The sequence below is a fragment of the Mytilus edulis genome, chromosome 5, assembly GCF_963676685.1.
Source record: "Mytilus edulis chromosome 5, xbMytEdul2.2, whole genome shotgun sequence".
In the NCBI taxonomy this organism is placed as follows: Eukaryota; Metazoa; Mollusca; class Bivalvia; order Mytilida; family Mytilidae; genus Mytilus; species Mytilus edulis.
In genome coordinates this window covers 62,575,195-62,647,283 of record NC_092348.1, presented here as the reverse complement: position 1 = coordinate 62,647,283, position 72,089 = coordinate 62,575,195, and the positions used below count along the sequence as shown (strand labels likewise).

The following is a 72,089-nucleotide window of genomic DNA, read 5'->3' as shown; positions in this document are numbered from 1 at the left end:
GTTTAACGGATAAAACGGATGTTGAACGGATGAGAAACGGACTCCTACCGGACGTATAACGGATAAAACGGATGATGAACGGATATAAAACGGATAAATACCAATTGAAAATTTCGCGTGAGAAATTCCAATTATTGGTATGTCAGATTTCTTAAGGTTCATAAATTCATAATCGATCTTAGAGTATAGGCACGACTTAACAATCAAGCAGCTCTTATTCAGGCCAGACACTGCCCTTTGGCGGAATTTTGTAGAACAAACTAAAACCAGTTACACAGAAAATTTTGAATATTTATGCGATTTACATGTATTATTATTGTCGCCGATGATTTTTCCGTAAATCTTGTTCATCCGTTTTATCCGGTACGCTTCCGTTAGGTGTCCGTTTTATGCAGTCTCGTCTGTTGGATGTACGTTCGACATCCGTTCTGTCCGGTACGTTTCCGTTTCTCGTACATTGCATATCCGGTGTGTGTCCGTTATGCATCCGTTACACGTCCGTTTTATTCGTTCAGTACATCAACGGACTCCCAACGGATAACAATTTTGTCAACGAACAACTTTTATTTTCATCCGTTAGGCGTCCGTTCGTGCTATCCGGTAAGGTGTGACCGAGGCTTTACATATTATCGTTTTATTTTGAAAGTAAATGGATACAGTTGAATCATAGTTGTCGACTGTTTCAGTAAATTGTACAAAAAGTTAACAACAATGCATGTTTCGAAACCTGGTGTGCCGTAATTGTTTGCGAAGTCCTACCATGAAAACTATGATTTAAAACTATGTACTTAGAAGATTCATTTTAAAAGAGAATATAAAATGTATCAAATGCAGATACACTAAATGGTTATCTACAAAGATGGTTCGTCAGCTAGAGATATTTTATTGATCCGTTGTTTTGCACTTTAAAACATATTTGGTGGAAAGTATTATGACTTCATCTCTATCGAAATAAGTGATAAGTCATAAATAAACAAAAAATTGAACTCCGAGTGAAATTCAAATGGCAAAATCAAAATCAAATGGTAAACCGCATCAAACAACTGTCATATTCCTGACTTGGTACAAGCATTTTGAAATGTAGAAAACAGTGGATTGAACCTGGTTTTATAGCGAACTTTTTGTGTTAATTATACTTTAATAATGCTTACATTATTCATAACATGACACCAAAGCTGTTTCGTCTTATTTTAATGCAAATATAAAATTACCTTGACAAACGGCTATGTGGAAAGTCACCAGTAAAGCGATTATTCGTAAGGGAAAACGTATATCCATGTCTGTTTTATCTAGTATATGAAAAAAAAACATGATATAAAATAATTATTTTATTATTCTGCTGATTTGTACTTACGATTTTAATAATCATGATTTTCAAAAATATTTCGAATAATAAAAAATGATAACACTCGTAGTTAGTATCCTTGTACTATACAAAATATCTAAAAACTTCTTTGTATTTATGAACATGCATGTTACATCTAAACCACATTCCGAAAGTATGAGTGTCATGACCAATTACAAATAAATCAAACTGAATATAAAGAAATAAAACCCTATCTTACAAATGTCAATATTTTAAGTCAACAAAATATCAGTCAAGGGTAGTAGTAAATCGATATATTTTAAAATCCATCCGAAATCTATGTCCATAATCGTGATAATGGCGTAAAAGACATCTTACGGGTTAATGTTTTGTTGTAGACTATGTTCTTGGCTAGCTACTATGGATTCCTATTTCTTTATATTTATGATGTTTATACAAATGTAAGAGATCACTCGAAAGATAGTGTTTTCAACTATTTAAAAACACAAAATGATACAAGCTCATTATACATTTTGAAACGATACATCTAGTGGTAAAGCTCACAAAAAACAATTTTCGTTCGAACTTTTTTGAGAGTAAAAAATACACCAGAGATTACCAAAATATTGGACAGTTCACCCAAACCTCATCAATAGATAACACCCCACTACTTCGCGGTAAAACAAAACAATGGGTTATCCATTTTACATACAAGCAACATACTGCACAGCTGCAACAAACAGGATGCTCGCTTGCTACAAATAGTTATCAAAGGTACCAGGATTATAATTTAGTACGCCAGACGCGCGTTTCGTCTACATAAGACTCATCAGTGACGCTCATATCAAAATATTTATAAAGCCAAACAAGTACAAAGTTGAAGAGCATTGAGGATCCAAAATTACAAAAATGAATTAAAATACCACATATGGTTTTGAAAACAGGATACCAATGTGAACACTACCACAAGAAATTTATAACAGTTTTGAGAGCTATTTTTTAAATCCCTCTGCTAAAAAATCCCAGAACATTCAGAAGTTGTATGAATTTTATCATAACTTTTATTGAAATAAATTAATGGTTTTTTTATTAGGTCCTTTTTTGTTAAAAGGTCTACAACGTTTTCGGTCTATATATGTCATTTACTTTAAGATATTCAGATGTAAGCGTTCCTCAAAAAGGAAGTGAAAATTAATCTAGAAAAGCGTTTCGGACACATGGCATTTATTACGTGTTGTTATTATCAATTTTATTTTTTCTGTCTCTAAATATATTCGCATCACACGATGACCAATATGCATTTCTGTCAGAGAACATGATATTTTTGATAAAGATTCCAATTTTGAGAATATTTAATAGAGTAGCATTTTGTTTTCTTTTTATTTGAATTTGAACAACAACGTTTTCTTCATTAAATCATGTCTTATTTGTTATAGTCTGTATTACTTTAAGAGAACGAGTTAACACTATCCATATGAACATAAATGCACCACTTATACAAATGGTTATATATTTGGTAGAAAACAGACGTATTATATCCGAGAGTATTGGGTTAGAACAAATATAATTTTCCTACTTGTATTTGTATTTTGAATCCCAATTGTATAGATAACAACTGACTTTAATTAAGAACACTCCTTCCAACTAATAAGATGTTAACATGTAACTCAGCCTTAAGTTTTCTGTATTGTTTTTTGTGAACTGATGTTTGTTTTTTGTTTGTCCTGTCTTCTTTAGCCATACAATTGTCAGTTTACTCTTGACTCATGAGTTAAACTGCAACATTTCTATTTTTCGCCTCTTTTTTACAGGATAACGTTTTAGCGTTTTAGATATCAGCCTTAGTGTGAATCGCTAGTTCATGCCATAGTAATGATTCATGATGACTATACACAGCTAATTAATGAAAATGAAATCCGCGTTTGTTTTGGTTTTAACCTTATTATTAAAACTCACATTTTAATGATCTTATTCTGCTCTTTATACTACTGTCGCCTTCCCGAGTTAGGCATGGATTACAGGTAATGATTGCGAACAGGAAGAAGTAAGTACACGTAGATAACATAAATTGAATAGAAAATGTATGACTTTTATTTATTGTATTTACCTGTACATGTTTTATTGGATAAACTGATATTTGTTTTGGATAAAACATGAAATGTGAGGAAAATAAAAAAACTTGTTCGAGACCATTGAATGACACTTGGTGCAATCGAAAAGAGTTGGATCAAACAAAATAATTAGAATTCTTTTAATCCACCCATCTTAAATAATTATATATAGATTTAAGTAGACTATATATCTATCTGCCTCATATTTTGCATTCTTCCATTTATATTGAAAAAGTAAAATGAAAATTTATGAAAAAAAGAATATATAAAATGGGTTTCATTCATTAAATGTGTTTTATGAATGAAATTAAAACCGTAATAGAAACCGTAATAGAAAATGACAAATTAAGAAAAATGTTGTATAAAATTTAAGTTAACTTATGTGTTCAAATATGTTAAAACTGTCTTCAATTTATTGAACAATCCAAAAGCTTTCTTTGGTTATTGTGACTTTCGAATAACTTGATTATTTTTCTCTCGCTTTCATTGATAAATATCATCAAAGATACATGTATACTGAAACTAGAAAACCAAAGCTTTCTATGAATAAATGTTTAGAAAATCCCCCCAAAAATTAACTACACCATACCGCATTCAATGTAATTACTACAAATATTCTAATTAATCTGACATTAGCCAAAACAATTAGATCCACTAATGTAGACAAAACAACACAACGCAAGATAACGAAATTTGTTAGATATGAAACATCTCGCAAACAGTTCTCATCGGTTATGTTCGATCTAAACTATTTCAAAATCCGAACAGATGAGACCTTGGAGAGAATATAACACTAAAAAAGAGGCAAAACCAAGAATGGCGTGTATGTATATTGTGAGCTAAGTATCACATTGTATGATCATTTTTATAAATTTCCTGTTTACAATACTTTGAATATTTTCTTATCCCAAGCAAAGGTTACCTTAGACGTATTTTCACAACGTTTTGGAATTTAATATCCTCAATGGTCTCCAACTTTGTACTTGTTTGGCTTAATAACTATTTTGATCTGAACGTCACTAAAGAGTCTTATGTAGACGACACGCGCGTCTGATGTATCAAATTTCAATCCTGGTACCTTTGAAACTATTGAAATGAATAATGAAGCATGTGGTGTCAGGTTCTCTCTGTTGTTACATACGGGTATCTGGATCACAAAAGAGCCAAACGTGAAAAGTAGCGAGGACTAGTTAATTTAAAAAAAAATTATAAATGTATAAGTAAAACAGTTGTTTGTTTATTATTATGAGGTTAGCAATATCCTTTAACTCTGCTTTCCGCTATATAGACGACTTTCTTTCACTAAATAATTAAAAATTTGATGACTATGTTGAATGGATCTTTCCAATCAAACTAGAGATAAAGGATACAACGTTAAGTCGGCCTCATATCTTGACATACATCTAAAATCAATGAGGGTCGTTTGAAACTTTACAAAAAAATACATGATTTCAGCTTTCCAATTTTGAACTTTCAATTCCTAAGTAGCAACATTCAAGCAGCACCTGTATACAGGGTATATATCTCCAAATTCATACGATATTCTCGTGCTTGCATTTCCTATCATGATTTTCTTGATAGAGTGTTGCTGCTCACAAGGAAAGAAATAAAACCAAGAGTTCCAAATGGTGAAGTTGAAATCATCCCTTCGTAAATTTTACGGACGCCATCATCAGTTGGTTGACCGTTATGAAATAACCGTTTCACAAATGATAACGAATATGTTCCTTACGTCGTAACTACAATCCCCTTCCCTTTCATGAATGTGACCTACCGAATTAATCTATTTACCGGATTTGTTATTACATGAGCAGCACGACGGGTGCCACATGTGGAGCAGGATCTGCTTACCCTTCCGGAGCACCTGAGATCACCCATAGTTTTTGCTGGGGTTCGTGTTGCATATTCTTTAGTATTCTATGTTGTTAGTGTTGTGACCAAGCCAATAATTTTTCATCTTTAATGGACCACCCTATCTGCAGGCTAAATTATGCATTTTTGAAAAGAGAAATGTTTATTCTTTAATTTTGGCCTGGTCGGAGAATTGAAATATGGTGCCATTTTTTTTTAACTAAGATCAAAGGTTAGTGATTGAGTTTTTCACTATTGTCAATTTATTACACAAGAGGTTATAAAAAGTCTCCAAAAATATCTGAATTGTTACTAAACAAGATATTCTAATGAAATAAATTGTGACAATTTATTTTCAACTTAATTTGAAAATAATGAAACTAACAAATGCACATTTTAAAGGAAATTCAGACTAGCAACACAATAGAATATGGAACAACCGAATCTCAATTCATTTTTTTTTTACTTAAAGATATATTTCAATTTGGTTTTTGCTTTGATGTATAACTATTGCCAGTCACAAATATTTCACAAGGCAATTAAATCAAATGAGTTTACTGATGGAATAAAGTTTCAGCGTATATTCTAGCTCTATGAACTTTTTAGGTTTTATGTGCCTTTGGCACACATGGACCACTTAGAAAGAGTGGTTAGATGGGGTTTTGAACCTGACATCAGTCATCCTTTTCAACGTTGCCTTCTTCCAATATTGCTCGGTGAGTTAAATAATTTCTACAACAATCAGACCCTTCACATGAAAAAATATTGGTATAAGCGGATTTCTGTTGGTTGCATAGACAGTTGTTATTGCAAGCTGTTTTCCATTGCTCGTATACGTACAAACAAGGTCTTGAAGGAAAGCTACTGACATAGGTCCCTCAAAGAAAACCTAGAGCAAACCGTTTTTAACCTCTTACCAACCATGGTCTTTGGTTAGTATGATCACTGGTTTGAACCATTGCACGTGGGATGTGCTGTAAAAACGTGTTTTCACATGCACAAGACTGGTATCCTTTGTGACGGCAAACTTTACCCATAGCTTGTTTATATCATCATGAAGATACCTGAACTTTCCCTTCGGATCATAAAATGAGGCGATAAAAGAAGAATGAAAGATACCAAAGGGACAGTCAAACTCATAAATCTAAAACAAACTGACAACGCCATGGCTAAAAATGAAAAAGACAAACAGACAAACAATAGTAATAATAAACCTAGAGCAAACTGTTTTTGCCCTCTTACCAACCATGGTCTTTGGTTAGTATCATCACTGGTTTAGCAATACGAGAGTTTAATCTAAACTTGGGTTTGAACCATTGCACGTGGGATGTGCTTCAAAAAACGTGTTTTCACATGGGGGAACTTTCACAAGACTGGTATCCTTTGTGGCGGCAAACTTTACCCTTAGCTTGTTTATATCATCATGAAGATACCTGAACTTTCCCTTCGGATCATAAAATGAAATGCACTTTCACAATGTGAACGGCGATTTCTGCTCTTCAACTTTATACTTGTTTGGCTTTCTAAAAGAGGGACGAAAGATACCAAAGGGACAGTCAAACTCATAAATCTAAAACAAACTGACAACGCCATGGCTAAAAATGAAAAAGACAAACAGAAAAACAATAGTACACATGACACAACATAGAAAACTAAAGAATAAACAACACGAACCCCACCAAAAACTAGGGGTGATCTCAGGTGCTCCGGAAGGGTAAGCAGATCCTGCTCCACATGCGGCACCCGTCGTGTTGCTTATGTGATTACAAATCCGGTAAATAGTCTAACTAGTTTGATCTAAACGTTACTGATGAGTCTTATGTAGACGAAACGCGCGTCTAGCGTATCAAGTTAAGTTTTAAGCCTGGTAACTTTGATAAATATTATCATAACTTGGAAGATTGAAAGAACAGCAAATTTGCTCTTCAAGGAGATGGATTATATCACATTTAAATCATTTCCACATGGTACCATCATTATAGAACAGAACTGAAGGTATGGGACCAATAGGATATGCAAATATCCTGACTACAGTCTAATTCCCACGAACATTAACAAGAACTAAAGCACGACGAACTATTGTTACTGGGTTTATATGTGCCTTAACACAGTCACCTGATTTACACTTTGAGTTTTGAGGTCTTAGTCGTATCATCGATTGTATTGAGAGCAGACCTCGACATAGGACTGTAGAAGACATTTGTTTCAGACTCATTAGAGTAGCCTTCCACAAATGATTTAACTATCTGGTGCCACGTTCAGGAGATTTAGGAAGAAAATCATGAATATTTATCATGTTTATTGAGGCTTTCATATCTGTAGAAATACTAGTATTAATCAATGGCTATGAATGATTGGCAACGTTAAATGGATCGGTCATATTTGAATGCATATACCCTATCAAATCAGAGACATTCTTCCTGTCTCGTGTCATTGCCGTTGGCTTGTTTTCTTTGTGTTCAATTTCTGCATCTGTGGCTAATCCCGATCTTGATCTTATTTCAGAAATACAATGCGCAAGGATGTATCTTGTAAGCATCCATCGAAGTACAGCAACTTTTTCCTTGTCAGTCCTATATGATGCCTCTACAACCTTTATCATATTGAATAATAGTTTTCTCTTTAGCCATATCACCCCATATACTATTTAAGACTCTATTGTTATGTCTGTTTGAAAACAAACCTGACATAAAGACAGATTTTAATGTTTTAGAGAGATTTAACATATCCAATTTTTAATATGAATGGTAAATTTTCCTTTGATCTTCTGGTGAGTTTACTCGGTTATTTTTAATAGAGTGCGTTAACAGAATGATTTTTTTTAGTTATTTCACTCTCCAATCCTGCCGTAGAGAACTTCTCGTTTGAAAAGCAAATAATGGGAGGAGCTTAAACCGGTGCATTAACTTTCATCTCAAAAGTTGTTAATGCACAGTGAAATACAGGTACAAGTGATTTGTTTTCAGATCTCAGTTCAAATAAAAGCGTAAACTGTTTTTTAAGTAGAAATAATAAAGTACATGCAATCATGTCTTAATAAACATCAAAACTAATACGCTTTCATTTCTACAGTAAACAGTTATTCAGGAAATAGACTTACGTTTATAATATATTTTAAACTATCTTAAGGTCGTATGAAAGTCTAAGATAAAAATGATAGAATTTGTTCATACTTTGCCAAAACGTAGTATCTATTAATATATGTTCAAAAATATAATAAAAATGATAGGTCACCGTGCATTTTCTCAAGTTACAGGTTGTCACAAAATGACACATTTTGTATGGATTATACAAGAAAAAACACAGATGTGTGATTAAAAACTGAGCAAAATGATAGAATTATTAAATAAATTAGGAAAAGATAGCTTTCAGCCAATGCTTTGAGAATATCAAAAGAATAGATAGGGTGACCGTACGTTTTTCCGGCTAAAATACTAAATAGGAAAATTTCATGTAGATTCTTTCAGAAAATACACTGTATGAGAGTTACCTCCCCTTAAAATGCCAATTAAAAAAAAATAAAAACAACCAAAAATAATCTACACTTTATAAGTTATATTCTTATAAATTGGTTTTTTAAATGAAATTTTTCATTTAATATCTGTATGACTGTATTATATTTTGCTAACTTGATTGAAAATCTGGACCCAAGGTTTTCTGTTTTTTACCATCCAAGATGGCGGAAGACACCCATACCAACTTAATACACAATGATATCGCATTTGAATTTTTTTAATAATGTCACAAAATTATATGATTCATAACACAACAATATATATTATAACAGAAACAATTTTAACAGCTGGTATTAACTTGTTAAATATTTTCTGTCATATTAATTTTTCATTAAAATCATCCTTTTATATAAATTAATATGAATTTTTTAAATAAAAAATATTATCCGTACAATGAAAATTGTTCAAGATTACCTCCCTTAGATTGATAAATTATGCAAATATGTTCTACCTTGGTGACACATTTATCATTATGGTCAGGTATATAAAGATTGCAAAAACCTTACAAAGAAGACAATGGGATTGTATACGTATTGCATAAACTTTTGTAAAATATGGAATGAGCAAGATTTACTATTGAATAATATTTGTATATTAAGATGGATAGAATTTCACTCCTATAGCAAAACCTTCCCGTGATATACCATGTATGGAAAAAAATGACCTTGAAAAATCGCCGCCGAATAAAACACCACAGAGGATGAAATAAACCGTTACAATCACACAAAAGAAATAAAACTTGAGCATTTCCATGTTTCTTCAAAACTTTCTTACACATTTAAGCTATGTTATAGCACATAAACGTGCGAGAAAAAAATCATTTTTTTATGCTAATAAAAAGTAAAATCACAAAAAATACTGAACTCCGAGGAACATTCAAAACGGAAAGTTCCCTAATTGAATGGCAAAATCAAATGACAAAACACATAAAACGAATGGACAACAAAGCTCCCAGAGGGCGATCTAGATTTGGAAGACTTTGTTTACATTAGGTCGATGGTAGTGTTTTTGCCCATGAGTACGTTGTTGTCGTAAAGGTCGTATTAAATAATCTCATTACATTAACATCACTACAGGCAGGACTTGACAAATTTCCTACTGCTTTGACAATATCATTACAACTATATGGCATTGCAGTTACTAATTTCATTATCCAGAGATTTTCTCTATCTTTACGGAAAGGAGTTCTTAGTACAGGGCTATTTGTGTGATAATTCATGTTCTGTGTTCTTTCATAGATAAAGAAGGACCATGATCCGTTCCATTAAAATGGTTATAAAGAACCCTTGATTGCGGATCTTTTTTTATCAGACCGGTGTTGATTCATTCTTTTATGCAAAGTTTGACGAGTTTCAACAACATAAAGTAGTCCACGAAAAGTACATTCGATTCCAGTCCAGAGGCTCGAAAGATTTAGTATATTATGTTTTAGATGTTAAATTACTAGTAAAATCAGGAGTCATGATTAACATATTACATGTCTTACACGTGCCGGTTTTTCCTTTTTTATGTTTACAAGAAGAAATGATAGTTGTTGATTAACTTATAGCAGTTGTCTTTAAACAGGCGAAAATATTGACGCAACATGGCTTTAATTTATAAGTTTTTGAATTTTTAAATTAGTACTTACCCTTCTGGCTGAACATAAGTCAAATCAGGCGTATCCCGGAGAAATTTCCATGGAACACACAATTATGTTCTCCGAGGAAATTCAAAAAGGAAAGTCTCTTATCAAATGGCAAAATCAAATGACAAAACACATCAAACGAATGTACAACAACTGTCATATTCCTGACTTGGTACAGGCATTTTCAAATGTAGAAAATGGTGGATTGAACATGGTTTCATGGAACTAAACCTCTCACTTGTATGACAGTCGCATCAAATTCCGTTATATTTAAAACGATGCGTGAACAAAACAGACATATAAGTCATTCTGTTTTTTAAGCGTGAGATGTTAGATGTGTTGAGCTGTCGATTTTGCCATTTGGTTAGGGACTTTCGTTTTAAATTTTCCTCGGAATTCAGTATTTTTGTGATTTTACTTTGTACAACAATTGTTTAATTCATTCACGACAAATTATTTGTAAATATTGCATATCAGAGAAGAGAAGAACGTCCCGTAATGCCGTATAACTATAACTTCAACACTTAATAGCGATCCTTGTAATTGACGTTTATATTTTGTCATTATCATGCGACATTGAGTTATTTCAATAACGTTGAATACCTTGGTTTTTATCACAATGGTTCTTTTGCAGTTGCAAGAATTTCTGATTAAACTGTTACACTTTGTTTTCTTTCCATTTTTTTTAGGTCGAGGTCAAAGTGGAATAATTCTTAAGAAAATTAAGATCGTCTGAATTTAGTCTCAAAGACATTATTTAAATGGGATTTTAAAATATGAGTGTACTGACCGAACTCAGAATTTTAAAGGACAACCTCTTTATTTCTTTATCATACATTCAAATATGTCACTTCCATGGACACCTAAACGCAGTATCCCACTTTTAAAATAAAATATTGAATCATATAACTTAATAGATTCGTAAATGACTGAATTATAATTTTTAGTAAAATTATCAAAATATGATGCTTGTATGACTGTTCAAGACGTACGTTTTGGTGTGTTTGATTCGATCAAATGAGTCAAGCCTTTGTCAACTGATTTTTATAGTTTGTTTATACGTTGTACTGTAACACCACTGAACAAGGTCAGCGGAGGGTTTGATGCTCGCGAACATATTAACCTCCAATATTCTGTATGCATCATTCCCAAATTAGGAGTCTATGATTATTGGGATGTCGTTAATAGTTTGTACAAAATCAGGTCGTTATATTTCTGGTTTGAAATTGTTCAACTATCGGGGCGTTTGATAGCATTCAATGCGGTATAGTTTCAGCAAAAAAAAAAAAAAAAAGAGGGACGAAAGATACCAGATGGACAGTTAAACTCATAAATCGAAAATAAACTGACAACGCTTGGCTAAAAATGAAAGAAGACAAACAGAAAAACAATAAAACACATTACACAACATAGAAAACTAAAGAATAAGCAACACGAACCCAACCAAAAAAAACTAGGGTTGCTCCGGAAGGGTAAGCAGATCCTGCTCCACATGTGGCATCCGTCGTGTTGCTTATGTTATAACAAATCCGGTAAATAGTCTGATTCGGTAGGTCACATTCATGAAAGGGAAGGGGATTGTAGTTACGAAGTAAGGAACATATCCGATATCATTTGTGAATGTTAAAGGCCGTCGGGTAACCTATACATGCTATAGTTGTTAACATTTTCTCCATTTGGTTTCTGATAAAAAAAAACTATAGTATTTATAATCAAACCACATTATAACTTCCAAAGCTGTAAGAAAAACTTATGTAATGAAAAGAAATCTTTCAAGAATGTTTTACATTGTATATTTAAACTTTTTAAAACTAACTAATTTGGAATTGTTATGATAAAGTACTGAGCTGTGAATCGTGAAATTTTTACTGTAGTTGTTATTTATTTAATAGAAACATGTTCCCTATTAATTTTACCCTCATGGGTTCCGTAAACGTTTTTTGAAAATTCACTAGATGTTGAAAGAATCGTTTCTCCTAATAAATTATGATGATGACATACAACCAGATGTTTGAAATACACATAAGAATTTTGAAAGACATCACAAATTGTAAGAAACTGGTTTGCAAAAAAAAAGGGAAAAGAAATATAATTGAAAGCGCATTAGTGATTATTGGTTCAGTCGTTTCTTTAGACAGGAACTGAACATTGTTAAACATTTTTGGCATTTTTTAAGGTCTATGTTTCAAAGTCCACGATGTACTTTCATTTGAGGTTTTAGTGTCGATTATACTTATGTAAAACAGAATTTCCTTTGCGATTCGAAATTCTATATTTTCTATTATTATGAAGTTCAATGTAGTTTTCTTACTATATTTGGCAAGTTGAAATTTTGAATTGAAGTCTTGGATTTATAATTAATTTTTGCTCTCACTTGAGGTATATCTCGAACTTTCATATTACAACATTTCACTTAACGATTAAATTACATTTGCCACATCGAGGTTCTCCACATACATGTCTGTACATTTAAGGAATAACAGTACTGTAGTTGAAGAGTTGCCACCGTCAATTGTAGATTTGACGGTCGCAAATGTAGTTTTACTGGCGACGCGGAGCGGAGACAGTAAAACGGAGATTTGCGACCGTCAAATCAAAATAGACGGTGGCAACTCTTCAACAACAATACTGTTATTCCGATTCTAATGCATTACAAAAAGAAAAAATACGATAAAACTTGAAAAAAAATGTCTTAATTTGACAAATAGAAAAAAATCCGCGAAACTTCATGAATGATTTGGGCACAAAGACGTGACGTCATACAAATGAAAACTTACAAACAGGCGGTTATTACGTTACCTGTACGCTTTAAATTTGGATAAAATTACATTAAAACGGCGATTTCGAGGTAGGTGTTGTTTTATTTTCGATTATATAGTAGTAATCGAACATTTTTTGATTCAATCAATTGAAAATGGCCGGTCCTTAGTTACGCCTGGTCAACTGTGGATTTGACGGCAACTTTTAGCCAGTGAAAACAATTGTTACTTCCAAATTGCATTAGAATTAAAATTTATTCCCTAGATGTGTATTTGACATTATTTTACAGCGTTTAAAAATTCTATGGTTGTCTTCTACTGTTAATTATAATGGCTTTGCCTTTTAGTTTTTTATTTGGTGTAAAATCAGGGAGAATTTGTTTTACTTACGTATTTAAATCTTTTTGTTCCTGTGATTGTTGGTGATAAAGAAAAGAATAACAAAACAACTGTTGTGCCCATCGCTATTTCATTAATTGATTTATAAACATTGATTATCAAACTTTAAAACAGTGTATTTTCCAGTACTAGTTACTGAAGGATCATATCCTGGCTTCAAAATGATAAATGAAATTGACAGAACTGATAATTCTATACGTATTAGAATTATAAAAAAAAATCAGCAGGGCAATGACAAGAAAACAAAAGAGTACCAAGCCGATAAAACAATGACAATAAAACTATTTAAAGCCGCCTATACGGATTGAGGTTTTCTCAGTGTTGAAGGCCGTTCGTCTGCCTATAACTGTTTACATTCACTTCATTGAAATTTGGTGGATATCTGTATCATTGTCAATAATTTCACTTCTCCTTATTTTATATAGCAATAACAAAGTCCTAGCCAGAAAACTACAGATTTATCAAGTCAGTTGCCCTAGCATGGTAATCAGCTCCCGTCCTCTAGTTGCAACCGTCGTGTAACTAATGATCTATGATCATAAGTATCATTCGGCAACGTCAAGATCAGGGAAAAATTATGACAACTTGAACACATTCATGGTCATCAATAACGCGAACATTTCGTAATGTTAAACTAAACCATGATGTCGACCATATAACTTTGATTGCAACTTTACAACTTTGAGTCCTAAATGCGATACCTTCGTCATACAGTAATCTAATATCAACGTTATCTAGATAAGAAATAACAGCACTGAAAATTTCGAATATAGGCGAGCTTTATTTTCTATATAAAGGGGTGCAAGAATGCTGCTCCAAACAAATGGAAGTTTCCTGTTAAGTTTCTAATACGAAACTTTATAGTTTAAACCGAAAGTTTTTCAAACTCAACAAGAAAGGTAAACACCGATGACTCATGTAGCAGATCATAGAAATTGATTCAATTATGCCGCAGAGAATGCAAGTTTGTTTTCAACAATTTCAAGTCTTCTCTTTTCGATGGTCAATCTCTCAATCTCAATGTTCAAACGATGTCCCTCTATTTCGGTAAGTTTCCTTTGCAGTAATAAACTGAAAGACAAAACAAAAACATTTAAACAATATTTACACTTTAGCATGGTTGCCATGTCCATATTGCAAAGAGGTTGTGTGTGTACAAAATTGATAATTTGCCCAAATGTAGGTAAAGTATGTGTATCCAGTAAGGTAGTTAATAAGGAAATATTTCATGGAAGCCATAGATTGTTGGACATTTACACTTGGCCTGGTCCGTGATATTCGAATTTTATCCTGAGCGTTAGCGTATGGCTTCCATAAATTATTTCGATTCTAATAAGACAAATACGGTCATTAAAAAACTGAAGCGATGGTAGGAATGCTGTGTGTTTGGCTGTTCTTTTTTTACTCCCGGTTCGATAAAGCTCAAACATCCATTAAATCTGTAGCTTGCATGAATTGTTTCGTGAATAACCGCTCACGAAACAACTTTGTTATTCAATAATTTGAATTTGTGTTTAACCTGTTCAAATTTACTTTTGTCTTTATTTCCAAAACAATTACAGAGGGTGACAAATTTCGTATGGTTTGGTAAACGTTATGATGAGGACAAAGATAAACAACTTTTCGTTCAAAGGCAAAAGTACTGTTCCTGTTCAAATTATTTTGTCAATGTTTTAGATAAGTAACACACTGTTTAACGTATCCTGTCAAATATATATCACTGTAATGATCATTTCAAGAACAAATAATTAAGGAATATTAATTGAAAACATAGAAAGGATTTATTAGTTTTTTCGGTACATTTACTGGTGAAGTAATCTTCTTCAAGACTGCAATCAAAAACGCTAAAAAGCTATACTTTAAAAAAAAAGGTGAAAGACATCAAAGAGACATGTTAAATCATAAGTAAAAGTACGTTGATAATTTTAAAATTGTGTTTCACCTGTTCAAATTTACTATCTTTGTTTTCAAAATTATTACTGAGGGTGACACATTTCGTATGGTTTGGTATACGTTATGATAAGTACAAAGATATACAACTTTTCGTTCATTTTGTTTAAATTCTTTTGTCAATGTTTCAGATAAGTAACACACTGTTTAACATATCCTGTCATAGACATATCACTGTAATGATAATTTCAAGAACAAATAATTAAGGAATTTTTATTTTCAAAACATAGAAAGGATTTATTAGTTTTTTGGTACATTTACTGGTTAAGTATTATTCTTTATTATATATACATACATTTCGTTTTTGTTTTTAATTTTTCTTAGAATCACCAAAACACTAGCAATTATCATGCTAACAGCAAAGACGGCAGCTAATGCAACACCTAACCAAAAAACACTTAGGTGAGACGAGTTTCCTGTTTCATTATCCGATCCAGATCTATCTCTTAGTTCATCTGTGATAAGTAGTAAACATGACTTTAAAGAATGATTTTAATCACATCTAAATGCAAAAATTATTTTATTAGTGATTACTCGTTTTCGCAATAGATTCGTGACATTAGGGAGAATTTTTGATTGACAAGGCTGGGTTGAATAATCATTTGTCGTTTGCATACATACAATGAAGACACCCAAAATATTTGGAAAGACTATTATGACATGAATAATGTTACAAATATATTGATAAGTAGTGGGTATGCAGGTCCGTGTTTAAAAATTATAAGTCTAAAATTGGACAATCATGACATGAATGATGTTAAAATACATTTATGAAGGCGGTATACAGATGCTTGTTTAAAAAATGTCTTGGGTTGGACTTTCCCGAAAGGAAATGTGAAATAAACTAGACAGCAAAATAAAATCCTGCTTTGAATCATGTTGTCCTTCATCTTTAAAAATAGAGCAGCATTCTACAGGAGCTAAAGAAGCTAAGACTGACGTTGTGTTGGACGTCATCTAATTGAGACTGCAGAGACCGGCATCATCAATCATTTTACATTAAATTTGTTCTGCACGTGCGTGGCTGGAATTCACATGACTAGAATTTTGAAGTCAGCACTGCTAATGCAAGTCTCAATACTGGAAAGAATAACCGAAGACATTTTTATGGATTTGAGATAAAAATTACTGTTTTTGTCCAACAGTTCCGTAACATTGTTTAAACACTGCATGATTGGTAGTTTTTAGTTAAATACAGTCTCGTTGTAAAAATAAATTGCTAGAGAACGAGGATTATTCATAAAGCACCCTAAACAAAAAGTTTCACAAATCCAGTGCGTACCTTGAAATCCTTCTTGTCATTAATTAGGGTGAACTATATAAAAAATATTATGTTTTCAGTTCCAAATATTCGAATTCAAAATGATCATAAAATTTAAGTTGGAGGTCTACAAATCTTTGTCCTGCATGGTAGGTCAATTTCCTTCATTTGCTATAAATTTTAAACAGATACGTAATAAAAACGATCAATAATTGCATCCATGGTCGTATTATTTCTTCCAATTGGAACATTTGTGAAGAACAGTTTGTGTATCTTTAAAAACGGGGAAATGGCAATACAGCTGATGTGATATCCGGTTCACACGTATAATTTGTGTATAGTATACATATACTTTACTATGTTTAATCTAATTGGTTTTTAATATGTATGTACATGATGTTTCATCCCTATTTTCAACATTCATTGATTCAAGTGTTTTTTATTTTTGCTTTGAGATTTGCCAGAATAAGTAACAGTAATGACTTTACGATTTAATTGTATTACAACGGTTCAATAAATAAATCCCAGAGAACATTTTATACTTTTCTGCAGTTTAATTTGTTCTTAATGTTTGAAATATCATAAAACTTTGAGAATTTGCCTGTCGCATATCTGTTACACATTATTGTTTTATTTTGAAAGTAACTGGGTAAAGTGAAATCAATTGGGTCGACTGTTTCAGTAAATTAGACAAGTTAATAACAATGACTTTTTTGAAGCCTGGTTTACCGTATTTTTTTGCGAAGTCCCATCATGAGTACTATCAATTAAAACTATGTACTGTGAAGATTTATTTCAAAAGAAAATATTAAAGGTATAAATTCATATCTAATACAAATATGATAAACGGATAGCTACATACAAGATGGTTTCGTTCGCTAGAGATAATTTATTGATCAGATGTTTTGCAATTGCAGTAATTTTTGCTATTTAAATCATTTTCGTGGTCAGTATTATTACTTGATCTCTATCGAACGTTTTTGTTTTTTAAGAATACTTTAATAATGCTTACATAATTCGTAATATGGCATCTAAGCTGTTTCTTCAATTTTTTATTCAAATATGAAGTTACCTTGACAAACAGCTATGTGGAAAGTCACCAGTAAAGCAATCATTCGTAAAGGAAAACGTATATCCATGTCCATTTTATCTATGAGAAAAAAACACCATGATATAACATAAGACTTTTATTATTCTGCTCATTGGTACTGACGATTTTAATATTAGTGCTTCTATCTAATAATTCGAATATTATGAAATGATAACACTTATAGCATCATGAAAAAATATCCATGAAACTTACTTATGAACATGCATGTTAAATCTAAACCACATTCCGCAGGTTTAATTGTCATGATGATCTTACAAAAAATCGATCCGAATATAAAGAATTAAAGTCCTTACTTACAGATGTCAATATTTTAAGTCAACAAAATGTATATAGTTTCATATCAGTCAAGGGTAGTAGTAAATCCATATATTTTAAAATCCAAACGAAATCTATGTCCATTAAGGTGAACAAGGAAGTGTTACGGATTAAGTTTTCGAAGTAGGTTTTATTCTTGCTTAGTTCCAATGGACTCCCATTTCCTTATGTTTGTGATATTTTATACAAATGTAAAATACCACTCAAAAGAAAGTATTTGGTAACCTTTTGAGAACACGAATGATACCAACTTATCATACAATTTTAAAACGATACATCTTGTGATAAAGGTCACAATAAACTCTCAAAAACAATGTTTGTTCGTAAAACATACATTAACCTGCCTAACTGAAGTATAACGAATAGATATACAGAAAATGGATAACAGGTATTAACAACTAGAGGCTCTAAAGAGCCTGTGTCGCTCACCTTGGTCTATGTGCATATTAAACAAAGGACACAAATGGATTCATGACAAAATTGTATTTTGGTGATGGTGATGTGTTTGAAGTTCTTACTTTACTGAACGATTTTGCTTCTTACAATTATATCTATAATGAACTTTGCCCATTAGTAACAGAGAACTATATTTGGTAAAAATTTACATAAATTTACCAAATTAATGAAAATTGTTAAAAATTGACTATAAAGGCCAATAACTCTTTAAGGGGTCAATTGACCATTTAGGACATGTTGACTTATTTATAGATCTTACTTTGCTGAACATTATTGCTGTTTACAGTTTATCGCTATCTATAATAGTATTCAAGATAACCAAAAACGGCAAAATTTCTTTAAAAATTACCAATTGGAGGGCAGCAACCCAACAACCAGTTGTCCAATTCATCTGAAAAATTCAGGGCAGATAGATATTGACTTGATTAACAATTTAACTTCTTGTCAGATTTGCTCCAAATGCTTTGGTTTCATAGTTATAAGCCAAAAACTGCATTTTACCCCTATGTTCTATTTTTAGCCGTGGCGGCCATCTTGGTTGAATGGCCAGGTCATCGGACACATTTTTCAAACTAGATACCCCAAAGATGATTGTGGCCTAGTAGTTTCAGTGGAGATTTTGTAAAAGATTACTTAGATTTATGAAAAATGGTTAAAGATTGACTATAAAGGGCAATAACTCCTAAAGGGGTCAACTGACAATTTTGCTCATGTTGACTTACATTTGTATTTGTAGATCTTACTTTGCTGAACATTATTGCTGTTTACAATTTATCTCTATCTATAATAATATTCAAGATAATAACCAAAAAACAGCAAAATTTCCTCAAAATTATCAACTCAGGGGCAGCAACCCAACAACCGATTGACCGATTCATCTGACAATTTCAGGGCAGATAGATCTTGACCTGATAAACATTTTTATCCCTGTCAGATTTCCTCAAAATGCTTTGGTTTTTGAGTTATAAGCCAAAAACTGCATTTTACCCCTATGTTCTATTTTTAGCGGTGGCGGCCATCTTGGTTGGTTGACCAGGTCATTCCACACATTTTTTAATCTAGATACCCCAAAGATGATTGTGGCCAAGTTTGGATTAATTTGGCCCAGTAGTTTCAGAGGAGAAGATTTTTGTAAAAGATTACTTTAATTTACGAAAAATGGTTAAAAATTGTCTATAAAGGGCAATAACTCCTAAACGAGTCAACTGACCATTTTGGTCATGTTGACTTATTTGTAGATCTTACTTTGCTGAACATTATTGCTGTTTACAGTTTATCTCTATCTATAATAATATTCAAGATAATAACCAAAAACAGCAAAATTTCCTCAAAATTACCAATTCAGGGGCAGCAACCCAACAACCGATTGACCGATTCATCCGAAAATTTCAGGGCAGATAGATCTTGACCTGATCAACATTTTTATCCCCTGTCAGATTTCCTCAAAATGCTTTGGTTTTTGAGTTATAAGCCAAAAACTGCATTTTACCCCTTTGTTCTATTTTTAGCTGTTGCGGCCATCTTGGTTGATTGACCAGGTCATGCCACACATTTTTTAAACTAGATACCCCAAAGATGATTGTGGCCAAGTTTGGATTAATTTTGCCCAGTAGTTTCAGAGGAGAAGATTTTTGTAAAAGATTACTTTAATTAACGAAAAATGGTTAAAAATTGACTATAAAGGGCAATAACTCCTAAATGGGTCAACTGACCATTTTGGTTATGTTGACTTATTTGTAGATCTTACTTTGCTGAACATTATTGCTGTTTACAGTTTATCTCTATCTATAATAATATTCAAGATAATAACCAAAAACAGCAAACTTTCCTCAAAATTACCAAATCAGGGGCAGCAACCCAACAACCGATTGACCGATTCATCTGAAAATTTCAGGGCAGATAGATCTTGACCTGATAAACATTTTTACCCCCATGTCAGATTTGCTCTAAATGCTTTGGTTTTTGAGTTATAAGCCAAAAACTGCATTTTACCCCTATGTTCTATTTTTAGCCGTGGCGGCCATCTTGGTTGGTTTACCGGGTCACGCCACACATTTTTTAAACTAGATACCCCAATGATGATTGTGGACAAGTTTGGTTTGATTTGGCCCAGTAGTTTCAGAGAAGAAGATTTTTGTAAAAGCTAACGCCGGACGACGACGGACGACGGACGACGGACGCCGGACGCAAAGTGATGAGAAAAGCTCACTTGGCCCTTTGGGCCAGGTGAGCTAAAAATACATTGGACAAAACAACGAACCACATAAACAAATTAAAGAAAACACTACTCCTTCAAAAAAAAAATTGGATTCCCCATTTTACATACATACAACATACTGCACAGCTGCATCATACATGACGCTAGCTTGCTTAAACAATATATTAAAAGAAAACAGATAATTTTGAAAAGGAGATCGAAATTGACCATTAACACGAGAAGTTTGTTATAGTTTTGAGAGTTGTTCGTTAAATACTGCTGCTAAAGAAAACAGAACATTCAGAAGTTATATGAAATTTTATCATATTATTTAATCTAAATCGGCTGTATTAGGCAGTAAGTATAACAAAACAAATGTCAAAACATCGGAATATAGACTGGTTATGCTGTCCTTTATCTATTTGTCTCAGATACTTTTAAGTTGTAAGGGAAATAACCATCCTACATCGGAAGGAACAACATTGCAAGGATTGCATTGGCATATTTTATATCTAGAACTGTGAATAATTAAGATGCGAATGGCTATTTTATAATTTCCTTTAAGGCTAATAGATCTTTAACGTTTTCTGTCCTTATACATCATTGACTTTGGAAATAATCGTTTTGTGAGTTCATTAAAAAGCAAGAGTAGTTGAATCCAGAAAAGCGTTTCCGATCCGTGACATTTATAAGGGACGACATGAAAAGTTCAATAAAGGATAAAAAACTTAATTCACATAGTTTTTTCTCTTACCCCCCACCCCCCTCTTAACTTAATTTGGGAAAAATTTATTGACCCATCTAGATATATGTAAAAGTCAATGTCAGATAACCACATCTTGCAGCAGTTCAACCCCCCACCCCCAAACTATTTGAATTAAGTTTTTTTTTATCTTACATTGATCTTTTGATGTCGTCCCTAACGTGTTGTTATTATTATTCTTTGTTCTTTTGTCTCTAAATCGGTTCACATTATTTGATAGTCTACATGTATTGCTGTACAGAGACAAATATTCCTGATAGAGCTTCCATATTGTGAAGATATTTAATAGAAGAGCATTAATTTTGAATAATATGTAATTGTTTTTTTGTGTTTTTATTTAAATTTGAAACAACAGCGTTTTGATCATTAAATTATATATAATTTGTTACGGTCTGTATTACTTTACAAGAACGAGTTAACCATATTAATATGAACAAAAATGAACCACTTATACAAACGATTATACATTTGGTAGACAACACGTGTATTAAATTCCAGAGTATTGGGTTAAAATAAATATAATTTTCCTACTAGCAAATTCGAATTTGAAACAACATGATAATGAGCACCACTGACTTTGACTCACATGACACAACTAGTTGTTTACGTGTTACTCAGCATTTATTTTACATGTTGTATTTGGTGTACTGTTTTTTTTTGTCTTTGTCTTTTTGATCCATGCCGTTGTCAGGATACTTTTACTTATGATTTAAGATGTCTCTTTGATGTCTTTCACCTTTTTTTTTTAAAGTATAGTTTTTTAGCGTTTTAGATTGCAGTCTTGATGTGAACTGCTGGTTCAGTGTAATGCTTTATCGAAAATTAATGATGACTAAATGATGCAAACAAAAACCGTGTTTTTAAGTTGTTTTTAACCTTATTATTAAAACTCACATGTTACTGATCTTCGCCTGCTCCTTATACTACTGTCTCCTTCCCGATTTTAGCACTGGGTAACATGTAATGATTACAAACAGGAAGAAGTTAGTACATGTAGATAACATGAATTGAATAGTGAAAATTTAAAACTGTTATTTATTGTATTTACCTGTATTTGTTTTATTTGATAAACTGATATTTGTGTAAGTTAAAACATGAAATGTGACGCAAATAAAAAAAGACTTGTTCGAGAACATTGAATGCCACTTGGTACAATTGAAAAGAGTCGGATCAAAAAAATTAAAAATAAAATCCTTTGATCATCCCATCTTAAATATTTATATACATACTCAATTAGACAATACATCTACATGTATCTGCCTTATATGCGTGATTCTCCCATATATTGAAAGAGTAAAATGTGAAAAAATCATGAAAAATAAAAATATTTCAAATGTGTTTTATTCATTTAATGTGTTTTATGAATATGATTAAAACTTTTTTTTTGAATTAACATCTAGGATAAATAAAAACTGGAAAAAAACACATGATATTGAATTTCATTCATTAATTTGTTTGTTATCTCAACATACTATCTATTTTGTATCCTTTAAAAAAAATATATTTCCAATTTACTCGTCAAAACTCCTCTTAAGAAATACCCGTAAAACACTTACTTTACTATACTGCATTCCATGAAAGCACTCTACATATTCCAATTAATCTTACAGATAGTCATACATCAGGACTATCACAACAGTGGACACAAAAGAAAACGTAATATAAAACAATATGAAGCATCTCCAAAAGGATTACTAATCGAATATGTTCGATCTAAACTATTTTAAAATCCGAACGGATGAGACCTTGGAGAGAATATAACACTAAAGAAGAGGCAAAGCCAAGAATGGCATGTATGTATATTGTGAGGTAAGTATCACATTATTTGATCATTTTTAGAAATTTCATGTTTACAATACTTTGATTTTTTAAAAATACTCCAGATTTTCTTGTCCCAAGCAAAGGTTACCGTAGACATTTTTGGCACAACGTTTTGGAATTTTAGATCCTCAATGCTCTTCAACTTTGTACTTGTTCGGCTTTATAACTATTTCGATCTGAGCGTCACTATTTTTGTAGACGACACGCGCGTCTTGCGTATATAATTCTGGTAGATGACACGCGCGTCTGTCGTATTAAATTATAATCCTGGTACATTTGATAACCATTGAAATGACCAATAAAGCATAAGGTTTCCGGTTTTCATTGTTGTTACATACGGTTATCTGGATCACAAAAGGGCCAAACGTGAAAAGTAGCGAGGACTAGTTAGTTTAAAAAAATAATTATAAATATATAACTAAAACAGTTGTTACTTTGATATTGATTCTTTTTTATAGATAAAGATAAGATAAGATAAGATTTATTTTATTAAAGTGTCACCATCCATTACAATATCAATATATATATACACATGAAGTCATAAGAACCTAACATTTAAGTAAAAGGATGCCAGCCGAAAACGACTTATGAGACACTATCATTAAAACAAACATCTAATACATACATAAAAGGACAGCTTTGTTACATTTAAAAAGTATTTCGTAAATAAAAAAAAAAACAAAAAAAAAAACATATATAATTTCTAGATGACATGTTTTCGTCGATAAAACATATGATAAAAGGAACTAGCTAAAAGAGGAACCATATTCTCATTAAACATAAGATAACGAAGTTTTTCAATATCGCATAAATACTCAAAATCAACATTTAAAAGACAGGCTTTGGCATATAATTCATGTCTGGTATCAGAGTAAAAACAACAATTAAAAAGAAAGTGTTTTTCATCTTCAATTTGGCAAGTATCACAAAAAAAACCATAAACGGTCTTGTAGAGGTTCTGGTGGTCTAGCATATCGACCTGTTTCAACTTTAAGTTGTAACGAACCAGCTCTGAATAGTGACAAAATTCGTCAGTGGCATCTATTATTAACTACCTTTACTTAAGGCTCCGTACCAATACAAGTTTTAAACAATCTATAAAATCTTAATTTATTACCATTGACATTATTTTTATCATTCCATACTTCATGGTGCCAAGATTCTTTTTCAAAAGTTTGTATAGAGTCCCATACATTACTCATATTAATTTCATCTTCTACATTTATAATCAAATTATATTTACGAGCTAACTGTAAAACTCTATAATCCCATGACGATTTTCTTCTAATCGCCCAGGTATGAACCTTTTTACATATATTACTGGTATTGTCACATTTAAGACGATTCCATAGTTTAAAAACTTCAACTTTTAGTAGTGCATCACCTGATAAAAAAACCCATATCACCTCTAGCAGCTAAGTTGCTGCTTCTTTTGCTTAAGCCTAAGAAAAATTTACAAGCATATATTATATTGAAAATTTTGAAAAAAAAGGTTTTAAGGTCTGTGCTTTTCGACATGAAAAACAATAAATTCTTTATTTAAAGGAAGGTAACCCATTTAACATACAAATGAACCTCAAACAATGTTTAACAATACAGCCCATTTACAGTGGTATTGATTAAGCGGTTAAGGATACTGCACATTCTTTGGATAATGAAGTTTCTAGATTCTTAAATCATTTGAAAAGAGTACAATTACAGAGACAAAGAAGGGTACACAAGACACAACATAGAAAACTAAAGACTAAACAACACGAACCTCACCAAAAACTGAGGGTGATCTCAGATGCTCCTGAAGTATAAGAAGAAATCGTCTCAGACTCAGTTTACTTTTAACTGTAGGAATTTGTTTTTCGTGATGTTTTGTTCCCAGCTAGTAACGTTTTGTTCATTTTATTTTGAAAACTAATAATGACAGGTAGACTCTTAAATTGTGTGTTGGTGGTGAATATTACAGAGTAGGGATATAAGTCTAGTGCATTGATGCCACTGACTAGCATTGAATGTTTAAAGGGAGACGAGTGCGTCAGTATATTCTGTCAGTACATAACCTCTACTCTACCAAGAATCCATCGATGCCGCCTCGTGGTAACCCACGGATACTGGTCTCACTCGATTCCAGGCCAAACTGATGGAGATTGGGGAGCAACAAGAACCCAATAGATGCAGTGTGTAGGCCCACCGGCGAGTGGATATACCCTAGAGTACTCATCAACCTTGTCCCAGCCATGGGCAAATAGTTGGTTAGATGGAAATTGATAGCTCAGACAGGTAATCCATCGAGGATAGCCAACACTGATACTATTCCGGGTAGATCTTTGCTCGTCAGTCTTGGTCGTCATTCGATCTAGGGGAATGGAACTACAAATCAACTGGTCCTCCAGGTTATGAAGTTGAGCACAAGATTAACTATCTCGTCTCATAAAAAAAATCTACTCTCGGAAAACAGATCAGTAAACTTATATACCTATATGGAGTTATTTTCTTTCAGAACGACAGGTCATTCTTTTTTAGAATCAACCTGGACGATACCATGTTTCAATGATATGCTCCAAGGCATAAAAGTATATGCTCCAAGGCATAAAATAATGACCTGTGTGAGGTCATTATTGTCCTTGATAAACATGCAATCTATGATTTACTTCAAAACTGTATTCGTCTAATAGTTTTTTGTAGCCGATTTGGAAATTTATTTTTTAAAGTTCAATCGATGATAAGTGTATTAAAAGAAACCGTCTTTGTAGTCCCGCATTTTAATTTTAGAAACAAATAACGTGGAGTTTTGTTAATTTATCGATAAAGAAACATTATCATATATGTCAGATGAATTTTAATGTAGACTTTCATAAAATAAATCCAGATTTAACATATTCGTGTGTAAGATTTTGAATATCTTATTGGGTCAAACTGAATAGGTTGATGGATTTTTGGTTGCTTGCTTAACGTCCAGTGGCAAATATTTCATGCATGTTTAGAACGATACATACTGAATAGGAAATCATACTGTGACCTACATGCATTTATATTCGTCTTCGTGTCAGTTCTCAACTTTTTAAAATTTATGTATACCTTTTACTCAATCAAATGATCAACTAATAAGATAATCGTATTTTCAATTGAATAACATTAACGTAACTCACGAAAGGGTTGGTTGCGGAGGGTATATAATTATATCCTGATTATCTTTTAATTAAATGTATTGCTATTCAAAAAACAATTTTTCTGAATTTGTCATTCGATTCAATTGTTAAAAAAAATAACCACTTTTCCGCGATAGAAATAACATAACAAATAGAAAAAAAACATACCCCCTCCCCCTTTTCCATAAGCTAAATGGCACAATAGATTACTAACAAAGTGTCTTGTATTTATCATACACCCTTATCGGACGGTAACAATACACTTGTGTCTTACTTCATGCAGTTACAGTAATATTTTTATTGTGTATGGATAATAATTTTTAAAAGGTTTATATCTAAATTATTTAGTGAGTTTTATTTCACATTCTAAATGAGCCGCAGGGCGTATTAAAACCTGGACGCATTAGAAAGGAATATTCCACTTTAGTGTTGTCGGTAAAATAGGATACTAAATTTTACAAATCTTTACAAAATTAATATTTTTTGACGGTATATAAGTCAGATAATGTATATTTTAAGGTTTTTCTTGTCGTAGAACACACCGAGGGGTGTCAGGATTGATCAAATGAAAGACCGACCGGAGGGAGGTCTTTCTTTGAATAATCCTGACACCCCGAGGTGTGTTCTACGACAAGAAAAACCTTAAAATATGCATTATCTATAACATAATTTGAGGCCTTATGTGCTGACAGGCACGAAAAGGATGAGTGAGATTCTTAAATTAGCAAAAATGATCAGCAAGACAAGATCCACAAATGACTTAAATTTGTTGAAATCATTCGTAGACCATTCAAAAGAGTGTTCATCCTTAAATGGCGATCTTTATCCTTTTATTTTGTGTTTTTGGCAAAAACTAAATATGGAGAGAAATTAACACAGGAAAAAGAATAAGCAATTCAGGATTAACAAAAACAAGTTTTCTGTCATGAACTCTATACATTGTACACGTCCGAAATGTCATAGATGGATCATTTTTGAAGATGCACAAAGACATAAGTGAGCGATGCATGCTCTTCAGAGTCTTGTGCTTTGTTTACTATCAATAATAGAGAACATCAAAATGCATCACTTTAAGGTAGTTAAATAATCTTTAAAGGTCAATTTTCGAAATAACAACAAAATTGATTCCATGAAATCTGTACCTAGTTTTGAATCTGAATCTTTCTTTATTCAAATCTATGAGTAATGTTGTTACAAACATATGTTTTATTTACTACAAAAAAGTAATGTTGTGATATAAGCTTACAAGTAGAAAGCAATGAATTGGCAAAGGAGTACACACCAGAGAATATATAGGACCATAATGAGTATTTTATACATAAAAGGTTACACGTATTACTAGCAGAAAGATTTAAAACATTTTTTTGATATTGTTTTGATAAATTTGTTATCAAATTCATATTATTATTAAAATGTTTGGATGGCTAGATTGGTTAGGTGAATAAAGTTTAAACCTAAAGTTTTTCAAACTCAACATGAAACCTAAACACCGATGACTCATGTAGCAGATCATAGACATTGATTCAATTATGCCGCAGAGAATGCAAGCTTGTCTTCAACAATTTCAACTCTTCTCTTTTCAATGATCAATCTCTCTATCTCAATGTTCAAACGATGGCCCTCTATTTCGGTAAGTTTCCGTTGCAGTAATAGCCTGAAAGACAAAACAAAAACATTTAAACAATATTTACAATTTAGCATGGTTGTTACAGTCAATAATGCACAGTGGTTCAAAATACAATATTGATAATGTTTACCAAATTATAGGTGGATTATATGTGCATAAAATTGAGAATGGAAATGGGGAATATGTCAAAGAGACAACAACCCGACCATAGAACATAAAACAACAGAAGGTCACCAATAAGTCATCAATGCAGCGAGAAATTCCTACACCCGGAGATGTCCTTCAGCTGGACCCTAAACAAATATAGATACTAGGTCAGTGATAATGAACGCTGTATGCATTAGAAAAATTCGATTGTGAGGAGTTAATGAATTTTTATATGGTTCCGGAAATTCAAAAACCATTTCAAATCTTCAATTTGGGCAAGTAAATAAATTAGATAGAAAAATAGTTTATATATTCTTTTTCTAATTCACTTAGTTAGTATAACAGACAAGGCTTGCGTCATGAAATGACGCTTTCTTTTTCGAATTCATTACCTGTATAATCTTATATCTGCTTTAATTTTTCGTCAATAAACGAATTTGAAAAGAGCACCTCACAGAATCGATTTGAAAAGTGTTGCTGTTTTTTTTAAAATTTGTATAAGTTTGTCCTCATTGGCAATTTATAAACACAAATTTTATCAACATTATAACTTATATCAAACCTTACGAATTTGTCACCCTCTGTAATTATTAAAAAATAGTCATTTAGAAGGTAAACATCAAAGAAAGCTTTCGAATTTATTAAACAATAATACTGTGTATTCATTAATATGCGTTGTTTGCAAAATATCGTTGGTTTCGTGAAACATTCAAGTTTTCCTCAATCCAAGAGAATTGATACTCAATATTGTCTTATATATTGTCTATTAATGTCTCGTCAGTTATGCTCGAGGCAAAAATATAAGAAAATCCAAAGCTTAATTAATGAAAGAGCTATAAACCAAAAAGAACTAAAACGTATAGCCAAAGCAAGGCCAGGCAAGGTATCAGAGCTTTGTTTGATGGAGATAATTTTGAACTATTTGAAATATTTTGTAACAACAAATTCTAAGAACACAATATCCGTATGTTCATGTCAGTACTAGCTAACTGGGATGGTGATATCATCGGGGACTGTCATGATCATCATAATATATAACAAATACATTAAATAATGCATACTTTTTTTCAAAACAGTGATGCATCTGGTACATTAACTGGTTAAGTAATCTTCTTTATTATATGTATACATACATTTCGTTTTTGTTCTTCATTTTCTTCTTAATCACAACAGCTAGGAAAATGAACATAATAACTAGCAACAAGACACTAACAACAACAACTATCAAAGGAACAGTTATATCATGTGATGTTACTCTCGCATACTCAGATCCAGATACATGTCCCAATCTATCTGTTTGTTCATCTGTGAAAAGTTTTTAACATAATGTTAAGATGAATTTTAAGCACTTTCAAATGTGAAAATAATAATAGTTATATGTGATTACACGTTTCATCAACTAGGTCGTGACACTAGAGAGAATTTTGGACTAGCATGGCGGTGTTGAATAAATCATTTGTTTGCATTCATACAAAGACATCCAAACCTTTTGAAAAGACTACCATGAAGTGAAGTATGCTCGAGATTCATTAATTGGAAGGCGGTATACAGATGTATGTTTGAGATTAAAAGTCTAAGGATGGTGGGCAATAGCTAACCTTTTCCAAACAAATTCGAAAATAAGCAAGACAGCAACATAATGATCTGCTTGAAATGTAGTTAACTTTTATCTATAGCAACAGAACATCATTCTAAACGAGCTAAAAGAGATTGAGCTAACGTTGTATGGTATGTCATATAATTGGATTGCTGATACCGGCATCATCGATCATGCGACATGAAATGTGTTCTCTCCGTGCGTCACCGGAATTTACGTGACTAGAAGTCATTACTTCTACTGCGGGACTGCAAGTCACATTATAGGAAAGACTCACGGAAGAAAATCACCATTTAGAATAGCTATTTACACTTGTGATCAATTGATTGTTTTTTTCGAACAGTTTCGTAACAAAAAAGTTAAAACGCTACCGGATTGGTAGTTTTTCGATAAATGCAGTCTCGTTGTGAAAAATAGCAAGAGGTTATGGATTAATCATAAACAGCATGGTCCTAACGTTTCACACATCCAGTGCGTACATGTTGTTATTAATTAGGGGGAAATATATATATTTTTTTTATGTATTTACTTCCAAATATTCGAATTCAAATTATAAAATGTTATGTTGAAGTTTAAAAATTTTCCCAAAATGGAAATTTTTTCTAATTAAATATAAAGAGCCAGGGCCATTTTCCCCGGAGTTCTTTTCATTCGATTAGAAAGATAAATCATGTTTTAAATGGACCGACAAATGCTTATTATAGTACATGCAAATACGTCACATCATCTATTTTCTTACCTTGAACATGTATTCATACAAAACTCAAGGCCATGACTATTGTTTTTTTTTATATTGAGTTTGTTTAATTGTTAACACTCTATATGCGAATAAGGTACCATACCACGTAACTTGTCAAGAAGCAAACTAATATCAGACATACGGAAATGGGATACTGCTCTGTACATATGTATACTTTTCCTTGTCTTTAAGGTTTTATCGTCTATGAGATAAAATAAAGTAAGATATATTTAACCGGACATCTGACATCTTACATCAGTTGTTCATAGAATACCTTGTGTTACAAACACACGTAATATAGCATTTTCTGACATTTTAACAAAAAGTTCCTCGTTGTGATAAAGATGCAACAGCTTCTTGATGTTTTACCTACAATCACGATATGTTGTGTAATTGATTTGTTCTGTGGTGTTGTTTCATTTTCTGATGGCTTCGGTACGGTGCAGGGACGGTGGTCAAAATGTCAGCAATAGTATCTACACAGTTGGTGAATTGGCGACAAAATTGCTGTTGACTGCATTTGTTATATATAAGACCATGTTCTTTAAAGTTTCGAAAAATTGTTTGTGTTGTTCTGAAATTTTTCTACAATGGCCTTTTTGTAGTTGTGTGTATATTACAGACGCAACATTTGGGCTTCATTGCTATATAATCAATTCGTGTGTAATTGGTTATGTACAGGCAGTTTCTTCAGTTTGACGGCAATTGATCATTTCATATATGTAATAAATGTAAACACATGAATAGAAAGTAAGTCAAGAGTATGAATAGTCATAGGAATGCACACAATAAGCGATACATTATTTTTTTCTTTAATGAAATGAAATATAGTAAAAAAGATCCATCTATATAATGACTCTATAAATTATCTACAAACATCCGAAAAAATATGATAGAAACATCGATTTAATATTTCAACAGAAAAAAAATGTAAAACATCTTTGCGAGATTTGAACCCTTTCTTCACAACAGTCTTTCATTTGCAGTTATATGCTCTTTTTTAAAAATCTTTATTCAATTATACAATATTTATATACAATAAAAGATATATTACATATTACACAAAAATATCACAAGACAATTTTGTTAATATGATGACATATATAATCAACACAATAATCAGAAATTAAATGTAATGAAGCCTTCAGTTTCTTGTCTCAGAAGATTATTTTTTAAAAAGTGTTTCTCAAAAACATTTCTCATTCATCTTGCATCACACAAATATTCATACAGGTAAGTTATATAATGTTTTAAAGTGTATAAAATAGTCTAATAAGATCAACATCACTGTTTAAATTTCTAAGTAGATTCCTACATCTAAAGATACAATATCTCGCTAAAGATAACATGCAGTTGAAAAAACTTACACTAACGCGTTTGATAGATGCAAACATAAATACTTCTTCATACACTAAATTATCAATTTTGTCAGAATTAACATTATCAAATAAAACTGAGAACTTTTGTTGCATAAACAGATGACATTCTACTAATTCAGAACATAATAAAAATAAATTAGTGATATTTTCTATTTCCTTTTCACATACATCACATACTTTGTAATTTATAAGTTTCATAGTCATAAGTTTAGAATTAGTGAAAATACAATTATGTGCTATTTTGAAATCTAGATCCATCAATATAGATGGTTTCCAATAAAAATTAACGTTTTTCCATACTTTACAAAAATCATTCTCTTCAATCTCAAATACTTCCGACCACTTTTTGAAGCAAATAAAATAAATGCAATTCTTTTGTCGAACACATAAAAAACTCCTTTGAATATTTTTATGAATAATTTCTGTCCATTCTTCAGGCAATACAACCTTTAAAATATTATATCTTTTTACAATATTGTTAATATTAAAATGATTAGTAACATTTGGCATCATCTCAACTATAGCTATTTCTGGTAAGAAACCTCTATAACTTCATAACCTATATCTTTTACTTGAACAATTCAAGCATTTGTAAAATCATACTATATAACTGTATTTCCGTTGAACAACACATTTGGATTTCAAAATAAGGGTTGATAGTATACATTTGCAGTGCTTAGATCAAATTCAATATCATCTCTTGAGAGATTAAAACCTTTCAAGATTTTTTTGTAAACAATAGGAATACACTCGAAGTTTTCTGGTAAAGACATGAATAATATTTCTTCTGATAAGTTCATATTTAAAATTTTTGAAATAAAATATTTAAATGTAGACTTCCATAGCACTGTCTAAATACCTGGCCAAAATTTTAATCTAAATGCATACATTTTTAATTCAATATCAGGTAACTGTAAACCTCCATTACAGTTTTGGTCAAAGCTTGTGTTATATTTTACCAAGTGTGCACCATTGTTCCACACAAAAGTAACACAAAGTCAAGCAGTTTTAATATCTTGTAAAACATGATCTTGCATCAATGTTACAAACAAAGAATACCATATTCTTGACATAAATAATGAGGAAATAACATTCACTCTTCCCTGTATAGTCAATTGCCTCTGCATCTGCATAATTAATAAGGACTTAATTTTACTAACTTTGCCACTCCAATTTAAATAATCACAAACAGTTTTGTCTTTGCCAACAAACACTCCTAAAAATAATTTATACTTTTCACAAACTTGCAAATTGTATTTGTTTTTTTTCTACATAATCAGTTATTCTACCTTTCCAAATTGACAATATCTCTGATTTTTGCCTATTTATTTTAGCGCCTGAACTGGCTTCCATTCATTTCAAAACTTTGAAAATCATCATTAAAACTTTTATCAGACACATCTGCGTGCTGAAAAATAAGAGCTTAATCAGTCGTTTTTGGAATTTTTATACCAGACATATTCACATTTTTTCTAATGTGACATTGTAAAGTTTCAGCTGCTAAAACATAAAGAAGGACAACTTTGTCTTATCCCATTTTCAACAGAAAAATAAGGTGTCAAAAATCCATTGCATTTTACATAGCTATTAATTCTTGTATAGAAATTTCTATTCACTTGATAAATACATCACCAAACCAAAATTGCTTTAATGTTTTAAAAATAAACTTTTGACTTTCTCAGTCAAAAGCTTTCTCTTGGTCAATTTAAACAATATAGCCTTCAAGTTCATCATTTTCAACTAAAGTAATGATATCTCCCACATTAGCAATATTATTACTTATATCTCTACCAATAATACAGCAGGTTTGGTTTTCTGATATAATAGCTGGTAATACCCTTTTAAATCTATCTGCCATTATTCTGGCCAATATTTTATAATCTCAACTTGTAACAAAGATATTGGTCTATAATTTTTCAAAATTCTTCTGTCACTTTTTTTCTTATAAATTAAGCTTATAGACCTTGACCAAATATTTTCATCATAAATACTATTATAAACATGACATAAGATATTTCTTCAACAATCATACAATTTACAGTAAAATTCTGTCGTAAGCCTATCTGTACCAGGACTTTATTTTTTTTTAGTAATTTCATCATATATTATTTCTGCATCACACATGTCTTTATCATTTCGATTTTTTTTTTACATCAATGGAACAAATGAATTTTTCCATTTTCACATGATCTACTTTAACACAAGAATATACATTTTTATAAAAAGCATATTCGATATCTAGTTTACCATCAGTATCACTAATGACATCACCTTTGTCATGTATAATTTCTTTTACAGCATTATTTTCTTGCTTGTATTTTTCTACATTAAAAAATAGTGTTCTTATCACTTTCAGAAGCCCATATTGCTTTGGATCGTAAAACCGCTCCTTTGCATTTTTCTAACTCATAATTATTTAACTCAAGCTTAAAGTTTTCTAATTTTGTTACATCTATAGCAATACCATCTGCTTGCATAGCACATCTTTTGGATTTTATTTTGTAAGTTACAAAAATCTTTCTTTTTTTCTTTTACCAATTTCACTGAAAAAACTTGTGAGAACGTTTTGATTCTAAACTGAAGATTATCCAACCATACAAGAGGTTAAACAGTATACAATGAACTTTGTACAGCTTCATTAATTATATTCCTTACTTTTTGAACACATTCATCATTATGTGGTAAAATGTTATTTAAAACCCATAGTCCGGGACCTTTTTCAACAGTACAGAAATTGAAATTCATTATAACGTAAGTATGGTAACTAAAAATAGTTTCGTTTTAAGATACATTTTATACATTAGATGACAACATTCGACTAATAAGAAAATAGTCAATACGACTTTGTTGTAACATACCATTTGTAATTCTTTTCCAAGAAAATATCTTTTTATTTTCATTTCTACTTCTCCATATATCGTATACATTACATGAATGAATAATTTCACATAGCTCTTTATAAGCTTCATCACAAAAATGTTTTGATAAACCACCGTTATCTATACTACTTAAAGTGGTTTTTAAAATCAACTCCAACACTGAGGTTTTCTAAACTTGATATTTATCCTCTAATAAACATAAAAAAATCTTTTCTTTCTGAAGAATTATTTGGAGTATATAAAGAAACTAAATTACAACTTTTCCTTGATAATCATACGTTACACCTATACAGCGACATTTGTCATCTTTAAAAACTAATTTAGAACTTTCTTTATAATTATAACTAATCTTAATAGCTACATCTTGTCGACAATTTTTACCATTACTTTCCCAAATCACACCTTTATACATATGTCTAATTCCATTGACAAAGCCATCGTCCCAAACTGTTTCCTGTAACAGGGAAAAGCTTATATGCCTATCGTATAATACAGATACATAATTTTGAAAATTATCTACACTTTTCAGACCATTACAATTATGTGTACATATAAATACCATTTTAAAAGTAAGGTAAGTAATATAAATTTAAACATTGCCATCATGTCAAGTATCTGAGGCCTTTTCACCAGCATTTTGTTTCCCATCTAATTTTGATTTTCATTTCTTCTTGCTTTTTACCATACTCTTCTTAATTGTCTGGCAGTCAATGCCTTTGTGTTTTTCGAAACCATTTCGGCCTCATTATTCTTATCAATACCTCCTCCATCTGAGCTTTCATCTTCATCAAAGACAGAGGAGCCATCATTATGTACCCCGGCTGTGACCTCATCACAAATCGTGGCACAATCACCACAAGTGTCACTGTCCTCTCCTCCCGTATCCATTTTTTCACCAGAAGGAGAGGTGTCTCTCCGCACCTTTTTATTATCTATATGCTCATCTCGCCCTGTGTCATCTACTTCACACGAAGAGATGACGTCATTTATCCCAGTCAGACAAACAACCTCAACATTATCATCATTACAATTATCATCAGAAATAACAATTTTCCCTTTTCTACTGTCTACATTTTCAGTGTTATGAATTTCAACAACAACATTCAAAGATACATCATTTTTACATAATTCATTTTGTTCATTCATAGGTTCATATATATTTTTGACAGTTACATCATTTTCATATGCTACTGCTGTGTCTTCGTTTTCATCAGAGTCTATACAGTTACAAACAGTTTGTTTACAATGTTCACATACACACTCACAAGGAGCATGTTTACTATCTAAACATGGGCATACACATGGATCATTATGATAACAAACAATACTACATTGACATGGACATTTTTAACATTTTCCACAAGGGCAAGTGCATTCAGCTTTACCACAGGTAGGGGACTCACAAATACATACCAGATGCCCACAGTATGGACAATCATTCTCATGACCTTGATTATTTTTATCTTGGAAGTTGTTGGGTCTAAACCTTGTCTATCATCTTTGTCAAAGAACCCCTTAGCTCCTACGTGTAACTCATCCTTATTTCCACCATCAGCATTACCATTTACTTCAACTGCGTCACATACACACTTTTAAGGCAGATTTTTGCAGCCATCACATTTTTAGCTCTACATTTCCGAAATGAGTGTCCATGATTACCACAACCAACGCAGACATAATGCGGACAGTCACGTTGAATATGATCTGGCGATAGGCAAAGTGAACAGACCTTACTCTGATTATTATGAACAACACGATAGTGTTTCATTGTTGTACCAATCTCGAATCCCATTGTCCATGGAAAGGCAACAGATCCTGGTGGGAATTTACACTTAAATGAACCTTATTCCATCTGCTACTTGCGTTCCCGGTATAGCAAGGCGATATATAAGAGATTTAATGAGTATTCCCGTTCATCATCTTCAATAAACGAAGCTAATTTCACGAATGAAACAACGGTTGTATCATAAAAGATAAGACTACAGTTGTAGTCACATCTATTGATCTCTATGCCATTTAATAATTTCACGGCATCATCTTTCGAATCAAGAGTAACATCATAGGACAATGCATCATTTTGAACAACTGCCAAAACAGTATTCAGACCTGTATGCTCTACGTATAAAGCCACGGCAATGCTTGCTATATAGGTACAACTAAGCGATGTTTCACTTATTTCAGTAAAAACCAATTTCATTTTTGAGGGAAAAAGTTGTATTCATTACATAACTTTTTTTCTGGTTTGAAATGTCCTTCTAGGGGAATTCCCTGTTTTTCCCACCTAAAAGCACCCTTAATTCCTCATATTGGACTTTCATCCTTTTTGGAGGGTTAAATTAACTATTTCATGTATTTATCACACATGTCATGATATATGAAAATCGAGATATTGATCAAAAAGCATTTTTATTTTTTGTATTTATAAATTTTATTCTTTCAGCACTTTTTGAAATTGGCCCTTCTGTGAAAAATATTCAGGGGAAGGAAATTGGCCCTACCTCAAATATTTAAACCAGTACGTAATAAAATCGATCAATGACTTCATGGTCGTAGTTTTTCTACCAATCGGAACCATTGTGGAGCACAGTTTACGTATCTTTGAAACCGAGTAAATGGCAACACAGCTTATGTAATATTCAGTTTAACAGTATAGTTTATAGTGTACATATACTATATTATGCTTAATCTAGTGGTTTTGAAAAATATATATACATAATGTTTCATCCCTATTCTTAATTTTCCTTAATTCTAGTGTTCTTTTGCTGTGTTATTGGCCAGAATCAGTAACAGTATTGCATTTACAATATAATTTTGATACAACGATTCAATAAATAAATCTCGGAGAATTTTTGATACTCATATATATTATCGTTTTATTTTGTACGTAATTGGGCACAGTGAAATCAATTGGGTCGACTGTTTCGGTAAATTTTAAAACAAGTTAACAAAAACGACTGTTTCGAGGCTGGTCTGCCGTAATTGATTGCGAAGTCCTGCCATGAATGCTATAAGTATAGATTATTACATGGCATTTTTCATTTCAGACCCTTTATCGGCCCTAGGTCATGACATCAAACCAAGAGCTGCAGACTCGAGGGCTGATATCATGAACGAGGTCTGATATGAAAAATGACATGTAATGATCTTTTCATCATATACTTCAGCAGAAGAAATACAGACAACAACTATTAAAATTTTGTCTTTCTTTGAACTTTTATATAATAACTTACAGTACAGACAACCAAATACAAATTTCTTAACTTAATTGTTTTTATTGATATTACAAGCATTTTATTTATCTTGTCAATAATCATGTTTTAATTTTTATAAATGTATTGTCACCTTTCATGTGATGGTTGTACCAGAACAAATGTGCATAGTTTTTCCTTTATAATTGTTATGTACAATTTCTGGCATTTTATTTATGGCTGAAGTTGTTGGGGCTGGAACATGTCTAGAGTTGGACTCAAAATTTGATATTAAAATTGAGAATGGAAATGGGGAATGTGCCTAAGAGACAACGACCCGACCATAGAAAAAAAAACAACAGCAGAAGGTCACCAACAGGTCTTCAATGTAGCTAGAAATTCCCGCACCCAGATGGGTCCTTCAGCTGGCCCCTAAACAAATATATACTACTTCAGTGATAATGAACGCCATACTAATTTCCAAATTATACACAAGAAACTAAAATTAAAATAATACAAGACTAACAAAGGTCAGAGGCTCCTGACATGGGACAGGCGCAAAAATGCGGCGGGGTTAAACATGTTTGTGAGATCTCAACCCTTCCCCTATACCTCTAGCCAATGTAGAAAAGTAAACGCATAACAATACGCACATTAAAATTCAGTTCAAGAGAAGTCCGAGTCTGTCCGAGTCTGATGTCAGAAGATGTAACCAAAGAAAATAAACAAAATGACAATAATACATAAATAACAACAGACTACTAGCAGTTAACTGACATGCCAGCTCCAGACTTCAATTAAACTGACTGAAAGATTATGATTTCATCATATGAACATCAGGCACAATCCTTCCCGTAAGGCGTTAAGTATCATACCATCATAACATATGAGAAGAACATTACCCGTGTCATGCCAACAACAGGTTTTTGAATAAATGTGTTTAGTTCCGATGCAAAGACCCTATAAGTGAATCAATATTAACGCCAAAATATGCAATCTTTAATGACCTGACAACAGTATCGTAACTATATCCCTTCTTAAAAGGTCTATTCAAAGGTTTTGTTAGTTTTTGAGGTGAATACTGACACCTTTGTGCTTTATAAAGAATATTTCCATAAAAAATTGGATGTGAAATACCTGAACGTATAAGAAGTCTGCATGTTGAGCTATATTTACGAATGGTGTCCTTATACCGATGATAAAATTTAGTAAATGTTTTGACTAGTTTGTGATATCGAAAACCCTGGTATAATAATTTTTCAGTAATACATAAATTTCTCTCGTTAAAATCTAAAAAAATGTTAGATACACGAGCGCATCGGACAAGTTGAGATATATAAACACCATAAGATGGTGACAAGGGAACCTCACCATCTAAAAATGGATAATTAACGATAGGAAATGAAATATCATCTCTTTTAACATAAATTTTAGTATTCAGCTTTCCGATAGTGATGTAGATATCAAGATCGAGGAAAGGGCAGTGGTCATTGTTAGTATTAGCTTTATTTAAAGTAAGTTCAACAGGATAAGTTTTTTTGATATACATACTGAAATCGTCATTATTGAGAGCCAAACTATCATCCAAATATCTAAAAGTATTATTAAATTTGTTTATCAGATGTTGTTTCGATGGGTCTTTGCTTATTTTTGTCATAAATTGTAACTCATAGCAATACAAAAACAGGTCCGCAATAAGTGGTGCACAGCTAGTCCCCATTGAAATTCCGATAATCTGACGATATACGGAATCCCCAAAGCGAACACAAATGTTATCTAGTAAAAATTCAAGGGCATATATAGTACCAAAGCATTTCCAATTGACATAGTTTTTTTTTGTTTTCTGCTACTAAAAAATGACCTAAAAGAGTTTGAACATATATTTTCACATTCTGACTTTTTAAATGGCCATTTAATTAGGTGTATGAATTTTTTCTTAATGAGAATGTAAGGCAATGTGTTATACAGGGTAGATATGTCTTTCAAAACATGTTTAATCTTAATTCATTGTTGCTCCTTAACCAATTTGTGAAAGTCTTAAATCACTTGCGGTTTTCCGCACTATGTTGTCGTTTTTCAAAGACTCTACAAACGCAGCGATATCGTCTATCATGTTTACAAACAAATTTCCGGAAATGCACGAAGTTGCATGCGATAAACGTCACGGACATTAACCGAAAGGCATATGCTAACATTCCGGAAGCAATCAATAAAGGATCGTTTATCAGCCCGCCGAGAAAATTCTTAGTCTGGTTAATAAACATAGTTTTCCATTCATAGCCTTTTAATATTTTTAAATGTTATTGAACTGTAAAATTTAAGTAATATTTTAAACAAATATATGATAAACTAAAACTATGTACTGTGAAGATTAATTCTAAAAGAGAGTAATAATGTTTCACATCATATCAAATAAAGAGACATTAAATAAATATCTTCATTGATGGTTCGTCAGCTAGAGATACTTCAATGAACAGTTGTTTTGCAATTTACAACAATTTTATGATAAGTATTATGACTTCATCTCCATCGAAAAAGTAAAATCACAAAAATACTGAACTCCGAGACAAATTCAAAACGAAAAGTCCCCAATCAAATGGCAAAATCAAAATCAAATGATAAAACACAGCAAACGAATCGACAACTGTCATATTCCTGATTTGGTACAGCCATTTTCGAATGTACAAAATGGTGGATTGAACTTGGTTTTATAGCGAACTTTTTGTTTTGATAATACTTTGATAATGCTAACATTATTCATTATATGACATTAAAGCTGTTTCTTAAATCTTGATGCAAATATGAAATTACCTTGACAAATGGCTATATGGAAAGTCACCAGTAAAGCGATTATTCGTAAAGGAAAACGTATATCCATGCTCTTTTTATCTATACGAAAAAAATCATGATATAACATAACTATTTTATTATTTTACCGATTGGTACTAACGATTTAAACATTTATTATTCTAAAAAATATTTCGAAAATTAAAAAATGATAACATCATAGTATTATACAAAATATCTTTGAAGCTTCTTTATATTCATAAACATGCATGTAACATATAAACCACATTCCGGAAATATAAGTGTCATGAAGAAACTACAAATAAATCAAACTGAATATAAAGAATTAAAGCCCTATCTTACAAATGTCAATATTTTAAGTCAGCAAAATATCAGTCAAGGGTAGTAGTAAATCGATATATTTTAAAATTCATCCGAAATCTATGTCCATAATCGTTATAATGGCGTAAAAGACATGTTACGAATTAATTTTTCGTTGTAGGTTATGTTCTTGCCTAGCTATTATGGATTCCTATTTCTCTATGTTTATGATGTTTATACATATGTAAAAATTCACTAAAAAAGACTATTTAAAAGCACAAAATGATACAAGCTCATAATAAATTTTGAAACGATACTTTTTGTGGCAAAGCTCACAAAAAAATCAAATTCTCGTTCGAACTTTTTAATTGAAGCAGTTTCATTTGATGGTAAAAAATAGAAGAAAAAAAAATATACCCCAGATATTACCAAAATATTGGACAGTTCATCGAACCTCATGAATAGACAATATCCCACTACTTAAAAAAAATAAAAATAAACAATGGGTTTCCCGTTTTACATACAAACAACAGATTTTATAGCTGCAACAGACAGGATGCTCGCTTGCTACAACAATGAATTAAAAGACCACATATGGTTTTGAAAACAGGATTACAATGTGAACACTACCACAAGAAATTTGTTATAGTTTTGAGAGCTGTTTGTTAAATACTTCTGCTAAAGAAAACAGATCATTCAGAAGTTGTATGAATTTTATCATAATATTTTATTGCAATAGATTATGTGCTTTTTTGTTAGAAGGTCTACAACGTTTTCTGTCTTTATACATCATTGACTTTCAAATATTCAGATGTGAGCGTTCCTCAAAAAGGAAGTGAACATTAACATGATTAATCTAGAAAAGCGTTTCGGACACATGACATTTATAACGTGTTGTTACTATTATGTTTACTTCTTCTGTCATATTTTCACATATATTCGTAGTATACGATAACCAACATGCATTTCTGAAGAGAGAAAATGATATTTTTGATAAACCTTCCATTTTTGAGAGTATCTTATAGAGGAGCATTGATTTCAAAAATAGTATTTTGTTTCTTTTTATTTGAATTTGAACAACAACGTTTTTGATTATTAAATCATATCTTATTTTTTACAGTCTGTATTACTTCAAGAAAACGAGTTAACACTATTCATATGAACACAAATGCACCACTTATACAAATGATTATATATTTGGTGGACAACACATGTATTATATCCCAGAGTATTGGGTTAAAAGTAATATAATTGTCCTACTTCTATTTGTATTTTGAATCCTAAGATTATAGATAACAACTGTCTTTAATTAAGAACTCTCCTACCAACTAATAAGATGTTAACGTGTGACTCAGCCTTAAGTTTTCTGTGTTGTATTTAGTGTATTGATGTTTGATTTTTGTTTGTCCTGTCTTCTTTTGTCATGCAGTTGGTAGTTTACTCTTGACTCATGAGTTAAACTGCTATTTTTCTATCTTTGCCTCTTTTAAACAGAATAACTTTTAAACGGTTTAATATCAGCCTTATTGTGAATCGCTAGTTTACGCCATAGTAATGATTCATTATGACTATACGCAGCTTAATGATGCAAATGAGAGCCGTGTTTTTAACCTTATTATCAAAACTCACATGTTAAATAATTTTAGTCAGCTCTTTATCCTACTTTCTCCTTTCCGAGTTAAGCAAAAATAACAGGTAATGATGGCTAACAGGAAGAAGTAAGTACCCGTATATAACAATAATTCAATAGTGAAAATTTATTATATTCACCTGTACATGTTTTATTGGTATTTGTATTTGACATGTTGGATAAAACATGAAATGTGACGCAAATAAAAGACTTGTTTGAAAACATTGAATTACAATTGATGCAATTGAAACATGTCAGATGAAACTAAATAAATAAATTTCCTTTGATCCTGCCATTTTAAATAATAATATTTAAATGTCATAAATATCTATCTGCCTCATATATTTCATTTTCCATTTTGAGAGAGTAAAAATAAAATTCATGACAAAATAAGAATATGTCAAATGTCTTTCATTCATTTAATGTGTTTTATAAATGAAATTAAAACCGTAAGAACAAATGACAAATTTTACTTATGAAAAAGGGTGTTGTATAAAATTTAAGTTTACTTTTGTGTTAAATTATGTTAATTTGTCTTCAAACTATTTAGCAACCCTATACCACACTTTGGTTATCCGATTAATGTGACTTTCGAAGAATGTGTCTTTTTCAACATATTAATATATTGTAATAAAAATTCATAATATCGAATAATTTTTTTAGATTTAGCTAACAAAGTCCTTGTATTTGTATAACGTAACATTCGTTTATAGTCGAAAATTGTTTTAACGTTAGATAAGCTATAACTAAAAATTGCCAGGTAGTCCCTCTCCGTGATTAATATTAGACAACTCTGGGTAATTTCCCAATCTTTTTTTAACATTATGGGTAATTTCCCAATCAATCCATCATGAAGAGGAGATAAATAATTCGATTTTCAGTCTTTTTCAAAATTGATGAACGGTTCTTTATATTGGTATGTAATCATTTTAAACGTTTCAAATTTATGAAATTATATTCGTACATCAATGTTTTAATTGTTTACGCCATTTTTGCGCCTGTCATAAGTCAGGAGCCTCTGGCCTTTGTTAGTCTTGTATTATTTTAATTTTAGTTTCTTGTGTACAATTTGGAAATTAGTATGGCGTTCATAATCACTGAACTAGTATATATTTGTTTAGGGGCCACCTGAAGGACGCCTCCGGGTGCCTAAATTACTCGCTACATTGAAGACCTGTTGGTGACCTTCTGCTGTTGTATTTTTTTCTATGGTCGGGTTGTTGTCTCTTTGGCACATTCTCAATTTCCATTCTCAATTTTATTTTGATACACCAATAACAAAAACTGAAATTTATTGAATTGATACACTTTGTAATTATTCAAAATTATATCAGAAACCTATACTTAATTATAAAATAATGAAACTGTTAAAGGGAGACAATACTCGCATATTTTGTTTTCGAATCGGCACATAATACAAAAGAATGTCACTCTTGCATACAAATGGCACATACATATAATTAATTAATTGTGCATTCGTGCTCAACCTTCAATGAAGATTCTAAATTATAAATATAACCAAAAGTTGTTAATCTATAGGATAGTGAAGACTAATACTAATGAAAGCTAACCCACTGTAAAAATATTTCTTTGAAATTTGCTAAAATTTCCTCAGAAAAATGCTCGAGCCACTTGACTTCATAGCTCATAATTAACGTTTTTACACAATATTTTAGTATAGTAGTAATATATTATTTGCTTCTCAAAGTGTAAGACGCAATAAAAATCGTAAGCTTGAATCATCTTACTCAAATACAGATTTAATTAAGTCCTGAACATTTCGACATTTGTTTGTTGATTTTTAAAAATACCGGTTTGTAACAAATCACAAGTACATGTTACGATCCGACTAAATACCGATATCCCGATATCGTCAGGTAAATATGCTAATTTATATGATAAGGTAAGAAAGTGAACTTGTTAAAAGTATACAGATATATCCGAATAATCGTAAAAGCTCTCTCTAAAAAAAGGTTTATTTTTGTTTTTCCTATATTCAAGTTTTATCGAATAAAATGCGACATTTATATAAACAACGAAAGATATCGGCTGTGTAAGTCGAGAGCTTTATGAAAATTGTTCTCAAAATATATTTGTTGCATCATATTAAGAATGAAATTTAATATTGGAATATGATTAGTCGCGGTTAAGGTGTGATACCACTAAATCATGGTACGTCAAATGCGGTTGTATACGACAATAGGTCGAAAAAATATTTGACAGTTGAATGTTATTACTCCTACATGTAACTGCAGTAAAACATTTCTGTGTCATGACCATATGTCTGGGTATTTCAGAGCACCATTATTTTTTTAACTTGGGGTTTCTATAGAATATTTTATAAACTTGAGGTTACATGGTTACTAAAACGTGTACACATGTTAAATAAGGAGAGAAACTCGATTGGTTAACTTCCAGTGATTGTAATTTTATTATATGCAATGAAATATAAGGAGAATTTTTTTCTATAGTACTAGACAGGATAAAACGTTAAGCATACACATTATTTCCTTAATCGAAACAAAGATAAATTCCGCACATTTTTTTATAGTGCAAATTTTATCAGTGGTATTACAACTTAAAGGTTTATTTTTGCCAGAATTTTTTTAACTAGGAAACGCACTGAAGGAAACAATTACAGATACCAATAATACCAAAATAAATTTTCTGGATCAGTAAAAACTATGGTTAAGCAAGTTACAATTTGTGTACAATTTTAATACATTTCCATTCTATATTCTGGGTAGACTTGTTTTTGTCTTTGCCTTAAAGTAATGAATGTAGGGGCTACATATATACGTGCTTCCAGGTTGACCATTTACCATATGTCAAATAGCAATATATGAATTTGAATCTATAATACACTGCACAACATCACTGAAAATATTGGTTTATTCATATTATTAGATCTGGAAGATAGCGAAGGTCTGGCGAAACTTGTAAGGTGGACCACAACTAAAATATGATGGTGAACATATTGAGGAATGTTACAGTTAAAAGTATAAGTCATTTATTCTACTTCTAAAAATACTTTTCATCAATTAAAAAGCTTTGGGGCAGTTAGATAGGTATAGTCAATCTAAAATATATTGCCATTTAAGCCCCATAAAAGACATATAGTTTGCACATCATAAAGCAGTTCGGGATTGATTTAGTTATGCCACTGAGACTGCAATATTGTTTTCATCAATTTCAAGTCTTCTCTTTTCGATGGTCAATCTCTCTATCTCAATTTTCAAACGGTATCCCTCTATATCGGTAAGTTTCCTTTGCAGAAATAAACTGAAAGACAAAAACATTAAAACAATATCTATAAGTTTGCATGATTATTTCGTTCCATATTGCAAAGATATATTAGGGGATAGAAATATGTATAATGTGTACCAAATGAAAGTAGAGTAAATTTATCCTTAAACAATATGATTGTTAGGAGGTGCTAAATAGTTTCATACGGTTCCTGAAATTCCAAAAAGATTTCAAATCTACAATTAAGATTCGCAAATACTTTAGGCAAACACTTTTTTACACATAAATTTTGTAGGTCACCTATATCTTGTATAACAGAAAACTATAAATCATGAAATAACGCTCTTTATCATTTTAAGGTTGATTTAGACAAGCCTCATTTACATCACTTAAGTTTAAAAAAGTGTTTTTATCTCTTCCGGATACAAAAATATTGAAATGCAGAGATCTCTGAATACTTTTTTTAGTATCAATTCTCGTGGCTCGTGTCAATTTTTTTAGGAGTAGCATTACGTTTAATATATCCTGTCATATACAATGTAGCAATGTAATCACACCAACAGTACCAAATTGTGTGCACCAGATGGGCATGTCATCAATCAATGACTCTTCAGTAATGACCGAGGACAAAATATTTGAAAATCCAAAGCTTATTTAAAGGACGAAGAGCTATGAACCAAAAACGACAAAAACGCATAGCCAAAGCCAGACAAAGAATCAGAGCTATACATGCAGGAAATACATTCCTTAACCGAAATTTTAATAACACAATATCCGGATTTTCATGACAGTACCGAAGTACTGGCTACTGGGATGTTGATATCATCTGGGAATATTGTGATCGTTCCATGTCGAAATAGTTAAGGATACCAATTTTCAAAATATTGAAAGGATTTATCTATTGTTGGTACATTTACTGGTTAAGTAATCAACTTTATAATATATACATACAATTCTTTTTCGTTGTTCATTTTTCTTCCATTCACAACAATCGTGGAAATGATTAGAAAAAATAGAAACAAGACACAAAACACAACAGCTATCCATAAACCAGTGTGGTCAGACGAGTCAAAATCAGATCCATTTAACTGTCCCATTCTATCTGTTGTTTCATCTATGGAAAGTTGTAAACATGATTTAAAGAACGATTTTAAGCACATTTAAATGCAAAAACAAATTTATTATTGATTACTTGTTTTCTAAACTGGGATGCTTGCTTAAAAGTTTTAAGTCTAGGAATGGATAGAATTTGAAGATAAACTAAACAGCAAAATAACTTTCTGCTTTGAATGTATGTAACCTTAATCTATAAAAACATTTCCTGAATGTTTAATCGAAAATAATCGCTTTCACAATCGCTCTATGCATTTGTGATCAAAATTGCTTTTTCCTCGAACAGTTCCGTAACAAAAAAGTTCAAACACTTGATTGGTCGTTTTACGTTTAATACATTTAGTATACAACACATCTGGGGATAACGATTACAATAAAATATGTTGTCTATAAAATGTTTACGTTAGAATTTTTCAAACTATCAAATTTCCTGATAAAAAATAAGAGGATTTTTTAATGATGTTTATAAAGATATATTATTACCATGTTTTTATTGCCCATGATTATTTTCAGTATCACGTAAGATAATTAATATGAAATGTAAATAACAACTAAATTTTAAGATGACACAGTTGTGTGTTTAAAGGTGATAAATGATCAATGTTTACCTATACAACATACTTATTGAACATTGACCCTATACTGTCTATTGACTGGAAAGTGTATTGATACTTTAGGATAAATCATGATTCTTTCTATACATGTATTATAAAACAATCTAATATCACATAAACTCACCATTAGAAATACTAAGTTGAGATCCTCCTGCTCTCATAATTTATATACTCAACCTTTACGTGAAATAGTTTGATCAAGATTAAGGCTTACGATTAAATTATAAACATTATCGTACAAAAGATAGTACAATTACGTATTTACGTGATATAACAAAGACTTTAAAAACAAATGGTAAAAAACTCATAGTATTGTATAACTAACCATATTTAATAGATACAATTGTTACTGTTTACTCCCTGGTTAAACAATTACGAATTTGACAGGGAGACCCAACTGAATGCTTTGAGTCGAATTAGTTGTAAAAACAGCAGAGAAATGTGCAATAACAGATTTATTTTATATATAAAAAAGATAACCAGCATACATCTGAAGGACAAACGTTACAAGTATTGAATTTACTTTTATGTTTGGAACTGTGAATTTGATGAATTTGGCTATTTTACTAGGTGCTTTTTTGTTAATATGTCAACGTGTTCGGTTATAACACATCATTGAATTTCAAATATCAGATGTAAGCGTTCCTCCATAAGGAAGTGAAGATGAATCTTGATAAGACCTTCAAACGCTTTAAATTTATAACGTGTTGTTATTATTACTTTTTTTTTTAATTTGTCTTCAAATAAGTTCAAACGATGACCATCATGCATGGATGTACAGAGAAAAAAAATATTTTTGATAAAATCCCTAATTTGTAAAATGTTTAAGAAAACATCATTACGATTAACACTTGATTGCTTTTTTCCTTCTATATATTAGAATTGGAAACAACAGCAACGGGTTGATGGATTAAATTATACCAAATTAATAGTTTGTATTACTTTAAAAAAGAATGAGTTCACAATATTCATATGAACACAAATGAACCACTTAGACAAACGCCTTTGCATTAAATTAGACAACCTACATATTATATCCTAGAGTATTGGGTTTAAATGAATGTCTATGTTTACTAGCATATTTGAATTTGAATCAACATCATAATGACCCCCACTGACTTTGGTTCACAAGACACAACAAATTAGTGGTTTACATGTTAGCATAAAGTTTTTCATTTGGAGTACTGTTATATTTTGTCTTTGTCATTTTTATGAATGCCGTTGTCAGTTTACTTTTGACTTCTGAGTTTGAACGTCTCTTTGTTATCTTTCGCCTCTGTAACAGAATAACAGTTTAACTTCACAGAGGACGTAAAACAAGGTACGGCATTTCTGTACATTGTGAAGTAAGTATCGCCGTAGTTGAGTTATAAGTGACGCACGTTGTATCTTGTTCACTTTGTTGTAACAACCAAACTGGTTTACCATTTTAATTGATGAATAATGTTTTATATATAAATATAACTTTGATATTGATTCTCTGTGTATTTTGAAATTCACAACAATATTGTAAAGTATGTGCCCGTCAACGTTAATGCCCGTCGACTTTAATCTAATTAGTCCAGTTACAGTTTTATTGCATCTGTACATTCTTTTTAAACAGAAGTTTCAAGACAGCCAAATGGTTTGTATCAAGTAAAATGACAAAAGTACCGAACACCAGGGAAAAGGCACATATATAATGGAAAAAATCAAAAGCTAAAACAAATTAATCGAATGGAAAACAACTGTCATATATCTGACTTGGTACAGGTATTTTCTTATGAAATGAATAGTGGATTTAACATGATTTTGTAGCTAGCTAAATCACTCACTTGTATGGAAACATTTTTTACTAGAAATATATGATTATAAGTTTATTCTATTCAATAATCATCTATAGCTATCCAGAAATGAAGCAGTCAACTCGAAAGAATTAAACATGACAAGCCAAGGTTCAATAGAACGAAAACATGTTTTAACATTCATTTATACTACTTCAATTTTGAAGCGGAAAACGCAACCAAATAATTTAACATCATAACTTTCCAGCACGTTACTGAGAATTGGTTAATAGTCATCATCTTCCAGTGCATTGTAACACATATCTAGTCTATATCGTAATAACACCCTAACCATATCATTGTAATCTGCTTTGGTTGGCATTGTGTTGAATAGTTCAGTTTTGTATGAATGTATTAGTGTTGTCAACGGTTAACCGGTTAACCAATCGAACGACCGAATACCGAATACCAAAAACGCTAACCGGTTAACATGACATTTTTTTCAAATTTTAATAGAGTTGATATAAATTTGTATCGAAATTATCAAATAGTTATGTTGTCGTCGCCGTAAATAATTTAACAGATCAATTGTCCAGTCTATTGATTGCTATTGTTAATCCGAAACACATAAAATTAATTAGAACTTGTCGATCAGCTTTGGGCAAGATCTTAATGAAACATAATTAGTATCCATGTTATTTTAACAGTAACTTTAAATCAGTAATACGATTAAATTTTACGATTAACTTCATTATTTAATTTTTGATCTAAAAGAGTGTAGACCTTCTTCTAAATGTGAAACATCCGTCGCGTGTAAGGCTTTGTTATACTTTAAACGAAATGCTAACTAAAATATTGTGAAATGCAAACCAATGTGAGTGTTCTAAATGTATACGTGATAGTACGAGTAACATGCTGAATCATTTCAAATTGAAACGCTCCACATTGATTTCGGAGACAAGGGTAAAGGAAAAAATAATCAGTTTCAGACATATTAACTTCTACGACATCAAGAAGTTTTTTTTATTTTACAATCTGAAGGTGGTACAAACGCCATATATAGTTGATACGGATTATCTGAATATTCAAAGCCAAACTTCGCAAGGAATCCTCACAGACAAGCCTTATAATGCTTAAGGACAAACTTCAATTCAAAAAGCGTAAATGTATGACTAGAATGGAAGGTTGTCACATTGACACTCATACAACATCTTATAGCTATATGTAGGGTACTAAAGATAAGAGGCTTCCGAACACCAACTTAAACTACCGGTTAACCGGTTAATCGGTCGAACGATTATCCGAATAACCGGTTAAGCAATAGTGTACAATTTGACAACATTATAATGTACAAATATCTAAGCAACGATCGAATGTCAATTAGCAAATAGCAAATGTAATATATAAACACAAATATTTAAAGATGTGGTGTGAGCGCTAATGAGACAAAGTAAGGTATTCAAACACAGAGCTTTGGCTCACACCGATTAGCAAGATATAAAGGGCGCCAAGAATGACTAGTGTAAAACCATTCAAACGAGAAACGAAGCGGTCTATTCTATATATATTATTTCCCTTTGACCAAACTATTTACAAAAATGTAAAAAACATTCCAATGATCATATATATTATCTAGTTATGCTTTAAAATTAAGTAGGAAAAGTAAAGCATTCGTTTCTAAACGTTTTTAAATCTTAACCCATGATATAGAAAAAAGAAGTGCAACCTAGTATATATATAAATATTTATATGTGATGCAATTCCTAAACACGTACAATGACAAACTTCAGTATCAATAACACATATAGTTTGATTAAATGCATCAAAACACACGTTTCTTATATCGAGCATGATAAAATGTAGGATGGCACACTAAGCTCTCTGGTTCCATAATCTAACATTGCAGGAATCTGATAACAAAGAATTGAACTACAATATCCCATTTAATATTTATTGAAGTTTGATTGATTTTTTACTTTTATCATTAATCTTACATACAAAGACAATACCAGAAGTATCTATATATATATTTATGAATAACTAGATATTAAACAGTTTGATTAAATTCAGAAACAAGCTGTATCAAATTAACTTTATTCTGGAGATGATGTTTTAATATGTACTTTAAAATTATATGCATATAGGTCGTTTTTTTAACTGGAATATTAGTAAGGATTTCGGCTGTACAGTCATCAACTGTGAAAGTTGGTTACTTAAGCATTGACTCGCTTGAGTAATAGCATATTTATTTAATTGTAACAAGATCTCAATGTTAAATTTTCGAATTTCATTCCAGGTGTTCAGAGGCGTTTAAAACATTTATTCAAAATGCAATTAGGTTTTGTTTTTCCTCCGGACACATCTTTTAAAAGCCGTGTTTGGTACAAAGTTTAGAAATTTTCTTCTTGTTTGAATCTGCCGTCGATCTGTCATGTTTTGATTGTCATTGATAAGTCATTTAGATGTCTTGTTTCCAAATTTTAGAAGGAGTAGCTTTGCTAAACTATATCCCAGCGTAGAATATTCGTCGATCCTTAAAAACAACTCATCTATTTCTCAGACACCGGTAGTTTATTTAAGGGATATAAGCCGATAACAGAATGGACTGTTAGAGGCTTATATCTTACTTAAAACATTGTTTAACACTACAAAAAGGTAAAACAAAAGAAAAAGCAAGCAAAGATTTCTTTTCATTAGGTATGAAAAATGTTTTGTGAATAAACTTTTTTACATTAAAATATATCCTACATGTTGGCTCCTTAAAACAGTAGCTCATCTAAAACAAAATAGACAAAAAGAAAGTATAGCTTAAGGTAAACACCATGTATTGCTATATGAAGAATTAGACACAGGGTATGCGTATTATGATTTTTTCGTGCGCAAGGACAACTCATAGTATCCAGTCATAGTTTCCGTGAATACCTTTACATGTTTTTTGTGTTTCAAAATTGATAAAGTGATGAAATTATATTCTTAATGGAAAAACGAAGAAAGAGATGTCATTATTAGTTATTGTGTTGTTTCAAACTTTGGATTAAAATCAAATTCAGATACATTATTTCAGTGTGGATTACAAAGAGTTAAAGCAGCTGATAATGGCAGGTTTTATATACATTAAATTTCAATATGTAGTCCTCTCCTATTAGTTTCTTGTTTCTTCTCGGGTTTTTTTTACAGGGCTAATGAAAAAATGAAAAAAAAAGAATAGCATACCGTGTTTTCACCTCCAATTTGAAGAGTTCAAGTGCTACAATATGTCAAGAATAAGGTATTCGGAATTGGCGTGACTTTATCTACCGATAGATAGCGCAACATTGTTATCACAAATGTTGGCTGAATCTTCCAAAGGTGGAGAGGAGGACAGTGGATCGTTACCCTTGGCTGGCGAAGATATCCTTTATTCTGCTTCCCATATTCATCGTCGTTCATAAGCGAAGTGTTGCATTACATTCATATTTAAACAATAACTTTAAAAATCAACAACTTGTAAATCAACTCCGAAAACTTAAAGTTCTAAAAAGTATTATAGTCCCCTAGTTCACGAAGGAAGTTCTAGGTGTGCACTTTGTACACAGGATAAGGTTTAGGTTGTTACTGATCCTTGTATTGCGGCATGATCTATCAAATTCAAGAAGCATTACTTTATTGTTTTTTTCATTTTAATTTAGTTAGGAAGAATAAGAACAACACCATAGGTCAATTTTGAGATGGACGAGGATAAATATTTTGAAAAAAGAAATTAAGATTGGCAACAAAAAAAAAGACTTAAAACGAGCATAATCAACTTATTGAATTAGTGCAAATAGAGAAAACCCCAAATTATAAAAAAATGGCTGTGATATAGGTATTAAAAGTGTTCAAAATCAATTAGAAAGTGATTTTTTTTCTCAAGAGATTGTTTTGATGAATGACAACATTATTGTATTGGAAGTTGACTGTAATAAAATGTTTATATTAATCGTCATTTGTTCTTTGGTTGTATTTTTCTTTACATGATGAAAACAATAAGGGTAAGTAATAGTTTTTCTATTTCGGCAGTGATTGCACTATCATTAGTAAGAATCAGTTATGATACCTTTAGAATTTGGATCCCCTATGCTCTTCAACTTTGTATTGTTTGGCTTTATAACTATTTTGATATGAGCGTCACTGATGAGTCTAATGTAGACGAAACGCGCGTCTGGCGTACTGAATTATAATCCTGGTACTTTTGATAACTATTTACACCACTGGGGCAATGCCACTGCTGGTGGACGTTTCGTCCCCGATGGTATCACCAGCCCAGTAGTCAGCACTTTGGTGTTGACATGAATATCCATTATGTGATCATAAGGGGCTATAAGGGGCAAAATTGGCCTCAATTTCGAGAATTTTTCAAATTCTACTTATTCGTATGTGTGTGGCTTTCTTTTTCCGATGGACATATTCATTTTATGAAAAAAATGGGTTTTTTGTAGTTATGACGTCATAATGCCGTGTTTTGACAACACTTCACGTGCATATTTGTGGGCTTTTCGCAATATTTTACTCATTTTCACTAACTTTTTTTACGAAAAAAGTAGCAGCGCATTCTTGCCCCAACGAAATATTTTGACAGAGCAATAATACCGACAAAAAACATCTTATGTTCGTCCGTTTTTCATATATACCGGTATCGGACTCAGGTTAACCAGGAACAGTTGTATTTTTTTAACATATTGTAACGTGTCCGCCTCGTGTGAAATCTGCAACTTTCGAAATGTAATAGACTCGGAAGAAGAACCTCTTGTGTATATGCTACTCTTTTGTAATAGCGGAGAGGAGTGTAACTGAGTTACAGGACTGGATCCCTGAACACTGTTTTTACCTTCGGGCAGTGCTCAACGGACTCAGTTCCGATGTTGACATATTTTGGCTAAAATTAGTAATACCAATTGAAGTTAATTATTTAATTTATGAGACAAATATTTTATGATGTTATAAGATATTATGTTATTAACTTCAACAAATGTAACTGATTACTTAATATTTTAATAGTCACCAAGATTAAGCAAGCAAATCGTAGGGATGTTCCTGGTCAAACAATACAAATAAAATCAATACTTAACAATATAATAAAAATGACTAGCTTTGAACTATTATATCCTAACTTAGAAAATCGGCGGAATTACAATTAAGTATGATGTGTTCCTAAACTATGTAATAATCGAACGCGTATAGAGAAACAATAGAGACCTTTTCAATAGATCTGTATAGCTATTTGCTATTGGATATCTAAATTACACGTTTCTCTGAATACCTTTTCGTATAGAATTCGGATTAGAAAGCATAAACTTTTATACCAAAAATATGTATGGAAGTATTGTGTGAATATGCCGGAAGGTCACGTAGACCGTTAATAGTTCTTTAAAACTGAATAGTGTCTTTTATTTTATAATTAAATTAAAGACTCTGGTAACGAGTCGTTAAGTATATTACGTCAACAGAAATTGAGTCAGAATATTGACTTTAATGACTCGAAAAAGCCTTTTAAATAAGCTAACCTTGAAATTTATCACGTTGTTTTTATAATGGAAAAGGTCAGAAAGACTCCTAAAGTTGCTTTATTATAGCAGTTAGAAGTAGGCTTTTGGCTAGCTGTTGCCTTATGCCCAGTTGAACCACAACTGAAACAATGCAAAACGCACGCTCTTTTGTACCTAAATTTCGACTAGAAAATGACGTTTCGACTCTAAAAGACTCGAAACGTTACGTCTTTGACACGTTTAACGACAATCGATACTTGATTTACGGCAATTGTACTGGAATGACAAAGTTGACCTTTCAATGTAAACAATCGTACAAAATTGATTGACCAGGTATCCCTACGAAGTAATGATAAATGTGCATGATATAGAGATAATGTTACATGTAAAATCATCTTAACAATGACGTTTCAAATAACGGAAATAATCAGAAAGATACAAAACAGGTAAGAGCATGCTTTGACTTTTACGTTACATTTGACGTCCATAATTACTAGAAGGTTATCTGTTTTTAAACAGTTTCTATGCATATGATTATATATATATGAATATCATTAAAAAGAAAACTTGGTGACTAAAACTGAACATGACCTGTTAAAGAACGGTAGAGTTAAGAAAAGGGGGGAACAGCGTAAACGCTAAAACGTTACATTGCCCCCTTCTCTAAAAAAACAGGGAATGATCGAACATGATAAACATTTTAAACACAATAAAAACATGATATAAGTACATATGTCAAATATAAAATACAACTAACAGTAATAATTTTCAAATGTCCATTCTATAATCTGAAATCCTGAATGTCTCTACTTCATCTCTGGTTAAAATCCACCCCCAACCCTCAATGTCTATCTTCCGATTAAACTAACTCAAACATAATCTTCATCTCCCCACTCTGTGTCGACATGTCCTTCGTTGTAGTTTCTGTTTGCGTCTCTTTCTCTGATGTTTCGGGAACCTGGATGACATCTTCTTCAGTTGTTTCTTCTTCTGTGTCGCTTCCCTCTATCACTACCACTGTTGTTTCCGTATACTCTCCATTCTCTACCGACTCTGTCACATCTTTTACCGGCTCTGCCACATATATTGGCAATGGTTTTTCTTCAATAGGTGGAGAAGGCGGCCTAAAGCTTTTTGAACAAGCAGGATCGGGCAACCAATAGGCACTCAGTTCATATACTGTTCCATCAGGCAGAATTGCCTTTTCTACTTTCTTCACACCCCCTATGCCATCAGGGATGACGGATTCTGAATACATTTGGCTGCTTCTTTTTGCCTTCTCGCGAATACATAAAACCCTGGCAGCATCCTCAGAGGTTTGGTATAAAGAGGGTGGTGCCATAAATCTGGTCTTTTCGTCCTTCAAGTCATCTTTTTTTGGTAGGACAAGATGTCTATTTCTTTCTTCCAACTTTTCTTCTTCTTTCTTGCTTTTGGCATTTTCAGTAGATTTAGGTGTTTCTGTCTTTCTTTTCTTGGGAGTAGTTGGTAAAGGGGAAATTGGTCTGACCGGCGATTCAAAAAGTGCCATCAAATTCTCTGGTAGCTGTGGTAAGTTTTCATCGTCATAACCCAATGTGATAGGGACGGGGGACTTTATTGGAGAAAAGTTCATCCTACTAGTACATTTCTCTGGGGACTTCTCAAATTTCTGGATCAATGGCGCCCTCTTCATTGGTGATACCGGGATGACAAATGTTGGATTGGACCTCGGTTTTTCATTGTTGTATTTTGTTTTCTTTTCTGCTGCTTTTACTTGCTCTGCATGTTTTGACTTCTCATGTTCCTTCATCCTGAAGGCCAGGCTGCTAGAAACCTTATAGGAGCAGTATTTACATTCGACAATGGTTTTGGAATGCTTATTCCTAACATGCCTCATCATCTTCTCCCGAGACAAATATTCAGCACCACAGTGCCTGCACGTAAACATCATCTAAATAAAGAACATTTTATCTTTAGAATAGGAAATGCAAATACAATGTAAAACCTTTGACCAGGAGGATCCCATCTTGCTTGCTTGTGTTTTTAATTATTTAAGTTGAATTTTATTTTATCTTTGTTTCAGGTACATCTGGGTTAGTTTATGAAATATCCAACGGTATGCAGTAATCATCCGACCTGTTGTATATTAAGACACATAGGGCATTTATTACTCATCTCCCTGTGCACTCCAGCGAGGCAAAACTAGGACACAGACGCAACTCATTGCCTCTAGAGCTTTTCTATACCATTTAATGATTACTTCATAAGTTATCTTAATATTGTCAAATAAATAGATTCTGGGTACAAAGTATATGCTGCAGTTCACATCTAAGTACCAGTTTTCATTATACCAAGTGTGTTATGTACACTTATATTGTTATATTCTATAAATATCAATATAATATGATATTATGAACATTTTTGTTTAAAATAGAACTAAAAAGGGCATTATTAGTTGTTATTGGGTAAATAATATGAAATTAGTTTGAGCTTTTCATGTCTTCCAGGCAGCAGTATGCTCAGTGCTTGGATTATTTATATTTTTGTCTTTGTTTTGTTTTAAATAACCCAGTTATTTACTTCTCCGTAATATGGCTTTAAACGGTCGTGATGAACAACCTGTGACCTTGAAGATGGATTCTTCTGAATTTTGTAGGTCACATCAGACAGAACAGTTACTATAAAGTATGGGCCATCCCATTTTCTTTGAAGTTTAGGACTAATGTTTTTGACCCGAGTAGGGGTATACAACCACACTACATTCCCTTTCTTGTATGAATGTTGATAGCTCTTAATATCATATTGTTTTTTTCTGATTTTCACTGGCATTCACCATATTTCGTCTTGCTTTCTCATGTACTTTCCACATGTTTTGCGTTATTTGAATCATATGTTCATTTACGACTTGGGTTTCATCGATAAATTCTTCGTGTTGGGGATGGGGGCCATAAATTAAGTCGATGGGGAGTTCAATCTCTCGACCAAGCATCATTTTACAGGGTGAAAATTTTGTTAACTCGTGTACTGATGACCGGTAGGCCATGAAAGCCCACGGTAACTGTTCGTCCCAGTCCTTTTGATTGGAACTGACATATTTACTTAGTATTTCTTCCAAACTGCGATTGAGTCGCTCCACAAGCTCGTCACTTTGAGGGCGGTAAGGAGTGGTTCTAGTTTTATCAATACAGAGTCGGGTACATAATTCCTTAAATAATGCCGACTCAAATTGTCGTCCCTGGTCTGTGTGGATTTGTCTGGGAACACCAAATCTACACACAAAGTTATTTACAAAGTTATCTATAATAGTTTTGGTCTCCATATCAGGCATGGGATACTCTTCAGCCCATCTGGTGAAGTAGTCTGATACTATCAAGGCATATTTATTGCCCTTCTTCGATAATGGAAATGGCCCTATTATATCTAGAGCCACGCGTTCCATTGGTGCCCCAACCTGATATTGCTTCATTTTACTCTTGGCCCTTCTCGGATGCTGTTTTCTAGAAGTGCACATGGTACATTGCTGTATCCACTTTAAAATGTCTGTTTTGAAATCCACCCAATAAAATCTTCTCCGGACACGAGCAACCGTTTTATGTATGCCTAAATGTCCTGACGTTGGATTATCGTGTAATAATTGTAAGATATCTTTTGTCCAACAACTGGGAACCAGTAACTGGTTTACTGTCACATTAGTAATTGTGTCAAGCCATTGCCTGTTTAAAACACCATTCTCAAAAACAATACGGTCCCATTGAGACCAGTACCGTTTGATTATTGGGTTTTGTATTGCTATGTCCCCCCATTTTGGTTTATCTTTCGACTCGGTTTTCATCTGATATAATTTACCCAGGATTTCGTCAGATTTTTGTGCCTGTATTATTTCATCAGTTGTCTTTTGTTGAATCCATAGCGTCTCATCTTCAGTATTTTGGTCCTCTATATCGTCATTTGTCTTTACCATTCTAATGCACCCTTCCAATTCAGTATTAGTAAATTCTTTTTGGTCTTGTTTATTGCAGTGGCTACATGGGTAGCACGGTCTGCGTGATAGCCCATCAGCATTCCCATGAAGTCGCCCAGGTCTATGTTGAACCTCAAAGTTATACGTATTTAGAACTTCTAACCATCGGGCCATTTGACCTTCTGGATTTTTGAACCTTAATAACCAATTTAAAGCACCATGGTCTGTGCGAACTAAAAATGGACTGCCATATAAATAATGGTGAAAATTTCTTATCGCAGAAACAATTGCAAGGAGTTCTCTCCTTGTCACACAGTATTGTCTCTCAGGCTTACTCAGCGATCGACTATAATAAGCTATGACACTTTCTTTTCCATTAACTGTTTGGGACAATACAGCACCAAGACCATACCTACTAGCGTCCGTGTCTAAAATGAAAGGTTTTTTCATGTCGGGATAACCCAGAAGTGGTGAAGTTGTAAGAGCGTTTTTTAGTTCCTGAAAAGCATTTTCACAAGTTTCAGTCCAATCATACTGAACGTTTTTCTCTGTCAGTTTGTGCAATGGCTTTGCTATAGTGGCGAAGTCTTTAATGAACCGTCTGTAATAGGAACATGTTCCCAAGAAACTTCTTACTTCTTTAATGTTTTTGGGAGATGGCCAAGATTTAACTGTTTCGATCTTTTCAGTGTCTGTTGAAATGCCTTCTTCTGAAACTATATGACCTAGAAAAGAAACCCTTTTTTGAAATAAGTGGCATTTTTTGGGAGCCACTTTTAAACCATTAGTGGCTATTCTACCTAAAACTTCATCAAGTCTCTTTAATTTAAATTAAATTTTGTGTTATCGAACTTCCCCCAATCTTCACAGGTAAGTCAATTGTTCCTAAGGTTGGGATACTGTCACCATTTGCCATGCAAAGTTTTCTTTTGTTTATCTTTAATAATGATTTTACTTCAGGAGGAAGAGCATCAAATTTTCTAGGATGTATAATACAGAGTGTTGCTCCTGTATCAACCAAACAGTTTATGTTAATATTTGAAATAAAACATTTTATAAAAAGACTGTCTTGTTTATTTTCATTAAATTGGTAAATATTAGACCTAACATCCAAATGTAATGCTGGTGACTGGTCCGCTTCACCAGCATTTTCTAGTTTCCCTGTCTATCAGTCTGGGTACCCTGTGTATATTGTGAACCATAATTAAACCTTTGTTGTGTGTTGGGTGATGAGCGGTACTGTACAGTATTATTTTGTCTATCATTTTGGTATTTACGACAAGTTTTTTTCATATGACCTTTAATGCCACAATAGAAGCAGGTAACACCAGAGTAGTCATTAGACTTTTGAAATTTAGCCATGTCATCTAATTGGTGACTCATTTTTGCGATCTGTCCTAAAATGTTATCTTCGTCGTCTATTTGTTCAAATGGGATATCATGTTGCATTCGAATTGCTGGTTTTGTGTTAGTAAGTCTCTTTTGATCAACAACAAATGCTTCGTACTCTACACCAACCCTTACACAATCGCCAATTGTTTTAGGTTCCCTATTAAAAAGTGTAAGTTGAATTTTAGTGTCATTTACTGCTCGTATGAAACAGTCTTTAGCTAACTGGTCCCTTATGTCAATAGGAGCTGTTGGGTATGCTAAGCGTGTAATACGTTTTATTTCTTGGGCTAGTTCCGGAAGTGTTTGTCCTTGTTTCCTAAACAAGGAATTCATTTGGGCTTTATACATGTTAGCTTGATTGGCTGGCTCAAATCTTGACGTAAGCTCTGCCACTAGATATTTGTAATCGAGTCTCATTTCTGGCTCTAAGTCAGTTACTATTCCCCGAGCGTCACCTTTTAAACTTGTTGCAAGCTCATAAGCTTTAGTTGATTCAGACCAATTGTTTTTTTAAAGCTATCATCTCAAACTGGACAAGATGGTCTTGACAACTTGATATCCCATCGTACAAAGGGGGTCTCTTAGCTTTAACATTGTCTTGGTCATTTACTTGCGACTTTGTTACTGGGTTTATTGTGTTTAACCTAACGTCAAAATTGTTTCTATTTAAGTTTCTACTTGAGTCATATCCTTGGTCAGCTGAGTCAACGACCCTATTCATATACGTATTTGCTATAGGAGTGTTGGTGTCTACACACCTGTTTCGGTTATCAACAGATATCCTGCAATCCTCCCCTGGCCTGAAGGGAGCTACATTTGCCTCTCGTGTAGTCTCGTCTCCAGTACAATCATTACCAGGAAAGGATGCCTTCCATGGAAAGTTATCAATGCACGGCCGTTGCACGGGTCTCTCAGACCTCCGGGGATCATCCTGCTGCAACCTTCCCCTTTCAGTGTTAGGGAATCGCAGCCCAGGGTATTCCTCATTTGAGCTATCCCCCCTTCCATGGGAAACCTTTTTTCGTCTTTAGTTTTAAAACCCCTTAGCTTTTCCAAAATGTCTCGCTCAGCTTCCTTGTGTTTTTCTAAGTCTTGTAATAGTTGTTCCTCGTCAGTTATTTTTGCGTCATTTGAGTCTTTTTCTTTCTGAGTTCTACATCTCGCCATTTCTATGGGTTGGTCTCCATTTAGTGACTCGTCTTGTCTGTAAACTCCTTTTGTCACCCGCATCTGGACTTCTCCTGAAGGTGTTACGTCTACCATATTATCCATGGTCAGGTCCATTGTTGATGCGGGGAGCTGTAGACCCTGGGCATCTGGTGTTATTCTACTGCTTGGTTCCTCCTTTTCCATAAAATTGAGTCGTCTTGGTAATCCTCCAGTTGCCATTTCACAGTTCTGGACTTGTTTTTCTCCACCAATTAAAAGTGGAATATCCCAACGCTGCCACCAATTTGTAACGTGTCCGCCTCGTGTGAAATCTGCAACTTTCGAAATGTAATAGACTCGGAAGAAGAACCTCTTGTGTATATGCTACTCTTTTGTAATAGCGGGGAGGAGTGTAACTGAGTTACAGGACTGGATCCCTGAACACTGTTTTTACCTTCGGGCAGTGCTCAACGGACTCAGTTCCGATGTTGACATATTTTGGCTAAAATTAGTAATACCAATTGAAGTTAATTATTTAATTTATGAGACAAATATTTTATGATGTTATAAGATATTATGTTATTAACTTCAACAAATGTAACTGATTACTTAATATTTTAATAGTCACCAAGATTAAGCAAGCAAATCGTAGGGATGTTCCTGGTCAAACAATACAAATAAAATCAATACTTAACAATATAATAAAAATGACTAGCTTTGAACTATTATATCCTAACTTAGAAAATCGGCGGAATTACAATTAAGTATGATGTGTTCCTAAACTATGTAATAATCGAACGCGTATAGAGAAACAATAGAGACCTTTTCAATAGATCTGTATAGCTATTTGCTATTGGATATCTAAATTACACGTTTCTCTGAATACCTTTTCGTATAGAATTCGGATTAGAAAGCATAAACTTTTATACCAAAAATATGTATGGAAGTATTGTGTGAATATGCCGGAAGGTCACGTAGACCGTTAATAGTTCTTTAAAACTGAATAGTGTCTTTTATTTTATAATTAAATTAAAGACTCTGGTAACGAGTCGTTAAGTATATTACGTCAACAGAAATTGAGTCAGAATATTGACTTTAATGACTCGAAAAAGCCTTTTAAATAAGCTAACCTTGAAATTTATCACGTTGTTTTTATAATGGAAAAGGTCAGAAAGACTCCTAAAGTTGCTTTATTATAGCAGTTAGAAGTAGGCTTTTGGCTAGCTGTTGCCTTATGCCCAGTTGAACCACAACTGAAACAATGCAAAACGCACGCTCTTTTATACCTAAATTTCGACTAGAAAATGACGTTTCGACTCTAAAAGACTCGAAACGTTACGTCTTTGACACGTTTAACGACAATCGATACTTGATGTACGGCAATTGTACTGGAATGACAAAGTTGACCTCCTTTCAATGTAAACAATCGTACAAAATTGATTGCCCAGGTATCCCTACGAAGTAATGATAAATGTGCATGATATAGAGATAATGTTACATGTAAAATCATCTTAACAATGACGTTTCAAATCACGGAAATAATCAGAAAGATACAAAACAGGTAAGAGCATACTTTGACTTTTACGTTACATTTGACGTCCATAATTACTAGAAGGTTATCTGTTTTTAAACAGTTTCTATGCATATGATTATATATATATATGAATATCATTAAAAAGAAAACTTGGTGACTAAAACTGAACATGACCTGTTAAAGAACGGTAGAGTTAAGAAAAGGGGGGAACAGCGTAAACGCTAAAACGTTACAATATGTTTTTGTCAATGGTTGATAATAATAAAGTTTCATAGAAAGTAAATTATAAAGTGTTTTTCTTCATATTAAAGTATAACATAGCCTCTCAAGTACAGCCTATCCCTTGTCGTCTATATTTATTGTAAGTGATTACGAAACTGACACAGTACGGAATTTTAGTGGTTTCTGTTGTTAAGAAGCTTTTTATAGCGGAATAGAAATCAGTGTATCATTCGTTAAATACTTGATATTAACAGACAGAATTAAAAGAACTTTTAATATACAACTTTCACGTAAAAAATTCTACAGCACAGCAGGGGCGTGTTTTTGTGTTCTTTGGTAGTGAGCCAGAAGAGGTAAATTTCTGTTTTTTTTTGGCATTGGGAAGAATTTCTGGCTATCTTCTACCTCTTCTTTTTAAATAGGTGGTTTAGACGGCAGAGGCACAAAACAAACATGGCGTCGTTTAGTCGAAATGACAATAATAAATAGAGTGCCTCCCCGTGCTTAAGGTGTATGCTCTTATATTATACTAGAGTATGAGTCTTCGGCTGTTGTCTACTCTATGGTCGGGTTGTTGCCGCTTTGACACATTCCCCATTTCCACTCTCAATGTTATTATGAATGTAGATATATTAGAATGTGAGCTGTGTTATATATGTTTTTATGGTACGGCAGCCTTAGTAGGACATCTCTGTCGGACGATAAGCTAGATGAATATAAGAACTACACGGACAATAACAGTTAAGGACCAACTATTTGAAATTCTAGAGAAGGGATTTTGATTTATTGGTGTTAAACTCTACTTTCAACACACATGATTTGGCTAGTGGTAAGTTTGAATCATTTGATGAGGAAAGAGGGCATTATTGAATATTTTGTCGCTAAACATGCCTATTTTTTCAACTCTTAGTAAGCAACCATATTCATATACGAAATACTCCTGTCCCCACCCCGACCGAAGTTATTAAATATCAGATGGTTTTCTCTTATTTAACACAACTTTAAATTGATGCTAATTTTAAACGCACAGTGACACATATTTTATACATATTCAGGAAACACGAGATTAAACGTCAGATATATATAATATAAAAATGAAGAGATGTGTGATTATTGATTATATGGCAACTATCCATCGGAGTTCATATGAAGTATATGTACAACGACAACCACTAAACTGCAGGCTCCTAACTTGGTACAGTTCAAAAAGAATATGGCAGGGGTTAATATTAAAACGAAGATGTGGTATGATTGCCAATGAGACCATTTCTCACAAGAGACTAAATGACGCAGAAATGAACAGCCATAGATCACCATATGCTCTTCAACAATAAGCATAATGAAATTGAGAAAGACATAGGGAATGTGTCAAAGAGACAACCTTTCACTTACTCAGCTATAAAAGGCCCCGAAATCACTAGATGAAAAATACCAGTTTAATTAATGTACAAATTAATGAACGAAAAACAAGTAAGTAACACAGCAACAAACAATAACCACTGATTTACAGGCTCCTGACTTGGGACAAGCATGTAGTTTTTTACATACATAATTTGACGGGAATATGTAAGCCGCGAATCCCAACCATCCCAACCATCCCCTAACCTGGTACAGTGGTGTAACAGCACAACAACATGTTTGTGAGCGCTCAACCCTCCCCGAATCTGAAACAGTAGCGTAGCAGTACAATATAAAAACAACCTGCACAAATCAGTTGCAATTAGATTAACTCAAGATATCGGTATGAGACAAAACACAAAAAAAACCCAGCAAACTAGAATTAAGACAATAGAGTATTGAACTAAGAGTATTTGCAATTACTGGAAGTGTGTTCAAAACTAGTTGCAACTAGTACTGAGATAAATCTTGTTCTCCCAGAATGAAGTATCAATAAGTACACAACCAACTGATTTATTTAAAAAGAAACGTCTGGTATACCTTGTATACTTAAAGATACATCCATATACAATGAAGGTTGTAGAAAAATGGTAGTCCAAAGGTTTTGACCATCAAAATGTTGCATTAGAAATAATAGTTAGGACCAGAAGATGTTCTTCAAGGAGCACCATATAAAAACGATTTTTATAACTTCAAGATTTCTTAGCTTTATACAAAACAAAAACCAGTTCGGTTACTTTTTAAAACAATGTATTGACTGAGATGTACTTTTTGATTAGTCATATTCCAGACAAACATTGACGATTTTTTGGGCAGTTTAAGATTATTCTTAAAAAAAAAATAGCGAGAGTAAGCCTGGTTTGTTTTGAAAAATTGAGATATAGGAAAGCACAAAGAAAACTGTAATAACTTCGGTTGGGGTGGGGACAGAAGCATGAACAGAGCACACTTTAACAGTCATGCATGTCTAGGGGACCTATCTCAATTTTCTAAAGAAAAAAGTCATCGAAAACTTAATTTATGTCCTCCAACATAAAAAAAATCTACTATATTCGACGCCAAAATTAATTTTTATTTTATTGCTCTTCCCATTTGTTTTTACTCTTTACCAGAAAACATTCTGGAGATGTACAGAAGAGACAAATAAAACACGCCCCAAACGAAAACTTCAGTTTCCAGTTTGCCCTATTAACGTCTGTTTGGTAAAACAAAAATAATTTAGACCATGACATAATCAACAATGATGAAATGGCCATATCATTGATAAAAACAATTTAGTTGAATAAGAAGTAACGAAATGAAAAAAAATTTGTTCCTACCGTTTATGAATCAAAATGTTCAATATGCAGTTATTAAAAATCAAAATGATCAATATGCAGTTATTAACTTAAAATAGTTGCTGTGTCAATGTGGTTCAAATCGCCTACGCGCTGAGCAATGGGCATAATGGTGTACGTTCGAGTCTCATCAAATCCAATTGTTTTTTCCTCGTTTCGTAATTTTTTACATTTGTCGTTTAAAATCACACTATCATGATATTGTAAAGACACTTTAACAACAAAAAATTAAAAAAAATATTTTAACAATATTTTAGTTTTATTAAGGTTGAGCCGGTAATTGTTGAAATGTATAGTTTATGAAATTTCTGTCTTTATTCATATATTATATGTATACTTTGCTCATTGTTGAAGGCCATTTGGTGACCTATAGTTGTTTCTGTGTTATTTTGGTCTCTTGTGGACAGTTGTCTAAATGGCAATCATACCAAATTCTCTTTTTTTTTATACAAACAATAACTGTAGATTTTCTCTTGTGAAAAATTTCTATAATTTGGTCATACATAGAACCATAGCAACTATTTTGTTGATATTAAATAGTTAAACTGAATATCTATTTTGTTCTTCACTTTATTAATACAATAGTTCACTAGTAATAATGTATTCACGTTGATTATTTAAGGTGTAATCTATTGTAAAATGTACACAGAAACTTACAAAACCTTTGAATAGACTTATTAAGAAGGGATATAATTACGATACTGTTGTCAAGTCATTAAAGATTGCATATTTTGGCGTTAATATTGAGTCACTGATAAGGTCTTTGCATCGGAACTAAACACATTTATCACTGGACTAGTATATATTTGTTTAGGGGCCAGCTGAAGGACGCCTCCGGGTGCGGGAATTTCTCGCTACATTGAAGACCTGTTGGTGACCCTCTGCTGTTGTTTTTTATTTGGGCGGGTTGTTGTCTCTTTGACACATTCCCCATTTCCATTCTCAATTTTATACAATACATAAAAAAGGATAAAATACGTAACAATCTGATATTTAAGCTTAGTCGGCCTACCATTTTTACGACGTCATAACAAGAAAACCGCAAGAGATAACTATAAAATGTTTGGTGTTTTATAAGCTCATTATCATAGAGATCAATTGAAAGAAATATCAATAGATTCTGAAGTAGGGCCAATTTTGCCCCTTATAGCCCCTTCTCCAAATTTCCTGATACAAAACTTTGATTTATTTGAAAAACTAAGGATTTTCTTGTCCCAGGAATAGATTACCTTAGCCGTATTTGGCACACCTTTTTGGAATTTTGGATCCCCTATGCTCTTCAACTATGTTTTGTTTGGCTTAGTAACTATTTTTATATGAGCGTCACTGATGAGTCTTATGTAGACGAAACGCGCGTTTGGCAATCTAAATTATAATCCTGGTACTTTTGATAACTATTTACACCACTGGGTCGATGCCACTGCTGGTGGACGTTTCGTTCCCGAGGATGTCACCAGCCCAGTAGTCAGAACTTTGGTGTTGACATGAATATCAATTATGTGATCATTTTTATAAATTTCCTGATACAAATCTTTGAATTTGTCGAAAAACTAAGGATTTGCTTGTCCCAGGAATAGATTACCTTAGCCGTATTTGGCACAACTGTTTTGAATTTTGGATCCCTATGCTCTTCAACTTTGTATTATTTGGCTTTATAACTATTTTGATATGAGCGTCACTGATAAGTCTTATGTAGACGAAACGCGCGTCTGACATACTAAATTATAATCCTGGTACTTTTGATAACTATTTACACCATTGGGTCGATGACACTGCTGGTGGACGTTTCGTTCCCGAGGGTATCACCAGCCCAGTAGTCACCACTTCGGTGTTGACATGAATATCAATTATGTGATAATTTTGATAAATTTCCTGACACTAAACTTTGAATTTTTCGAAAAAACTAAGGATTTCCTTGTCCAAGGAATATATTACCTAAGCCGTATTTGGCACAACTTTTCTGAATTTTGGAACCCCTATGCTCTTCAACTTTGTATTATTTGGCTTTATAACTATTTTGACATGAGCGTCACTGATGAGTCTTATGTAGACGAAACGCGCGTCAGGCGTACTAAATAATAATCCTGGTACTTTTGATAACTATCTAGCTTTCCAATATTTTTAAGAAAGAAGAGGGCTTTTCTTAAAAATATTTGACAGCTAAAGGTAACATAATAGTTTCTTACAGGTTAAAGATAGTCCAATCACTGAAATAAAGAACAGGTAAAACAATAAAATGACGTCACAATAATGTTTTAATTGAATATCTTACAAATACTGAATTGACAAGAAGAGCCACCAAAAAGAAGCTGGTCAATCATAATACCAAACTATTAATCACGGGATATGACTCCAAAAATAATACCAATTCGTAAAGTCTGCAGAATATTTTCATGGTGTTCAATCCATTGAAAGTTTATCCTTCGTTTAAGGTGGTACCTAACACTACATGGAGATAAAATCAGCTTAACGTTTTAAATACGTTGTGTTTTAAGGGAATATAAGCTTAACAATGATCAAAACTAGTGTTTGTCAAACTGCTATACAACCAGTGTAATTTTTCTGATAAAATGGTTAGTTCAAATTTTTGGAAATTTTTATATTTTATAAAAATTGATCGAGCCAAATAAATTTTAGTGAAGGTGTTAGGTACCACCTTAAGTTGAAAAACATTTTGATAATTGTTGTATAGTTTATTTAATTATCACTAAATATTATGAAGAAATGGGGACAACAACGTGAAAGGATTGAACATGACAAGGAAAATGCCCCTTTAAAGTGGAAATGTTTTAAAAAAAAAAGTATTCATATTACTCAACTTTCAGAAATATGGAAACGAAAACTCAAAAAAAGATCTTAAAAAAAACATGATTGCCCACCAAGCATCCGGAAAAAGTTAAATTTTCATTTGTTTATTAACTGAATTCGTAATCTACATGAACATAAAGGCACACTATATTCTATAAACAACATACACATAACCTTGAATACATTTGTTGGTTGGCGTTGTGTTGATTACTAGTATATGTTTTTATTTTAATATACAATTTGTTGTTATTCTTATATAGCTTATATGCATTTGGATTTTTATCACCGATTTCGCAGATATTTAGAAGATTTTAATTATTTTCCTTTGAACGAGATATTATAAAATTAATTAAGAACAAAACATTCCATATATGCTATGTCTTAATCAGTCGTTTTTGGTATATTCAATTAAAAATCTAAGAAATTAATCCAAATAATGATATATGAAAATCTAAACCTAAGATTAGATTATCATTACAAAAAACATTCACCATTAAGTATACATATAAGATGCAAATCATAAACAAATTGAATGGAGTGAAATTTGCAAATAGGATATAGTTAATGTAAGTTTTATGCATCTAGATACACTTCCAATATTTGCCATAATATAATATAGGATAACACATCAAGCTGTCCGGTTACATAATGGATATGTATTCAAAACATGTTAAGAATCGCATAATCAATAATTATTCTACAGTATATAATTTGTAAAAACTTTGTCAAGATTTTATGAAAATTGATCGAGCCAAATAAATTTTAGTGGAGGTGTTAGGTACCACCTTAAGTTGAAAAACGTTTTGATAATTGTTGTATAGTTTATTTAATTATCACTAAATATTATGCAAAAATGGGGACAACAACGTGAAAGGATTGAACATGACAAGGAAAATGCCCCTTTAAAGTGGAAATGTTTTAAAAAAAAAAGTATTCATATTACTCAACTTTCAAGAATATGGAAACGAAAACTCAAAAAAAGATCTTAAAAAAACATGATTGCCCACCAAGCATCCGGAAAAAGTTAAATTTTCATTTGTTTATTAACTGAATTCGTAATCTACATGAACATAAAGGCACACTATATTCTATAAACAACATACACATAACCTTAAATACATTTGTTGGTTGGCGTTGTGTTGATTACTAGTATATGTTTTTATTTATATATACAATTTGTTATTATTCTTATATAGCTTATATGCATTTAGATTTTTATCACCGATTTCGCAGATATTTAGAAGATTTTAATTATTTTCCTTTGAACGAGATATTATAAAATAAATTAAGAACAAAACATTCCATATATGCTATGTCTTAATCAGTCGTTTTTGGTATATTCAATTAAAAATCTAAGAATTTAATCCAAATAATTATATATGAAAATCTAAACCTAAGATTAGATTATCATTACAAAAAACATTCACCATAAAAGTATACATATTAGATGCAAATCTTAAACAAATTGAATGGAGTGAAATTTGCAAGTATGATATAGTTAATGTAAGTTTTATGCATCTAGATACACTTCCAATATTTGCCATAATATAATATAGGATAACACATCAAGCTGTCCGGTTACATAATGGTTATGTTTTCAAAACATGTTAAGAATCGCATAGTAAAAAATTATTCTACAGTATATAATTTGCATTTTTATTAAAGATTGGTTGATTGTTGCTTATTCAAATGAACCATATTCACATGAACAGATTATATGAATTATTAAACATCAAATAGAACACTAAAGACTAGAAATAAACAGAATCAAGAATAAGGCATAGATTGATTAAAATATGGAGACGACGTTTTTCCGGTTTAATATCACGGTTGGTAATGTTGTCCTGCGAGAAAACGTTCTGTGCTGGTGATTCGGTCCTGACCGGTGCTGTTGATCATCGAAAATATGTAAACAAAGACGAAAATTATGATTTTTGACGTTTTTTCTCATAAAGAATGGAAGGAAACAATTGAGATTTTTTAATTTTGTTTTCTTATGTGTTCATAGGCAAACCATTAAAAATGTGACGCTCTAAACTGTTTCAGTGAGCGTAACACAAAAATGCTTATTTTCAGAAAATCTAGAACTGAAAAAATAAAACAAAAATGCTACTGGAGTCCGCTTCCTACACCCAAATCCACATGATTATTTTTTGAAAAACTAGTGCAATTTATCAAAATTTTGCATTTTCACATTTTATTCTTGTCCTGATACTGTGCGGATGGGTCCTGATACGGTATTGGTGATTTTGGATAAACAGTTGGTCATACTTGAAACGAATGTTACAAAATCAATAAAATTGGACAGATAATTGTATTCAATCGGAACTGTGACTTATAATTTTACTTTTGTGCATCCATTTAGCAGTTTAATAAGCATTTTCAAATAATCGTAACTTACTTAAATTACATAAAAGCCAACATCTTCCGCCCAATATCAGATGAAAATATATCTAATTAGAATCTCTATTATAGTTTTATTTGAGACAATAAATGCCCTTGAATTGATTATTCTCTACATAACATGATATGTTAACTAAAACAACTTTAAAAGGTGTTTAGAGTATTAAAAGCGACATTTACAACGACAATAAAGGTTTGACTGGTTTATTTTAGTTTAATATACAAGGTAAGACAATTTAACTTTTTGGTACCTCTAATGTCTTCCTGTATACGGTCTCCAATAAATTTCGACTGGAAAAAAAACGACCTTGACTTGCTTTTAAAATATTGCTGATAAAAATCGACTAGAAGGGAAGAAGATGTGAACAATTGTTATTCAAAGTATGAACCTCAACAACGAGCAAAAACCATAACGAATACTAACTATAAAAGTGTACACGATTAAAAAATGAATACCTTCGGCCTGATTTTAACTGCAACTTTGAACAAAATACAACTATGGCAGAACGCAACCATCGACAACCACTTGTTTTTGTCACTCTTGACAGGGCTTTTCATATAAAAAAGAAGATGTGGTATGCATGCCAATGAGACAACTCTCAACAAAAGATCAAATGACACAGAAATTAACTACTATAGGTGCCCTACTGCATTCACTAATAAACAAAGTCCATACCGCATACTCATTAATAGGTATGTTTGCGCTCCACACACCCCTCCCCACCTCCACTGACCCAACCAACCCCTCCCCCTTTCCTCCTTTATTGGTAAAGTGATTTAACAACAC

At 32.2% G+C, this 72,089-nt stretch overlaps 3 protein-coding genes across 3 annotated transcripts; all 3 read right to left on the bottom strand.

Annotated features, from left to right (window-relative positions):
- Positions 1–14,329: 14,329 nt before the first annotated feature.
- On the bottom strand, positions 14,330–22,638 carry LOC139522474 (uncharacterized). Its single transcript, XM_071315974.1, has 4 exons — positions 22,516–22,638; positions 17,852–17,929; positions 15,814–15,973; positions 14,330–14,639 (listed from the first exon to the last, which is right to left on the bottom strand). Exons 2-4 carry the CDS (start codon positions 17,922–17,924, stop codon positions 14,513–14,515), a joined length of 360 nt encoding a protein of 119 aa, XP_071172075.1. The 5' UTR covers positions 17,925–17,929; positions 22,516–22,638; the 3' UTR covers positions 14,330–14,512.
- A 4,906-nt stretch (positions 22,639–27,544) lies between these two features.
- On the bottom strand, positions 27,545–30,860 carry LOC139522473 (uncharacterized). Its single transcript, XM_071315973.1, has 3 exons — positions 30,796–30,860; positions 29,490–29,661; positions 27,545–28,236 (listed from the first exon to the last, which is right to left on the bottom strand). The coding sequence occupies exons 1-3, from the start codon at positions 30,857–30,859 to the stop codon at positions 28,110–28,112; spliced, it is 363 nt and encodes a 120-aa protein (XP_071172074.1). The 5' UTR covers position 30,860; the 3' UTR covers positions 27,545–28,109.
- A 14,623-nt stretch (positions 30,861–45,483) lies between these two features.
- Positions 45,484–48,058, bottom strand: LOC139522471 (uncharacterized). Its single transcript, XM_071315972.1, has 3 exons — positions 47,974–48,058; positions 47,074–47,236; positions 45,484–46,158 (listed from the first exon to the last, which is right to left on the bottom strand). Exons 1-3 carry the CDS (start codon positions 48,008–48,010, stop codon positions 46,032–46,034), a joined length of 327 nt encoding a protein of 108 aa, XP_071172073.1. The 5' UTR covers positions 48,011–48,058; the 3' UTR covers positions 45,484–46,031.
- Positions 48,059–72,089: the final 24,031 nt, after the last annotated feature.

Excerpts from the sequence above, each read along its gene's own strand:
- LOC139522474 (XM_071315974.1), bottom strand. The coding sequence starts at position 17,924 with ATGGACATGGATATACGTTTTCCTTTACGAATGATTGCTTTACTGGTG. Across the intron at positions 15,974-17,851 it reads CCACATAGCTGTTTGTCAAG|ATGAACTAAGAGATAGATCT; the intron begins GTAACTTCATAT and ends TACTTATCACAG. Across the intron at positions 14,640-15,813 it reads ATTAAAAACAAAAACGAAAT|TTTATTACTGCAAAGGAAAC; the intron begins GTATGTATATAT and ends TTTGTCTTTCAG.
- LOC139522473 (XM_071315973.1), bottom strand. The coding sequence starts at position 30,859 with ATGTACAGAGCAGTATCCCATTTCCGTATGTCTGATATTAGTTTGCTT. Across the intron at positions 29,662-30,795 it reads GCTTCTTGACAAGTTACGTG|ATGAACAAACAGATAGATTG; the intron begins GTATGGTACCTT and ends AACTTTTCACAG. Across the intron at positions 28,237-29,489 it reads ATGAAGAACAAAAACGAAAT|GCTATTACTGCAACGGAAAC; the intron begins GTATGTATACAT and ends TTTGTCTTTCAG.
- LOC139522471 (XM_071315972.1), bottom strand. The coding sequence starts at position 48,010 with ATGAGAGCAGGAGGATCTCAACTTAGTATTTCTAATG. Across the intron at positions 47,237-47,973 it reads TCAACTTAGTATTTCTAATG|ATGAAACAACAGATAGAATG; the intron begins GTGAGTTTATGT and ends AACTTTCCATAG. Across the intron at positions 46,159-47,073 it reads ATGAACAACGAAAAAGAATT|TTTATTTCTGCAAAGGAAAC; the intron begins GTATGTATATAT and ends TTTGTCTTTCAG.